This window comes from Schistocerca gregaria, unplaced genomic scaffold (assembly GCF_023897955.1).
Source record: "Schistocerca gregaria isolate iqSchGreg1 unplaced genomic scaffold, iqSchGreg1.2 ptg000407l, whole genome shotgun sequence".
Taxonomy (NCBI): domain Eukaryota; kingdom Metazoa; phylum Arthropoda; class Insecta; order Orthoptera; family Acrididae; genus Schistocerca; species Schistocerca gregaria.
This window is the reverse complement of record NW_026061844.1, coordinates 2,390,517-2,462,605: the sequence shown is the minus strand read 5'-3', so window position 1 is coordinate 2,462,605 and position 72,089 is coordinate 2,390,517.

The following is a 72,089-nucleotide window of genomic DNA, read 5'->3' as shown; positions in this document are numbered from 1 at the left end:
CCACTCATTACTGGCTCACACTAATGTGACGATTCCCGTAAGAGTTCGGGCAACCTGTGCGCATTCGCACAGACGAAGGTCAATGGCTGGGTAACGTTTAACCATAGATATGAAGTAACTGTTCTCGAAAGAACAGGCGCCACTGACGACCGTGCAGCACTTCTAGAATACATGATAGACCGGCCGATGTGGCCGAGCGGTTCTAGGCACTTCAGTCGGGAGCCACGCGACCGCTACGGTCGCAGGTTCAAATCCTGCCTCGAGCATGGATGTGTGTGATGTCCTTAGGTTAGTTAGGTTTAAGTCGTTCTAAGTTCTAGGAAACTGATGACCTCAGATCTTAAGTCCCAAAGTGCTCATAGCCATTTGAACCATCAGTCCGTATGTTTGCACACTACTTACAGTAACTTATGCTAAGGACAACACACACACAACCATGCCCGAAGGAGGACTCGATCCTCCAACGGGGGGAGCCGCGCGAACCGTGACAAGGCGTTGGAGACATGGCGGGTACCCCGCGCGGCTCATGGCAGCCGTGACACTGCTTCAAACACTGGGCTGTAGAAACTTTTGTAAAGCACGGATTAAAAAAAAAAAACCTTTCCGTTCCAGGAGTCTAGACAAGTACACCTTTAGAAAATGCAACTACAAAGAAATTAAATTTTTCGAACGGGGCAGGGCTTAAAACTTTGAAGAGTTAAATTTTAATGGCCGTTCTCTTGTATGCAAATAGTTTCACAGTAGAAATTTCTCTAGTTTTATTTATTTATTTATTTTTTGCTGTAGGTAAAGAAGGATAGGATTGTGAGGAGGGGGAAAGGGGGGGGGGGGGGAGGAATCTTGCATCTCCAACCTTGGAATTCTTAGTACAGAATTTTTATTCATTACGAGATTCTCAGCCACTTGCAGAAGTGATTTCGCGTGATTCTGCAAAACTTTTCCTTTAGCCAATCGTAGCAACTATAGGATTCCGTTCCTGCTGCATGACATGTCTCGGAACTTAAACTGACCAACTTATTTGCATAAAGAGCTAGCTTATCATCCGCTTCTTTACTTACTTAGACCGTTCATGGTCTGCAAAGCATTTTTTTCTTTAATCGTTTTTTTATGTCTTTTATAAACTGCAACACTTTCTAAACTTTTCTAAACTTAATGCCGTTGAAGCATGGTCTTTTGCTGAATGACCAAAAAGCAATGCTGACAGCTGGAGTCCAAGGTTTTTGTTAATCAAGCCGTTTGTATTCTTGTGGTGATATCTCCGCAGAGTCTTTCATTCCCTAACGCATATTTCTTTGTATCTAATTGAGAAGTGAAATACCGGTTATCGTAGATGCAGATTTAAAATATTTTAATATAACGCAATAAATATTTCATTAAAATTCTCATCCCCTTATGCTCGAAGTTAAAAACCAGTGAAACACGTAGTTTTTAAAAATTGTAACAGATTAGCCGAATACGAATTGTCAGATATGCTTTCATAATGCTTTCATAATGAACCATTTTCAGAAACGTGGAGCCAGATCTGGGGGTGAATTTCCTTCTCTCCGAGACACCCGGCTTCTTCTTCGACTTAGCCGGCAAACAGGCCGAGGACGACGGGTGGGGACCGAATAGGCAGCAGTTGGTGGATGGCGACGTCGTCACTGGCTGTTGCCTTCGTGCGGGCCTCTTGTGTAAAGGGGGAGCCAACCGTGGCCAAGTGAAGGTCTGTATTCCACAGGAACGAGTTAGCATGGCACTCAGATATTTCCACGATTTGGCGGACGGGGGTCATTTGGGGTTCTTCAAGACCTTGAACCGAGTTCGGGAATACATGTTTTGGCCCAACCTATATCGCGATGGCAGGCGATTTCTTGGCAACTGTGTCCAGTGCAAGCGCGGTAAGCCCGATGTGGGGCCGCACAGAGAACTACTACAGTCACTTAGGAACAGTGTCCTCTGGACTGCGACTCAAAGACCGAAACAACGGTCGACGGAAACTGGCACCAGAAACGCACCAGCTTACTCTATTTCATCCCCTTAGGGGTTGAACTTCCAAAAACACCGAAACACGTATTTTCTTATTTGTAGCCTTGAAGTCAAATACCAATTTTCTTAGATGTAGCCTTAAATATACTTTCATAGTTCTTCCATAATTATTTATCTCAAAATAAAATGTTCATCCACTATTTCACTTCATAGAGGTTAAATTCCCAATGATACTGGAACACATATTTCTTTATTTCTGACCTAGAAACCAGATACAAATGTTCGTATGCCTAGCTTCAAAATTACCTTAATAGCTACATGATTCAGAAATCCTTTCATGTCCTGCGTCTCCCCCTTAGAGGTGGAATTTCGAAATATGCAGTATAAGCTGTATAAGATCAACACCCTTTCCAAATGTCAAGGTTTATTTTCCTTGGCGGTCTGGACTGTGTGAGTTTCATAGTAATAGTCCTACAAACACACACACACACACACACACACACACACACACACACACACACACACACACACACACACACACACACCACTACCAATGCCACCACCACCTCCTGGGGAAATTTCTGCAGACGCCCTTGTTCCACTACAGTCATATTTTGCCGACGACCTACATTTAGCAGCGTGGGAGGGATAGTGTCGTGCAACAGACAGTATACTCAGTAGACAACGAACAGTTCGTTGTGAAATCAGCGACTTCGGTGATCTCACGTGAACCGATGCAACCTCCGCGGCAAGGCCGTTGCCGCAGATATTTCAGAGTAGTTGCTTACGTTTCATAATTATCTAGTTTACGGGGAAAATGTAAAAAAGGCGATTGTCACCGAAGCTACAACTAATCTGAATTTCTGGTTAGTTATCAAGTGGTCTTGTGTGCGAGCCTGAATTTTTCATCCTTTGCGGTGAGAATGATTCAAATCCGTCATGTTCTTCTTATGAAGTGTTCTATTTATTTTGCACACAATGATCGTTTGTAGTTGTCTTGAGTTACTACGTTGATAAATTTTTGTTTGGCGCACGTATCATAACTGAGATTTGCGCTGAATGGCTGAAGGTGAATTAGCGTAATGAGTAGTAGCGAATGTTACAGTAACATGTTTGTAAATTATTTCACGTAAACTACGTTAGTCGTGTAATATAATCCGTATACCAGTACAGTATATGGGCCAATTACGTTAGTCATGGAATACTATCCGTATAAGACTATGTCACCTTGGTGTCCCGGAATTTGCTTCAATTTTGGAATCCACGAAAGAACTGGAAATTTTCCTTTACACAGCTTTCCATATAATTTCTATTACAGTGATTCAGTCTTGTCTGTCACTCGACTTTTCTGACTGTGAAATAAATTCTATCGCTCAGGTGCTTATTACCTCTTCGTGTTTCCATTTGCCGATATTGCGCATAAACACATATCTCAAAGTTGCTATGGACATTGATGGAGCGACACACTTTTCTATGGCGACACTGCAGTTTAGAGATAGAAAAACCGATCAGTTAAAACGATATGGGTATTTTAGTTCTGAATAACCGATGTCTTTCGGTATTTGTTTGCTCTCGGTTATAACAAGTACCTTTTTATTTTTTTCTGATAACCACCTAAAAACAGATATATCAATTAGCCACAGATGTGGTAGTAAAATTTTTTGTTTTCAAATAAACCTTTTTTAAAAAAGACGAGTTATTTTTATTCGTAAGATTTCCATAGCACTGAAACACGGCGTTATTACAGAAAAAAATGGGAAAAGTTATGTATGCCACTTTAATAACACTGCTGATAGAAACGAGCAACAAATGGATTGGTCCAACATTGCCGAGACAATATTGTCCCTGTTACACAAGCGGTGCGCGAGACTGGACACAGTTTCTCGCTGTTGTCGAACGTCAGTTGTAACATAGAATGGCACCATCTGGAAGTCTGGAAGTATTTTACGATATGCGGTACGAGTGAAGAACAAAGTTAGATTTGGTCGACTTGCGACATCATACAAGGAAAGAAGTTAAAATTTAACAAATCATTCATAGTTCGGGATAAAAGTAGAAAGTGCCTCATCTGCTGCTGTGTCTACGTAGTATGCCGTTATCTGCTTTTAGCCCTTAAAAACAGAGAAATTAAAACGAAAAAGAGAGTTCTCCTGCCGCAGTTTTCACTCTTTATCGCTGGACTATACGTAATGCCCGCATAGTGCTGTGATAACCGATTTCAATATAATTTTTGAGCAGAGTTCTAAAAACTAAAATCAGTAGGATAATACTGGCAGTTTTCTGTAGTATAGAAGCACTCGCTATATTTTGAGAGAAGCAGCGAACATCGGACAAAGTTTTATTGGACTATTTAATTGAAAGAAATTAGAATTATATTAATACCGTCAGTTGCTCGCGGGCGTTGATAAATATCAACGTGGACAAGTGAAAATGTGTGCCGCGACCGGGACTCGAACCCGGGATCTCTTGCTAAAATGACAGACGCTCTATCCATCTGAGGCACAGAGGACACAGTGTATGGTTCGACTGCAGGGACTATCTCGCGCACGCCTCCTGCGAGACTCACATTCTCACCTTGAATGTCCATACACTACAGTCGTAGAGTCCCACTCCAACACACTCATTCCTCGTGGAAGACATGTCCATATCCATATAAGTATATGGTTCTGGCAATACCAGCCATGACCTTCTTCTGTGAAGATGCACACGTATTCCGCGAACTGTTACGGGACTTGGTAAGAATGTGTTCCACGAGTAATGAGTGTGTCGGTGTGGGACACTACGAATGTAGTGTGTGGACGTGCAAGGTGAGAATGTGAGTCTCGCGGGAGGCGGGCGCGAGATAATACCTGCAGTCACACTATCGTCTGTGCCCTCGGTGGCTCAGATGGGCAGAGCACCTGCCATGTAAGCAGGAGATCCCGGGTTCGAGTCCCAGACGTGCACACATTGTCACCTGTCCCCGTTGATATATATCGACACCCGTGAGCAGCTGACGGTATTAATATAATTCTAATTTCGTTCTGAACGGCTGCAGGTCATCATAAGGGTATTTAATTTGACATTTTGATTACATTTATCAAGAAACTGAGAAAGTAAAAATTGTTTAATATTTGTTTGATTTCTACGTTTACTAGAGGAAATAATGTAAATAAAAGACTGAAAATCGGTTATTACAAGAACTGGTATTGTGACGGGTTTTAACAATTAGCTTAAAGAAGGGTTGGGAAACTGATAAGAGCCGAAAACCAGTTGTTTCAGCGATAACCAACATTCCCACTGGTGTTCTGAGTGGTAAGATTGACGCACAAGGACATCAAGAACAGTTTCTCAGAAAGGTTACTGCAGCTCTGATGTTCTCAAAATGAACGGGCCAGCCATTGGCGTCCGCGAGGGGGAAGGGGAGGGGGAGGGGAGGGGGAGGGGGAGAGGATGGGGAGGGGAGGAGGTGGGGAGGGGAGGATAGGCAAAAGGGCACTTTCACCCATCGCCCCCAACCCTCCCTGGAATCTGGAGTAAAGAGTTTTTATTCGTTACAGTATACTCTTCCAGATAAGAATTCTCCACAATACTGATAAACCTTAGCTTTGACCAGTTGTAGCGCTCATGGAGTTAGGGTCTTGTAGCTTGATGCACCTCGTAACTGACCAGCTGATTTGTACACAGAGTGCCAGTTTCAGAATCATGCACTCCAGCCCCGACGCGCCTTCCCCCCTCCCCACCACTGGAAATATTTCTGCAGACTCCAGTCTGCCACTGTGCATATATTTTGATAACATCCTGGTTTTAATAGCATCGAAGTAACAGAATTGTGCAGGAAAGGGTAGACCTAGCACAGAACACACCATTCCCAATGAAACGCATCACTTGGTAGATGGTGAAGTACTCTGAAGCTAGCCAGATAGAAACAGAACCTCCTGGCACTGCATCTAACCCAAATTCTAATCTTACACTAATCTCTTGTATGTACCTACCACGCCCTCAAAGAGCCAACGATTTACTATTATCAGAAATTCCGAAAAATGAGGAAGAAATTGAGCCACACTTTTTTCCGTTGTTTATTATTTCGATTACCCCATAAAGGGAATGGACTTGTAGCCACAGGTTACACAAGCGATAGATGGTTTAAAATACATAAAAAGAGATGACAATAAGAAACGATTTTTAAAAACACAATGATGCACGGCTTTTACGATTTTTACAGGAAAAAAATGGATGACAAAATGAAGGTTTTTCAAAAATACGCTGGTAGACAATATTGGGGATTTTTTATCTTTATAGATGACTAGCGGAAAAGCTTGGTGTTGACCAGGCATTTATTTACAGCTGTGCGTCCACGTCCGTACTATGCAGCGTCTGGCCTTGTCCTGAGTTTTTATGACGTATCTCCTGAAACATGTGTCGTACAATGATATAATTTTATAGGTACATTCAGCGTCATAAGCGGATACTGTCTGCAAAATTTATTGCGAATATAGTAGCAAAGAAGTAACAAACTTAAATGTCACGAATGCTGTGATGCCCACACACTTGGGTGTAACTAATGTACACGGGATGCTTGGCACGATCATTATGGCTACCATCACCTGTGGTCGTAATTGGTCCAGCTGTGTCGACGTAGTGAAAATATAAATGTGCATAACATGGTAAAGGTCCATTCTTTCCAGCCATCAGACCTGATCTACGATCAAAAATATCATGTAAAAGTGGTAGGGGCAATGGCCTTGCCGCAGTGTATACACCGGTTCCCGTCAGATCACTGAAGTTTAGCACTTTCGGGCGTGGTCGGCACTTGGATGGGTGACCATATGGGCCGCTATGCGCTGTTGGCATTTTTCGGGTTGCACTCAGCCTTAATGGCGGATAAATTTTTTGTTAATCGCGGCAAATTAACTTTACCCTAATGACACACAAGGTCAATGACGTACTATCACGTAAAGAATTCTCAGATCGAAATGTTTTGCATAACAAAATCTCCAATGTAGATTCATAATACCACAATTATAATTCACAAAATAATTTGGAGCTACGTTCAATGCATATTTAAATGCGTCTTTCAAAACAATAACAGAATTCTCATTAGATCATCATTATCAATGGCTAGAGTATTCTACCAAAAACCGCGTCTCACTATGGCTTCTTCAGTACGCTGTTTTGTTTTCCACTGTTGATAATAGAAACGATCTGGCAGATGTGACATTGTAGATGCCCAGTATGCGTGTCTTAATGCAATTAAACCGTCTGGAACATTTACCCTTGAACGTCCCTAGAATGGGATTTCATGGAACGTTATTACTTTCCTGTGTCCATTTCCATCACACCAGCTGATCGCCACGACTGGGGAAGGGGAGGAGGGGGTGGGCTGAAAGTTGGCAGCAGTGGCAGAAAAACCAAAGAAAACCTCACGTTTTCGTCATTTGTTTTCATAATGACAATTCGTCACATCGCACGCTTTTCTCTAGGAAACGGTAAAATTCATCGTCTGGATATCAATCTCGCCTGCTGAGGTATGCAGTCGCACCACTCTGTACGAAATAGGTTCTAAGCTGATGCAGTCGACAAGTAACATCGAAATATATCGTCACCAGGAAATACATCGACACCTTGAAATAAATCCACACCTCGAAATAAATCGCCACCTCGAAATAAATCGCAACCTCGAAATAAATCGCAACCTCGAAATAAATCGACACCGTGAAATAATTCGAAACCTCGAAATAAATCACCTCCAAAAAACCGCTACGTCGAAATGAGTCGATATCCCGAAATATATCGACATCTAGACGCATTTCGGCTTACCATATAGACCGAAATCTCGATGTTAGTCGACATATCGAGATAAATCGAGGTATAGAATTATATCGATATCTCGAAATATATTGGTACCACGTAATATAAAGATATCTCTAAAAATAGCGATATCTAGAAATTTATGGATTACTAGAGATATAGAGGTACCTTGAAATATATCGATATCTCGAGAAGAATCGATATCTGTAGTACACCAACACATGGAAATATATCGATACTTTGAAATATATAGACAATCTGTATTGTGTCGGTATATCAAAATAAATCGTTATCTCGATATAATCGGATACTCGAAATCAATCGATACCTCGAAATAAATATACTCCTCAATATAGGTAGATATCTCGAAATAAATCGATATCATGATATAATGTGTGCATCTACGTATGTCGATATATCGAATTGAATCGATAATGGGAAAAGTATGGACGTCTCAAAATAAATGTGTACCCCTAAGAAAACGAATATCGAAATAAATAGATATAACGAAATATATCGCTATCTTGATAAATACCGTTATCTAGTGGTCGGATAAATGTTTCAAGATGACATGACATAACAGTATAGTCTACATACATGAAAATACTTTGGATTTTCAATATATCGATAGATTTGTAGACCTCGGGAAAAAAATCTTTGATCCGACCTCGGGGCAAAAATGCAGACCTCGGGAAAAAACGCCGACCTCGGGGAAAAACGCCGACCTCGGGGAAAAACGCCGACCTCGGGGCAAAAACACCGACCTCGGGGAAAAACGCCGATCTCGGGGAAAAACGCCGACCTGGGGGAAAAACGACGACATCGTGGAAAAACGCCGACATCGGGGAAAAACGCCGACATCGGGGAAAAACGCCGCTGTTGGGAAAAAACGCCGACCTCGGGGAAAAACGCCGACCTCGGGGAAAAACGCAGACCTCGGGGAAAAACGCAGACCTCGGGGAAAAACGCCGACCTCGGGGAAAAACGCCGACCTCGGGGAAAAACGCCGACCTCGGGGAAAAACGCCAACCTCGGGGAAAAACGCCGACCTCGGGGAAAAACGCCGACCTCGGGGAAAAACGCCGACCTCGGGGAAAAACGCCGACCTCGGGGAAAAACGCCGACCTTGGGAAAAACGACGACCTCGGGAAAAACGACGACCTTCGGAAAACTGCTGACCTCAGGAAAAATCCAGTTCCATTAATTTACATAGACAATCATGTCAGTTACCATTAGGTTCTCAAAATGCAATCAAATTCCTGGTATTTATCACCTCACACAAAAAGTGGTCATGACAGAAAAGTCTCGTTCTTTAGAAAGTTTAGAATGAGATGTTCTAAATATTACAGATAATCCATTTACAATAATCTACAAGCACTGCATAATGAGAAGAGACTGTCAACCAGAGCACTTTGAAATAGTGCACTGCCAGGAAGACAGAGGTATCATTGCTGTTTATAATCCTCTGGTGCTTGAGATTCAGAATCCAGGATTGCCTCGAATGAGAACAGCAGGAATGAATGTCCTGCACCAGTATAGAACTTACTCTGGAACTCCACAGAAAATCACAAGTCACAATTATATCACATCATTTTCAGCAAACTACAGAAGCCTCTAATGGACATAACAACGTCGTCACCTCCTTCACTAGTGAAAGATCTTAGTAGCTATTGAGTCAAGAGTAGGTGGCCAATTAATAATTTGTTGTTCAAAGCTAACTTCAGTGTATATGGGAATACTCAGTGGACATCTTTAACCATCATATTTTACTGTCTAAGATATGTCAACTTCCCAGACTATAAGTATAAGCAGAGCTTGGTCTTTACCAATCCGAGATTGTTTAGAATAGGTATCAAGGGAATCAGAACCACTGGGCATTTAGAGCAACCTGCTTTAAACAATATGAGCAGGCAATAGACACAGACACAGAGTTTGAAATATCTCTGTGAAGCGGTTACCTTCATCATCAGCAAACTTATGTTGTGTGCTGTGGTATGCGGAGGCACTAATAGCAACACAGTAAAACACAGAAGAAGCTTATAAGTTGATGTAATCATCCAGTAAGAAGCAGTAAAATTCAAGTTTTAGTAATCGATTATTGACTTATTATCCGGCTTTGGTGCCTCAGACATGTCCGACGACCTTAAGATTTGGCATGAAACGAAGTCTGGAAGACACGTTACACGAGAGAATTGGAAAAGTGTTCATGTGTTGTAAAAACCTAAGAAATCGTCCCGTTTTCGTCAATTGCCGTCGAATCGACGTAATGACAGATCGTCACATTGGATGCTTTTCTGTATAAAACAGTTACATTTATCGTCTGGAAACTTATGTCGCGGGCTGCGGCATGCGGAGGCACTAATAGCAACACCAGAGAACACAGAAGAAGCTTCTAAGTTATTGGTTCAAATGGCTCTGAGCACTATGGGACTTAACATCTGTTGTCATCAGTCCCCTAGAGCGTAGAACTCCTTAAACCTAACTAACCTAAGGACATCAAACACATCCATGCCCGAGGCAGGATTCCAACCTGCGAGCATAGCAGCCCCGCGGTTCCGGACTGAGTGCCAGAACTTCTAGACCACCGCGGCCGGCTCTAAGTTTATGTAATCTGCCAGTAAGAAGCAGTACAATTCAAGTTTTACTATCGATTATGGACTTACTAGCCGCCTTTGGCGCCAGGGATGTGACTGACGACGTTACGATTTTGCATGAAACGAGGTCTGGGAACCACGTTACACGAGAATATGTGAAAACTGATCATATGTAGTAAAAACTTAAGAAATCCGCCCGTTTTCGGCATCTGCTATCGGATCGACGAAATACCAGATCGCCACAATGGCCGCTTTTCTCTCTGAAACGATAAAATTTATCGTCTGCAAACTTACGTCGCTTGCTGCGGTATGCGGAAGCACTAATTACAACATAGCAGAACACAGAAGAAGCTTGTAAGTTGATGTAATCGACCAGTAAGGAACAGTACAATTCAAGTTTAGTTATCGATTATTGACTTTTTAGCCGGCTTTGGTGCCTTGGACATGAGCTACGACCTTACGATTTGGTATGAAGGGAGGTCTAGCAGCCACGTTGAACGGGAGAATGTGAAAAGTGTTAAAATGTAGTTAAAACCTAAGAAATCCGCCCGTTTTCGTCATTTACTATCAAATCGACTTAATGCCAGATCGTCCCATTCGCCGCTCTTCTCTCTGAAACGGTTACATTTATCGTGTGCTACGATATGCGGAGACACTAAAAGCACCATAGTAGAACACAGAAGAAGCTTTTAATTTGACATAACAGCCAGTAATAAGCAGTATAATTTAAGATTTAGTTATCGATTATTGACTTTTCAGCCGGCGTTGGTGACTTGGACATGAGCTAGGACCTAAAGATTTTGCATGCAGGGAGGACTATCAGCCACGTTGCACGGGAGAATGTGAAAAGTGTACATATGTAGTAAAAACCTAACAAATCCGCCCGTTTTCGTCATTTGCTATCAAATCGACTTAATGTCAGATCGTCACATTGGCCGCTCTTCTCTCTGAAACGGTTACATTTATCGTGGGCAAAGCTATGTCGCGTGCTCTGATATGCGGAGATACTAAACGTACTATAATTGAACACAGAAGAAGATTCTAAGTTGATTTAATAGATAGTAAGAAGCAGTACAATTCATGTTTAGTTATCGTTGTTGATTTTTTAGCCGGCTTTGATGCCTTGGACATGAGCTAGGACCTTAAGATTTTGCATGCTGGGAGGACCAGCAGCCACGTTGCACGGGAGGATGTGAAAAGTGTTCATATGTAGTAAAAACCTAAGAAGTCCGCCAGATTTCGTCATTAGCTATGGAATCAACTTAATGTCAGATCGTCACATTGGCCGCTCTTCTCTCTGAAACGGTTACATTTATCGTTTGCAAAGCTATATCGCGTGCTGCGATGTGCTGAGACATTAAAAGCACCATAGTAGAACACAGAAGAAGCTTCTAAGTTGTTGTAATATCCAGTAAGAAGCAGTACAACTCAAGTTTAGTTATCGATTTTTGACTTCTTAGCCGTCTTTGGTGCCTTGGACATGAGCTAGGACCTTAAGATTTTGCATGCAGGGAGGTCTAGCAGCCACGTTGCACGGGAGAATGTGAAAAATGTTCATATGTAGTAAAAACCAAAGAAATCCTCCTGTTCTCGTCATTTGCTATCGAATCGACTTAGTGTCAGATCGTCACATTGGCCACTTTTCTCTCTGAAACGGTTTCATTTATCGAGTGCAAAGACTATGTCGCATGCTGCGATATGCGGGGATACTACATGCACCATAGTAGAAACAGAAGAAGCTTCTGAGTTGCTGTAATAGCCAGTAAGAATCAGTACAATTCTAGTTTTAGATATAGATTTTGACTTTTTAGCAAGCTTTGGTGTCTTGGACATGAGCTTGGACCTTAAGATTTTGCACGATTGGTGGTCTAGCCCCAACGGTGCAGGAGAGGATGTGAAAATTGTTGATATGTAGTAAAAACCTAAGACTTCCAGCAGTTTTCGTCATTTGCTTTCGAACCGACTCAATGTCAGATCGTCAAATTGGCCGCTCTTCTCTCTGAAACGGTACATTTATCGTGTGAAAAGCAATGTCGCGTGCTGCGGAATGCGGAGAAACTAAAGGCCCCTTAGTAGAACGCAGAAGAAGCTTCTATGTTGATGTAATGGACAGTAAGAAGCAGTTCAATTCAAGTTTAGTTATCGATTTTTGGCTGTTTAGCCGGCTTTGGTGCATTGGACATGAGCTAGGAACTTAAGATTTTGCATGCAGGGAGGAGTAGCATCCACGTTGCACAGGAGTATATGAAAAGTGTTCATATGTAGTAACAACCTAAGAAATCCGCCCGTTTTCGTCATTTGCTATCGAATCGACTTAATGTCAGGTGGTCACATTGGCCGCTGTTCTCTCTGAAACGGTTACATTTATCGTGTGCAAAGCGATGTCGCGTGCTGCGGAATGCGGAGATACTAAAAGCACCATAGTTGAACACAGAAGAAGCTTCTAAGTATGTAATAGCCAGTATGAAGCCGTACAATTCTAGTTTAGATATCGATTTTTTCTTTTTAGCCAGCTTTTTTTGCCTTGGACATGAGCTAGGACCTTACGATTTTGCATGAGGGGAGGACTAGCAGCCACGTTGTACGGGAAATGGTGAAAACTTTTCATTTGTAGTATAAACCTAAGAAATCCGCCCGTTTTCGTCATTTGCTATCGAATCGACTTTTTGTCAGATCATCACATTGGCAGTTATTGTCTTTGAAACGGTTACATTTATCGTGTGCAAAGCTATGTCGCGTGCTGCGGAATGCGGAGACATTAAAAGTCCCTCAGTAGAACACAGAAAAAGCTTCTAAGTTGATGTAATAGCCAGTAAGAAGCAGTACAATTCAAGTTTAGTTATCGATTTTTGGCATTTTAGCCGGCTTCGGTGCCTTGGACATGAGCTAGGACCTTAAGATTTTGCATGAAGGGAGGACTAGCAGCCACGTTGCACGGGGGAATGTGAATAGTGTTCATATGTAGTACCAACCTATGAAATCCGGCCGTTTTCTTCATTTGCTATCGAATGGACTTAATGTCAGATGGTATCATTTGGCGCTAATCTCGCTGAAACGGTTACATTTATCTTGTGCGAAGCAATGTCGCGTGCAGCTGAATGCGGAGACACAAAAAGCCCCTCAGTAGAACGCAGAAGAAGCTTCTATGGTGACGTAATGGACAGTAAGAAGCAGTTCAATTCAAGTTTAGTTATCGATTTTTGGCTTTTTAGCCGGCTTTGGTGCCTTGGACATGAGCTAGGAGCTTAAGATTTTGCATGCAGGTAGGACTAGCATCCACGTTGCACGGGAGTGTGTGAAAAGTGTTCATATGTAGTAAAAACCTAAGAAATCCGCCCGTTTTCGTCATTTGCTATCGAATCGACTTTTTGTCAGATCGTCACATTGGTCGCTCTACACTCTGAAACGCTTACATTTATTGTGTGCAAAGCTAGGTCACGTGCTGCGGAATGCGGATACACTAAAAGCCCCATAGTAGAACACAGAAGAAGCTTCTAAGTTGATGTAATAGCCAGTAAGAAGCAGTACAATTCAAGTTTAGTTATCGATTTTTTGCTCTTTAGCTGGCTTTTACTCCTTGGACGTGAACTAGGACCTTACGATTTTGCAAGAAGGGTGGACTAGCACAAGCGTTGCACGGGAGAAAGTGAAAAGTGTTCATATGTGGTAAAAACCTAAGAAATCCGCCAGTTTTCGTCATTTGCTGTCGAATCGACTTGATGTCAGATAGTCACATTGGCCGCTCTTCTCTCTCAAACGGTTACATTTATTTTGTGCCAAGCTATGTCGCGTGCTGCGGAATGCGGAGACACTAAAAGCACCATAGCAGAACACAGAAGAAGCTTCTAAGTTGATGTAATAGCCAGTAAGAAACATTACATTTCAAGTTTAGTTATCGAATTTTGACTTTATAACCGCGTTTGGTGCCTTGGGGATGAGCTAGGACCTTAAGATTTTGCAGGAAGGGAGGACTAGGAGCCAAGTTGGGCGGGAGAATGTGAAACGTGTCCATATGTAGTAAAAACCTAAGAATTCTGACCGTCTGCGTCATTTGCTATCGAATCGACTTAATGTCAGATCGTCACATTGCCCGCTCTTCTCCCTGAAACCGTTACATTTATCGTGTGCAAAGCTATGTCGGGAGCTGCGGAATGCGGAGACACTAAAAGCACCAGAGTAGAACACAGAAGAACCTTCTAAGTTGATGTAATAGCCAGTAAGAAACATTACAATTCAAGTTTAGTTATCGATTTTGGACGTTTTAGCAGGGTTTGGTGCCTTGGACGTGAGCTAGGACCTTAAGATTTTGCAAGAAGGGAGGACTAGCAGCTACGTTGGCTCCGAGAAAAATAACATAGACGCAAACTTTGAGAAAATTTTTACATTTTTTATCGACTTATACAACATGATAATTGCTTTGCAGTTTTGTGAGATTAAAGATGACTTTGCATTTCGTTTCTTTGATAGCTACACGATTATATCACGACGCTACTAATGTGTGACACAACTTACATTGTGCTTTTATTGTGTATCTGTTTTATATCTGCACAGTTTTTCTGAATTCTTCTGGAAAGGAAAACATGTTTTAGTAGTAACTTTGTGGTATAGCTACAATGAGACAGCCTTTCCTTTAGCACAACAATACGCTACAGTACAGTACTTACTTCATCACGGCAATAAGCGTAGTAACTACGATATCTACACGCAAAGCATTTCACTTTTGTTTATCATGAGGTAAGTACATTGACTTATGCAAAACGTAGCTTTCGGAGGACGATAACTACGACACTTCCACAGAGATTATCTTACAACAAGACGCACATTTTAGCGCTACAGTACACGTATTTGAGTGATTAATTTTGTACTTAAAACATTTATTTTTAAAGATATTTGAAGTACAATGATACAAAGGTTTTCCGTGATACATTTCATTCCTTTGCTGTAATCTGTAACACCTGAGGATATAATTACATTAATCCTCAGGGGGCTACACGTTTACTTTGTGTACCATGTGTATGGCAAGCTCAAGGAGGCCTAGCTAATATAGTATTTGCTTATACAACTTTACACATCGGTACCATATTTCTCTAGCACATTAATTACACAGCTATCTGATGATTTAACTGAGAGACAAACATATTTTTACTACATCAGTGACAAATGTTTACGTAATTATACGGGTGGATTACTTCACACTTATGAAATTGTATTTTGTCTGTACTTTGTGAACAGTTCATATTTTTTCGGAACTATTGTGACACTATGAGCGCTTTGAATGATATATTTGGTATGGGATCATGATTTTTAAAGTACGTTTGAGGTAGATGACACTTTTGTCGTGAGCAGAGAATTTTTTTTAGGCTTTGAAATTATTGCAGAAAGCTATGACATTTTTGAGATTTGACTGAGGTGTTACAATGTTATTATTACGACGACGATGTGAATTATGCTGCTGAGGTATGTTTAAGCTGATGCTATATGAGTTATTTGGTTATGCTACGTATCTGTTATGATGAAATATTGAAGAAGTGTAGATGAATAAGGTAAGGAATAATGAGTAGTGGTTAGGGACTCTGGTTTGTGAAAAATGTTGTTGGAAACCAGGAATCGTACTTTAAGTGTTATGAAAACTATGTATATGCGTGAATGTATCACTATGCTGTCGAAAATTTTTGAACACTATTATTTTTAAAAGATTTTATTTCTACAGATTTGTAACGCAAATTCTTCATCTGTGAATTTTTTTTATATGAGACTGCCACTGTAGGGGAAACTGGTGTCGTAAATATTTCGATAAGACAGTTAAGTGACCACCTGCACGTAATGTGTCGTGGGCACCCAGCTGCGCGACAACCACCTGACAAAAGAAAGCCATTAGTGTGTGCCTTTCAGAGGCACAGGTAAAAAAAAAGGGAGGCCATTATCTTCGCTATTGACATTCCTTTGTAGAAAGCACCGCAAATACGACACGCTCATTACTGAGAAAGATACTTACATCTGACACCTGATTATAACAAACGTCTTTCTACTAGAGTTGAGAGAATTCTACTAACTTATGAAATGTCACATGACTATTGAATGATATTTTTATGCTTTGTCCATAGTTGCTTATTTCATTTGATATCTGTTTTCCAGCTGTGTTGCATCACTGATTTTATAAAATAAAATTAAATGCATTTGCTAATATGAACACTTTCTGCCAACAGACCTATTAAATAATAATTTTATGATCCATATTATTCGAAAAAGGAGCACTTTGAATAGAAAGAACAATATGAAGGGATTAATCACAGTAACTGAATACAAAATTTTCTTTTCAAGTACACAGTAATATTTTTTTACAATAAGTTTTCGTGGTGCACCACTTTAATTACATAGACTATAAGATGTGAATGGACATTGTCCATATCTGCATTGTTGTCTTTAGTGTACATTTTTTTCTGCTTGAGCTTTGTCATGTTTAGGTATAAGTTATAGCATTTTCTGCGGCTGTTTGCCATTCATAGTGCTACTGAATGTCACTTTGTGTTACTAGGTTAAGCCAATTTTATTACTGATTTATTTTTCTTGTTTGGTGCGCATTGCCTTATATAGTTGTAATATTGCTGCCTTTTTTGGCAATTTCCATTTTTTTATCATTGCTGTTCGTGTAAATTGTTTTGTGCTGCTGCATTGCCTCGTCCCTTAGTTAAGCATCTGAGCTCAGTAGGTTGAAGTTAGCTTAAGAGGGGGTAGACTTTATAAGAAACTAACTATGATGAATTGGAAGAAAAGCATTGAGAAGCTATAAGAAAATGGTTTGGCCAAAAAAGTAGTGTACAGTGGAGAAAAACTATTTTTGAAAGAGGATGTGAACAGAAAACAGAAAGCATGCTTGGATAGGATTTTTTTTGGCTGGAGCAAATGTTGAAATAAGAGGGACGATCTATGGAATGAAGTTTTGGGTTGCACTGCAATACCAAATGTTACATTGAAAAAAAAACCCTGTCCTTTCCTTTTGTGTTATCCCACTATGTGTTTGTGTACCCTTGTGTATTTGTTTTCTTCCTGTCTCTATGTACTGTTTCATAGAATTTTTTCTCTTCTAATACTAAGCTACATTCACTATGATGAGGAATACCGTTATCCTCAAATATAATTTGCATTAATAACATGTTATTTACTTCGTAAAGATGTTTACACATTATTTATTCTGTTTTATTCTAATGCTCATGTGTGAAGTTGATGTTTCAAAAGTTATTCTGATCTTTTATGTATGTACTTATGTCATAATTTTTGTAACTCTGATGTGCATGTTTATTTCTATTCTTTTGTAATGTCTGTTTTACTACAAATGTTATCTGTATTATTACGTTTTAATGATGTATTTTGTACCTTTGTTATTGTATTCTTATGTTATAAAATTGTAATTGACACCAGTTCATCAAATTAAGTAACTTGTAAGTTACATTTCACTGCACACGTTTCTGTTGGCCATAGTATACAGACAATATGTGAGAAGCAGGGACTGATAGTGTTTGCACGTGTGTTAATGATTCAGCAAGGGACTGGTTAACAGCATTGTTGGTTCTAAGGAAAATTGGTTGATGGATTTGCTATATTCTCCGCAAGACTCTTCGATGGTGATTGTGCACCTGCACAGTCGCAACAGTTGCCTGCTAGCCATCTCTACAAGGACTACAGTGGGTCTACACCGTTGATGACTCACCAATACCATTATCTGTACAAGGACTGCAGTGGGTCTGCACCTCTGGTGGCCCACCAATACCATAATCTCTACTAGGACTATAGTAGGTCTGCTCTGTGATGACCAACCTTCCAATATTCTTCAAAACTTCGACTGACTCTGCTGTGGGTTTGCTCCGTTGTGGCCCATTACCTGTCAGCATGTCTTTCCGTTGGAAGGACACCACTACTTCTTGAAGACTGCATGGAAATACACTACTTGCATGTGCATTTTCTTTTACTGCTCCGACTTTGAGAAAAAAAAAATTCTGCAATTTTACTGTGATGAATGATCAGGACTGTCATTATGGACAGTGAGAAAATTTTAGCTTTTGACCAACATTGTAGTGATAAGTGTGTGCATTTCATTTCTTTGTTATTGTAATTATGAAAATTTTTTTTCAAATCTGTATTGGCCACTGCCCAAAATAATTTGTAAAATTTTTTGTGGTGAGCATGGGGGCTATGTAAGTAGGCTGTTTAGATTTTTTTATTGGTAACGCCACATAGCGCTCTGTATGAAAAATCACTGGCTGTGCTGTGTGCAGTCAGTGGCAGGTTGGCATTGTTGTAATACTCGCCATTGTAGTGTTGGGCGGCTGGATGTTAACAGCGCGTAGCGTTGTGCAGTTGGAGGTGAGCCGCCAGCAGTGGTGGATGTGCGGAGAGAGATGGCGGAGTTTTGAAATTTGTAAGAATTGGTGTCATGAACTGATATATATATATATATATATATATATATAATGACTCTTAAGGTAAATACATTGTTTGTTCTCAATTAAAATCTTTCATTTGCTAACTATGCCTGCCTATCAGTAGTTAGTGACTTCCGTAGTTTGAATCTTTTATTTAGCTGGCAGTAGTGGTGCTCGCTGTATTGCAGTAGTTCGAGTAACGAAGATTTTTGGTGAGGTAAGTGATTTGTGAAAGGTATAGGTTAATGTTAGTCAGGGCCATTCTTTTGTAGGGATTATTGAAAGTCAGATTGCGTTGCGTTAAAAAATATTGTGTGTCAGTTTAAGCACAGTCTTGTATAATTGTTCCTAGGGGACGTTTCAACTCTAATTACATTTCTCCTCTTACGACATAGGATACTCAGTGACACACAGCCGTCTCCATTTTGGTCATATTCTCCCTGCACCGAATACCACTAATCCATTTTCTATACTCCCGCAACCTCAGGAAATCTCTTGCAGTCGCGTTTCTTTTGACACTCGCGGAGTCACAAACAGGGCGCGCAAAATCTCGGACACCCCTGTATGATGTCAATTGGCGGAAACACCGGCCAGTGCCCCTCGCGGCAGGTAGTCCCTAAGAAAGGGACAACCAGTCTGCCACCCTACTCCAGGCTGCTCAGCGAGCTTTTAGCAGCTCACTGCAACATTCAGTCTTTACCTGCGCATTACGAAGAACTTAGCCTCCTCTTCAACCAACTAAACTACCACGTAATCCTCTTATCCGAAACGTGGTTGAAACCACACGTATCCTCTGCATCTATCCATCTCCCAGGGTACAAATTTCTTAGGGCAGACAGATCAAAAAAGCGAGGTGGCGGGGTCGGCGCAAATATACGAACAGATCTCAAAGCGAAAGTTTTAAGTACGTCAAATCCTGCTGAAGAAAAAGAGGCTGAATTCATGTTCATTGAGATAAATATACAAAATCGGAGATTCTTGACTGGCGTCGTGTACAATGCGCCAAAAGTAAGCTCAATGAGTTCCTTCCAGTCGGAATTACATTCACTTCAGTGTCAATACGAACATGTCATCGTAATGGGTGATTTGAACATAGACCTGCTAAGAGACACTTCCTCCGCAATAAACCTAAGAAGATTGTTTAGTTGCAATAGCATGAACATTCTTCCATTACAACCTACACACCATATGGCGCACAGTCATACTCTTATAGACGTGATCGCAACGAAACAGACAAAGTAAGAGATGTTGGTCAATCAGCAGCCCCTGGCCTCGCAGCACATTATGTAATATTCCTGGCCTACTCTGTGCAGCCCCCAAGGATCAAATCGCGTTACATAACTTGTAGGAACATGAAACGTATTGACCTTGACGCTCTAACAGCCGATTGCTCAGAAATCTCATGGCATCAAATAATCAGAGAACCTACAAGCGACGGCAAAATTAATGAACTTGGTGATAAACTCACTGCCCTCTTTGACAAACATGCACCTGTGCGCACAGTCCGTGTAAGAAAATCTCCTGCTCCATCGCTGACAGCTGAATTACGTCAAAGGATGACTAATAGGGATGCTGCCCACAGGCGTTTCAAGGCAGATCCGAAAACCGAGAGTTTCGAAGAATATAGAAAGCTACGGAATAGAGTGAAACAATGCATTCGCAATGCCAAAATCAGGCACGCTCGCTCCCTTGTATGCAGCGATCTGACACCCACGACTCTATGGAAGAATCTCCGTAGCTTGGGGGTCGGAAAGGCAAAATCGGAAACTACTTTTCATGTGTCAGCTAACGAATTAAATGAATTCTTCTCTGCACCTCTGATTACCAGCACGGCTGATAATTACCGTCCACAAGAATCCCCAAACAGGATAACTAACAACGATACCTTCCATCTAAAACATGTAACAACAAATACGGCAAGAAAAGCAATAATGAGAATCTCTTCTGATGCAATAGGCAACGACATTATCGGTATAACCATGATTAAGAATGTTGCCGATATCTTAGTACCTGTCTTAACTGACATATTTAATTTTTCCCTCGTGAACGGAACATACCCCACTGCATGGAAAGGAAGCATAATTCGACCCATCCCTAAGATCGAAAACCCGCAACTGCCTAGTGATTACCGACCAATTAGCATACAGCCAGCTGTTTCCAAAGCCCTTGAATATATTGTTCATGACCAAATCACTGAACACTTGCATGAATTCAGGCTATATGACAAATTTCAATCTGGTTTCCATAAACATCACAGCACAAACACTGCTCTAATTAAAGTAACTGATGACCTGAAATATGCCATCGACAATCGAAAGGCAACAATATTGACGGTACTGGACTTTAGCAAAGCTTTTGACATTGTTAACTTTGACATATTACTCAGAAAAATCCAACAGCTTAATTTCTCTGATAGTGCAATGAGATGGTTTGAAAGCTACTTAAAAGACAGACAGCAATGTGTTGTCTGCGCAAATGAAAAATCTTCCTTGAAACATATTTCTTCGGGAGTGCCACAAGGATCAGTCTTAGGACCACTGTTGTTTTCTTTATATGTCAACGATATTTCGTCGGTTTTGTCCTCCTGTAAACATATGCCGACGACCTCCAGCTCTACCTAAGCGTCAGACCTGAAGACGTAAACACTGCAATCGCTCTGATGAATGATGATCTGTCTTCAGTAGTGACATGGGCGAAAAACCAGGGGCTTAAATGAAACGCAAAAAAGACGCAAGTAATCTTAATAGCCCATCAGAAATTAATAAGTTCAGATTTCCGCGAACGGCTACCTCCTATTCTGCTCGAAGGTACTCCAATACCATATCAGAAAACAGTGAAGAACTTGGGTGTAACTTTGGACGAGCATCTCAACTGGGCGGAGAATACAGTCGCAGTGTGCCGAAAGACGTCTGCTTGTCTCTATGCTCTCAAAAAGTTTCGGAACATATTCCCACAGAACTTGAAACGCCAGCTCGTGCAAGCACTCGTTCTACCGAACCTCCACTATTGTGATGTGATTCAACAAGGCATGAGTAGTGAAAACAAAAGACGGCTAGAGCTAACCATGAATGCCTGTGTGCGTTACACCTGCAACATTCGCCGATATGATCATGTTAGTGCTTCATACTCCGAGCTAGGGTGGCTGCCGCCGGACAAACTGCGTGACTACCACACTATATGTCTACTTCACCGACTCCTCGTCGCGCAAGCACCCCAGTACCTAGCTTCAGAGATTAAAAACGTGTAATGCCATCATAATCGAAACACGAGGTCGCTCTTATCTGGTATCCTAGCTGTGCCCACTCACAAAACAAAAACTTTTGCAAACTCCTTCTCAGTTGCCGCTGTCCGCCTCTGGAACAAACTGCCCCTTACCTTGAGGAAAATTCAATCTCCTGTTGATTTTAAGAAGAAGTTGAAGCATTTCCTACTATCATCCGCATAAAATTCTCCACAAAATTAATGTGCAAGGCCAATCCTCTCATATGTCAAATAGCAAAGCTAGCGTCTCCTATCTTGCTTCTGAGATGCCTTCTTCTTCATCTATCTCTATTAGCCACGCAGTCTTATTTTCCTTTATATTTTCCTTAATTATGTTTCATCATGTCCCTCTACTCTTCTCCTCCCTTCACCATGATTTCCCCCCACACTCCCTGCTGCCAGCACTCCTATTTGAAATCTTTCTCTTCAATAATGTATTTTTGGAGGTGTACCTTTCTAATAGTTTATCTCACTTTTTGTATTAGATGTAGTTTAACATGCCTACTACAACATATGACTGTAAAATAAGTAGAATGCCTGGTTAGATGTAAGAGAGGGACTGATGGCCCTAATCTTGTCAGGTTAAATAAATAAATAAATAAATAAATAAATAAATTTGCTATCGAATCGACTTAAAGTCAGATAGTCACATTGGCCGCTCTTCGCTCTGAAACGGTTACATTTATCTTGTGCAAAGCTATGTCGCGAACTGCGAAATGCGGAGACACTAAAAGAACCATAGTAGAACAGAGAAAAAGCTTCTAAGTTGAAGTAATAGCCAGTATAAAGCAGTACAATTAAAGTTTAGTTTTCGATTTTTGACTTTTTAGCCGGCTTCGGTGCCTTGGACATGAGCTAGGACCTTACGATTTTGCATGAAGGGAGGACTAGCAGCCACGTTGCACAGCAGAATGTGAAAAGTGTTCATATGTGGGAAAAACCTGAGAAATCTGCCCGTTTTCGTCATTTGCTATCGAATCGACTTAATGTCAGATCGTCAAAGTGGCCGCTTTTCTCTCTGAAACAGTTACAATTATCGTGTGCAAATATTTGTCGCGTGCTTCGGAATGCGGAGACACTAAAAGCACCATAGTAGAACACAGAAGAAGCTTCTAAGTTGATGTAATAGCCAGTAAGAAGCAGTACCATTCAAGTTTACTTACCGATATTTGACTTTTTAGCCGGCTTTGGTGCGTTGGACATGAGCTAGGACCTTACGATCTTGCATGAAGGGAGGACCAGCAGCCACCTTGCACGGAAGAATGTTAAAAGTGTTCTTATGTAGCAATAACCTGAGAAATTCGTCCGTTTTCGTCATTTGCTATAGAATTCACTTATTGTCAGATCGTCACATTGGCCGCTCTTCTCTCTGAAACGGTTACATTTATGGTGTGCAACGCTATGTCGCGTGCTGCGATTTGCGGAGACACTAAAAGCACCACAGTAGAACACAGAAGAAGCTTCTAAGTTGATGTAATAGCCAGTAAACAGCAGTACAATTCAAGTTTACTTATCGATTTTTGACATGTTAGACGGCTTTGGTGCCTTGGACATGAGCTAGGACCTTACGATTTTGCATGAAGGGAGTACTAGCTGCCACGTTGCACGGGATAATGTGAAATGAGTTCATATGTAGTAGAAACCTAAGAAACCCGCCCGTATTCGTCATTTGCTATCGAACCGACTTAATTTCAGATCGTCACACTGCCCGCTCTTCTCTCTGAAACGGTTACATTTATCGTGTTCAAAGCTATGTTGCGTGCTGTGAAATTCGGAGACACTAAAAGCACCATAGCAGAATACAGAAGGAGCTTCTAAGTTGATGTAATATCCAGTAAGAAGCAGTGCAATACAAGTTTTAGTTATCGATTGTTGACTTTATAGGCGGCTTTGGTGCCTTGGACATGAGCTAGGACCTTACGATCTTGCATGAAGGGAGGACTAGCAGCCACCTTCCACGGAAGAATGTGAAAAGTGTTCATATGTACCAAAAACCTGAGAAATTTGTCCGTTTTCGCCATTTGCTATCGAATTGACTTATTGTCAGATCGTCACATTGGCCGCTCTTCTCTCTGAAACGTTTACATTTATGGTGTGCAAAGCTACGTCACGTACTGCGATATGCGGAGACACTAAAAGTCCCATAGTAGAACACAGAAGTAGCTTCTAAGTTGATGTAAAAAACACTAAGAGGCATAACAATTCAAGTTTTAGTTATCGATTTTTGACATGTTATACGGCTTTGGTGCCTTGGACATGAGCTAGGACCTTACGATTTTACATGAAGGGAAGACTAGCAGCCACGTTGCACGGGAGAATGTGAAAAGAGTTCATATGTAGTAAAAACCTAAGAAACCGGCCCGTTTTTTTCGTCATTTGCTGTCAAATCGACATAATGTCAGGTCGTCACATTGGCCGCACTTCTCTCTGTAATGGATAAATTTATAGTGTGCAAAGTTATGTCGCGTGCTGAGGAATGCGGAGACGCCAAAAGCCCCATAGTAGAACACAGAAGACGCTTCTAAGTTGGTGTAATAGCCAGTAAGAAGCAGTACAATTGAAGATTTAGTGATAGGTTTTTAAATTTTTAGGCGGCTTTGGTGCCTTGTACATCAGCTAGGACCTTACGATTTTGCATGAAGGGAAGACTAGCAGCAACGTTGCACGGGAGAATGAGAAATGTGTTCATATGTAGTAAAAACCTAAGAAATCCGCCCGATTTCTTCGTGTGCTATCGATTCGACTTTATATCAGATCGTCACATTGGCCGCTCTTCTCTCTGAAACGGTTACATTTATCGTGTGCAAAACTATGTCGCGTGCTGCGGAATGCGGAGACACTAAAAGTCCCATAGTAGAACACAGAAGTAGCTTCTAAGTTGATGTAAAAAACACTAAGAGGCATAACAATTCAAGTTTTAGTTATCGATTTTTGACTTTTTAGCCGGCTTTGGTGCCTTGGACATGAGCTAGGACCTTAAGAATTTGTATGAAGGGAGGACTAGCAGCCACGTTGCACGGGAGAATGTGAAATGTGTTCAAACGTAGTTAAAATCTAAGAAATCCGCTAGTTTTCGTCATTTGCTGTTGAATTGACTTAATATCAAATCGTCACATTGGCTGCTCTTCTCTATGAAATGTTTACATTTATCTATGCAAAGCTATGTCGCGTGCTGCGATATGCGGATACACTAAAAGCGCCGCAGTAGAACACAGATGAAACTTCTAAGTTGATGTAATAGCCAGTAAGAAGCAGTACAATTCAAGTTTAGTTATCGATTTTTGACATTTTAGACAGCTTTGGTGCCTTGGACATGAGCGAGGACCTTACGATTGTGCATGAAGGGAGGACTAGCAGCCACGTTGCGCGGGAGAATGTAAAATGAGTTCATATGTAGTAAAAACCTAAGAAACCCGCCTGTTTTCGTCATTTGCTATCGAATCGACTTAATGTCAGATCGTCACATTGGCCGCACTTCTCAATGAAACGGTTACAATTATCGTGTGCAAAACTATGTGGCGTGCTGCGGAATGCGCAGACGCTAAAAGTACCATAGTAGAACACAAAAGTAGCTTCTAAGTTGATGTAAAAATTACTAAGAGGCATAACAATTCAAGTTTTAGTTATCGATTTTTGACTTTTTAGACGGCTTTGGTGCCCTGGACTTACCTAGTGCCTTAAGATTTTCCATGAAGGGAGGACTAGCAGCCACGTTGCACGGGAGAATGTGAAAAGTGTTCATATGTAGTAAAAACCTAAGTAATCCCCCCGTTTTCGTCATTTGCTATCGATTCGACTTCATATCAGATCGTCACACTGGCCGCTCTTCTCTTTGAAACGGTTACATTTATCGTGTGCAAAACTATGTCGCGTGCTGCGGAATCGGAGACACTAAAAGTACCATAGTAGAACACAGAAGTTGCTTGTAAGTTGATGTAAAAAACACTAAGAGGCATAACAATTCAAGTTTTAGTTATCGATTTTTGACTTTTTAGCCGGCTTTGGTGCCTTGGACATGATCTAGGACCTTAAGAATTTGTATGAAGGGAGGACTAGCAGCCACGTTGCACGGGAGAATGTGAAATGTGTTCAAATGTAGTTAAAATCTAAGAAATCCGCTAGTTTTCGTCATTTGCTGTTGAATTGACTTAATATCAAATCGTCACATTGGCTGCTCTTCTCTATGAAATGTTTACATTTATCTATGCAAAGCTATGTCGCGTGCTGCGATATGCGGATACACTAAAAGCGCCGCAGTAGAACACAGGTGAAACTTCTAAGTTGATGTAATAGCCAGTAAGAAGCAGTACAATTCAAGTTTAGTTATCGATTTTTGACATTTTAGACAGCTTTGGTGCCTTGGACATGAGCTAGGACCTTAAGAATTTGTATGAAGGGAGGACTAGCAGCCACGTTGCACGGGAGAATGTGAAAAGTGTTCATATGTAGTAAAAACCTAAGAAATCCGTCCGTTTGCGTCATTTGCTATCGATGCGACTTTATATCAGATCGTCACATTGGCCGCTCTTCACTCTGAAACAGTTACATTTATCGTGTGGAAAGCTGTGTTGCGTGCTGCGAAATTTGGAGACACTAAAAGCACCATAGTAGAACACAAAAGCAGCTTCTAAGTTGATCTAATAACCAGTAAGAAGCAATACAATACAAGTTTTAGTTATCGATTGTTTACTTTATAGGCGGCTTTGGTGCCTTGGACATGAGCTAGGACCTTACGATCTTGCATGAAGGGAGGACTAGCAGCCACCTTGCACGGAAGAATGTTAAAAGTGTTCATATGTAGCAATAACCTAGAAATTCGTCCGTTTTCGTCATTTGCTATAGAATTCACTTATTGTCAGATCGTCACATTGGCCGCTCTTCTCTCTGAAACGGTTACATTTATGGTATGCAAAGCTATGTCGCGTGCTGCGATATGCGGAGACACTAAAAGCACCACAGTAGAACACAGAAGAAGCTTCTAAGTTGATGTAATAGCCAGTAAACAGCAGTACAATTCAAGTTTACTTATCGATTTTTGACATGTTAGACGGCTTTGGTGCCTTGGACATGAGCTAGGACCTTACGATTTTGCATGAAGGGAGGACTAGCTGCCACGTTGCACGGGATAATGTGAAATGAGTTCATATGTAGTAGAAACCTAAGAAACCCGCCCGTATTCGTCATTTGCTATCGAACCGACTTAATGTCAGATCGTCACACTGGCCGCTCTTCTCTCTGAAACGGTTACATTTATCGTGTTCAAAGCTATGTTGCGTGCTGTGAAATTCGGAGACACTAAAAGCACCATAGCAGAATACAGAAGGAGCTTCTAAGTTGAAGTAATATCCAGTAAGAAGCAGTACAATAGAAGTTTTAGTTATCGATTGTTGACTTTATAGGCGGCTTTGGTGCCTTGGACATGAGCTAGGACCTTACGATCTTGCATGAAGGGAGGACTAGCAGCCACCTTCCACGGAAGAATGTGAAAAGTGTTCATATGTACCAAAAACCTGAGAAATTTGTCCGTTTTCGCCATTTTTTTATCGAATTGATTTATTGTCAGATCGTCACATTGGCCGCTCTTCTCTCTGAAACGTTTACATTTATGGTGTGCAAAGCTACGTCACGTGCTGCGATATGCGGAGACACTAAAAGTCCCATAGTAGAACACAGAAGTAGCTTCTAAGTTGATGTAAAAAACACTAAGAGGCATAACAATTCAAGTTTTAGTTATCGATTTTTGACATGTTATACGGCTTTGGTGCCTTGGACATGAGCTAGGACCTTACGATTTTACATGAATGGAAGACTAGCAGCCACGTTGCACGGGAGAATGTGAAAAGAGTTCATATGTAGTAAAAACCTAAGAATCCGGCCCGTTTTTTTCGTCATTTGCTGTCAAATCGACATAATGTCAGGTCGTCACATTGGCCGCACTTCTCTCTGTAATGGATAAATTTATAGTGTGCAAAGTTATGTCGCGTGCTGAGGAATGCGGAGACGCCAAAAGCCCCATAGTAGAACACAGAAGACGCTTCTAAGTTGGTGTAATAGCCAGTAAGGAGCAGTGCAATTGAAGTTTTAGTGATAGATTTTTAAATTTTTAGGCGGCTTTGGTGCCTTGTACATCAGCTAGGACCTTACGATTTTGCATGAAGGGAAGACTAGCAGCCACGTTGCACGGGAGAATGTGAAATGTGTTCATATGTAGTAAAAACCTAAGAAATCCGCCCGATTTCGTCGTTTGCTATCGATTCGACTTTATATCAGATCGTCATATTGGCCGCTCTTCTCTCTGAAACGGTTACATTTATCGTGTGCAAAACTATGTCGCGTACTGCGGAATGCGGAGACACTAAAAGTCCCATAGTAGAACACAGAAGTAGCTTCTAAGTTGATGTAAAAAACACTAAGAGGCATAACAATTCAAGTTTTAGTTATCGATTTTTGACTTTTTAGCCGGCTTTGGTGCCTTGGACATGAGCTAGGACCTTAAGAATTTGTATGAAGGGAGGACTAGCAGCCACGTTGCACGGGAGAATGTGAAATGTGTTCAAATGTAGATAAAATCTAAGAAATCCGCTAGTTTTCGTCATTTGCTGTTGAATTGACTTAATATCAAATCGTCACATTGGCTGCTCTTCTCTATGAAATGTTTACATTTATCTATGCAAAGCTATGTCGCGTGCTGCGATATGCGGATACACTAAAAGCGCCGCAGTAGAACACAGATGAAACTTCTAAGTTGATGTAATAGCCAGTAAGAAGCAGTACAATTCAAGTTTAGTTATCGATTTTTGACATTTTAGACAGCTTTGGTGCCTTGGACATGAGCTAGGACCTTAAGAATTTGTATGAAGGGAGGACTAGCAGCCACGTTGCACGGGAGAATGTGAAAAGTGTTCATATGTAGTAAAAACCTAAGAAATCCGTCCGTTTGCGTCATTTGCTATCGATGCGACTTTATATCAGATCGTCACATTGGCCGCTCTTCACTCTGAAACATTTATCGTGTGGAAAGCTGTGTTGCGTGCTGCGAAATTTGGAGACACTAAAAGCACCATAGTAGAACACAAAAGCAGCTTCTAAGTTGATCTAATAACCAGTAAGAAGCAATACAATACAAGTTTTAGTTATCGATTGTTTACTTTATAGGCGGCTTTGGTGCCTTGGACATGAGCTAGGACCTTACGATCTTGCATGAAGGGAGGACTAGCAGCCACCTTGCACGGAAGAATGTTAAAAGTGTTCATATGTAGCAATAACCTGAGAAATTCGTCCGTTTTCGTCATTTGCTATAGAATTCACTTATTGTCAGATCGTCACATTGGCCGCTCTTCTCTCTGAAACGGTTACATTTATGGTGTGCAAAGCTATGTCGCGTGCTGCGATATGCGGAGACACTAAAAGCACCACAGTAGAACACAGAAGAAGCTTCTAAGTTGATGTAATAGCCAGTAAACAGCAGTACAATTCAAGTTTACTTATCGATTTTTGACATGTTAGACGGCTTTGGTGCCTTGGACATGAGCTAGGACCTTACGATTTTGCATGAAGGGAGGACTAGCTGCCACGTTGCACGGGATAATGTGAAATGTGTTCATATGTAGTAGAAACCTAAGAAACCCGCCCGTATTCGTCATTTGCTATCGAACCGACTTAATGTCAGATCGTCACACTGGCCGCTCTTCTCTCTGAAACGGTTACATTTATCGTGTTCAAAGCTATGTTGCGTGCTGTGAAATTCGGAGACACTAAAAGCACCATAGCAGAATACAGAAGGAGCTTCTAAGTTGATGTAATATCCAGTAAGAAGCAGTACAATAGAAGTTTTAGTTATCGATTTTTGACTTTTTAGCCGGCTTTGGTGCCTTGGACATGAGCTAGGACCTTAAGAATTTGTATGAAGGGAGGACTAGCAGCCACGTTGCACGGGAGAATGTGAAATGTGTTCAAATGTAGTTAAAATCTAAGAAATCCGCTAGTTTTCGTCATTTGTTGTTGAATTGACTTAATATCAAATCGTCACATTGGCTGCTCTTCTCTATGAAATGTTTACATTTATCTATGCAAAGCTATGTCGCGTGCTGCGATATGCGGATACACTAAAAGCGCCGCAGTAGAACACAGATGAAACTTCTAAGTTGATGTAATAGCCAGTAAGAAGCAGTACAATTCAAGTTTAGTTATCGATTTTTGACATTTTAGACAGCTTTGGTGCCTTGGACATGAGCTAGGACCTTACGATTTTGCATGAAGGGAGGACTAGCAGCCACGTTGCACGGGATAATGTGAAATGAGTTCATATGTAGTAGAAACCTAAGAAACCCGCCCGTATTCGTCATTTGCTATCGAACCGACTTAATTTCAGATCGTCACACTGGCCGCTCTTCTCTCTGAAACGGTTACATTTATCGTGTTCAAAGCTATGTTGCGTGCTGTGAAATTCGGAGACACTAAAAGCACCATAGCAGAATACAGAAAGAGCTTCTAAGTTGATGTAATATCCAGTAAGAAGCAGTACAATACAAGTTTTAGTTATCGATTGTTGACTTTATAGGCGGCTTTGGTACCTTGGACATGAGCTAGGACCTTACGATCTTGCATGAAGGGAGGACTAGCAGCCACCTTCCACGGAAGAATGTGAAAAGTGTTCATATGTAGTAAAAACCTAAGAAATCCGTCCGTTTGCGTCATTTGCTATCGATGCGACTTTATATCAGATCGTCACATTGGCCGTTCTTCACTCTGAAACAGTTACATTTATCGTGTGGAAAGCTATGTTGCGTGCTGCGAAATTTGGAGACACTAAAAGCACCATAGTAGAACACAGAAGGAGCTTCTAAGTTGATGTAATAACCAGTAAGAAGCAGTACAATTTAAGGTTTAGTGATCGATTTTTAAATTTTTAGCCGGCTTTGGTGCCTTGGACATGAGCTAGGACCTTACGATTTTGCATAAAGGGAGGACTAGCAGTCACGTTGCACGGGAGAAAGTGAAAAGTGTTCATATGTAGTAAAAACATGAGATATTCGTCCGTTTTCGTCATTTGTATCCAATTGACTTATTGTCAGATCGTCACATTGGCCGCTCTTCTCTCCGAAACGGTTTCATTTATGGTGTGCAAAGCTATGTCACGTGCTGCGATATGCGGAGACTCTAAAAGCACCACATTAGAACACAGAAGAAGCTTCTAAGTTGATGTAATAGCCAGTAACCAGCAGTACAATTCAAGTTTAGTTTTTGATTTTTGACATGTTATACGGGTTTGGTGCCTTGGACATGAGCCAGGACCTTACGATTGTGCATGAAGGGAGGACTAGCAGCCACGTTGCGCGGGAGAATGTAAAATGAGTTCATATGTAGTAGAAACCTAAGAAACCCGCCTGTTTTCGTCATTTGCTATCGAATCGACATAATGTCAGGTCGTCACATCGGCCGCACTTCTCTCTGAAATTGATAAATTTATCGTGTGCAAAGCTATGTCGCGTGCTGAGGAATGCGGAGACACCAAATGCCCCATAGTACAACACAGAAGACGCTTCTAAGTTGATGTAATTGCCAGTAAGGAGCAGTACAATTTAAGTTTTAGTGATTGATTTTTAAATTTTTAGGCGGCTTTGGTGCCTTGTACATTAGCTAGGACCTTACGATTTTGCATGAAGGGAAGACTAGCAGCCACGTTGCACGTGAGAATGTGGAAAGTGATCGAATGTATTAAAAGCCTAAGAAATCCACTCGTTTTCGTCATTTGCTATCGAATCGACTTAATGTCAGATCGTCACATTTGCCGCTCTTCTCAATGAAACGGTTACAATTATCGTGTGCAAAACTATGTGGCGTGCTGCGGAATGTGCAGACGCTAAAAGTACCATAGTAGAACACAAAAGTAGCTTCTAAGTTGATGTAAAAAACACTTAGAGGCATAACAATTCAAGTTTTAGTTATCGATTTTTGACTTTTTAGACGGCTTTGGTGCCCTGGACTGACCTAGGGCCTTAAGATTTTCCATGAAGGGAGGACTAGCAGCGACGTTGCACGGCAGAATGTGAAAAGTGTTCATATGTAGTAAAAACCTAAGTAATCCCCCCGTTTTCGTCATTTGCTATCGATTCGACTTCATATCAGATCGTCACACTGGCCGCTCTTCTCTTTGAAACGGTTACATTTATCGTGTGCAAAACTATGTCGCGTGCTGCGGAATCGGAGACACTAAAAGTACCATAGTAGAACACAGAAGTAGCTTGTAATTTGATGTAAAAAGCACTAAGAGGCATAACAACTCAAGTTTTAGTTATCTATTTTTGACTTTTTAGCCGGCTTTGGTGCCTTGGACATGAGCTAGGACCTTAAGAATTTGTATGAAGGGAGGACTAGCAGCCACGTTGCACGGGAGAATGTGAAATGTGTTCAAATGTAGTTAAAATCTAAGAAATCCGCGAGTTTTCGTCATTTGCTGTTGAATTGACTTAATATCAAATCGTCACATTGGCTGCTCGTCTCTCTGAAATGGTTACATTTATCTATGCAATGCTATGTCGCGTGCTGCGATATGCGGAGACACTAAAAGCGCCGCAGTAGAACACAGATAAAACTTCTAAGTTGATGTAATAGCCAGTAAGAAGCAGTACAATTCAAGTTTAGTTATCGATTTTTGACATTTTAGACAGCTTTGGTGCCTTGGACATGAGCTAGGACCTTAAGAATTTGTATGAATGGAGGACTAGCAGCCACGTTGCACGGGAGAATGTGAAAAGAGTTCATATGTAGTAAAAACCTAAGAAATCCATCCGTTTGCGTCATTTGCTATCGATGCGACTTTATATCAGATCGTCATATTGGCCGCTCTTCTCTCTGAAACGGTTACATTTATCGTGTGCAAAGCCATGTTGCGTGCTGCGATATGCGGAGACACTGAAAGCACCATAGTAGAACACAGAAGAAGCTTCTATGTTGATGTTATAGCCAGTAAGAAGCAGTAGAACTCAAATTTAGCTATCGATTTTTGAATTTTTAGCCGGATTTGGTGCCTTGAACATGAGGTAGGACCTTAATATTTTGCATGAAGGGAGGACTAACAGTCACGTTGCACGGTAGAATGTGAAAAGAGTTCGAATGTAGTAAAAACCTAAGTAATCCTCTCGTTTTCGTCATTTGCTATCGAATTGACTTATTGTCAGATCGTCACATTGGCCGCTCTTCTCTCTGAAACGGTTACATTTATGGCGTGCAAAGCTATGTCGCGTGCTGTGGAATGCGGAGAGACTAAAAGCACCATAGTAGACCACAGAAGAAGCTTCTATGTTGATGTAATAGCCAATAAGAAGCAGTACAATTCAAGTTTTAGTTAACGATTTTAACTTTTTAGCCGGCTTAGGTGCCTTGGACATGAGCTAGGACCTTAAGATTTTGCATGGAAGACTAGCAGCCCCGTTGCACGGGAGAATGTGAAAAGTGTTCATATGTAAAAAAATCCTAAGAAATCTGCCCGTTTTCGTCATTTGCTATCGAATCGACTTAATGTCAGATCGTCACATTGGCCGCTCTTTCTTCTGAAACGGTGACATTTATCATGTGCAAAGCTATGTCGCCTGCTGCGGATGCGGAGGCACTGAAATCCCCATAAAAGAACACAGAAGAAGTATTTAATTTGATGTAAATGTCAGTAAGAAGCAGTAAAATTTAAGTTTAGTTATCGATTTTTGAGTTTTTATCCGGCTTTGGTGCACGGGACAGAGCTAGGACCTTCAGATTTTGCATGAAGGGTGGACTATCAGCCACGTTGCACGGGAGAACGTGAAAAGTGATCGGATGTAGTAAAAACCTAAAAAATCCGCTCGTTTTCGTCATTTGCTATCGAATCGACTTAATGTCAGATCGTCACATTGTCCGCTCTTCTTTATGAAACGGTTACATTTATCGTGTGCAAAACTATGTGGCGTGCTGCAGTATGCGCAGACACGAAATGTACCATAGTAGAACACAGAAGTAGCTTCTAAGTTGTTGTAAAAAAACACTAAGAGGCGTAACAATTCAAGTTTTAGTTATCGATTTTTGAGTTTTTAGATGGCTTTGGTGCCTTGGACTGAGCTAGGACCTTAAGATTTTGCATGAAGGGAGGACTAGCCGCCACGTTGCACGTGAGAATGTGAAAAGTGATCTAATGTAGTATAAACCTAAGAAATCCGCTCGTTTTCGTCATTTGCTATCGAATCGACTTAATGTCAGAGCGTCACATTGGCCGCTCTTCTTTATGAAACGGTTACATTTACCGTGTGCAAAACTATGTGGCGTGCTGCGGTATGCGCAGACACTAAATGCACCATACTAGACCACAGAAGAAGCTTCTAAGTTGATGTAATAGCCAATAAGAAGCAGTACAAATCAAGCCTTAGTTAATGTCAGATGGGCACGTTGGCCGCTCTTATCAATGAAACGGTTACATTTATCGTGTGCAAAGCTATGTTGCGTGCTGCGGAATGCAGAGACACTAAAAGCACCATAGTAGACCACAGAAGAAGCTTCTAAGTTGATGTAATAGCCAATACGAAGCAGTACAATTCAAGTTTCAGTTAACGATTTTTGACTTTTTAGCCGGATTTTGTGCCTTGGACATGAGCGAGAACCTTAAGATTTTGCATGAAGGGAGGACTAGCCGCCACGTTGCACGGGAGAATGTGAAAAGTTTTCATATGTAAAAAAAAACCTAAGAAATCCGCCCGTTTTCGTCATTTGCTATCGAATCGACTCAATGTCATATGGTCACGTTGTCCGCTCTTCTCTCTGAAACGGTTACATTAATCGTGTGCAAAGCTATGTCGCGTGCTGCGTAATGCGGAGAAACTAAAAGCACCATAAAAGAACACAGAAGAAGATACTAAGTTGATGTAATAGCCAGTAAGAAGCACTACAATTCAAGTTAAGTTATCGATTTTTGACGTTTTAGCCGGCTTCTTGTGATTTGGACATTTTGCTAGGACCTTAAGATTTTGCAAGAAGTAAGGACTAGCAGCCACGTTGCACGGGAGAATGTGAAAAGTGTTCATATGTAGTAAAAACCTAGGAATCCGCCCGTTTTCGTCATTTGCTGTCGAATCGACTTAATGTCAGATCGTCACATTGGCCGCTCTTCTCTCTGAAACGGTTATATTTGTCGTGTGCAAAGCTATGTCGCGTGCTGCGATATGCGGAAACACTAAAAGCACCATAGTAGAACACAGTTGAAGCTTCTAAGTTCATGGAATAGCCAGTATGAAGCAGTAAAATAATAGTTTTAGCTATCGATTATAAACTTCTTAGCCGGCTTTCGCGCCTTGGACATGAGCTACGACCTTAAGAATTTGTATGAAGGGAGGACTAGCATCCACGTTACACGGGAGAATGTGAAAAGTGTTCATATGTAGTAAAAACCTAGGAAATTCGCCCGTTTTCGTCATTTGCTATCGAATCGACTTAATGTCAGATCGTCACATTGGCCGCTCTTCTCTCTGAAACGGTTATATTTAACGTGTGAAAAGCTATGTCACGTGCTGCGGAACGGGGAGACACTAAAAGCACCATACTAGACCACAGATGAAGCTTCTAAGTTGATGTAATAGCCAATAAGAAGCAGTACAATTCAAACTTTAGTTAACGATTTTTGACTTTTTAGTGAGCTTTGTTGCCTTGGACATAAGCTAGGACCTTAAGATTTTGCATGAAGGGAGGACTACTAGCTACATTGCACTGGATAATGTGAAAAGTGTTCATATGTAGCAAAAACCTAAGAAATCCTAGCGTTTTCGTCACTTGCTATCGAATCGTTTTAATGTCAGATGGCCACGTTGGCCGCTCTTATGTCTGAAACGGTTACATTTATCGGGTGCAAAGCTATGTTGCGTGCTGCGAATTGCGGAGACACTAAAAGCACCATAGTAGAAAACAGAAGAAGATTATAAGTTGATGTAATAGCCAGTAAGAAGCAGTAAAATAATAGTTTTAGCTATCGATTATTGACTTTTTAGGCGGCTTTGGTGCCTTGCACATGAGCTAGGACCTTAAGATTTTTCATGATGGGAGGACTAGGAGCCATGTTGCACGAAAGAATGTGAAATCTGTTCATATATAGTAAAAACCTAATAGATCCGCCCGTTTTCGTCATTTTGCTATCGAATCGACTTAATGGCAGATTTTCACATTGGCCGCTATTCTCTCTAAAACGGTTACATTTAACGTGTGCGAAGCTATGTTGCGTGCTGCGGAATGCGGAGACACTAAAAGCACCATAGAAGACCACAGAAGAAGCTTCTAAGTTGATGTAATAGCCAATAAGAAGCAGTACAATTCAAGTTTTAGTTAACGATTTTTGACTTTTTAGCCGGATTTGGTGCCTTGGACATGAGCTAGGACCTTAAGATTTTGCATGAAGGGAGGACTAGCAGCCACGTTGCACGGGAGAATGTGAAAAGTGTTCATATGTAAAAAAAAACCTAAGAAATTCGCCCGTTTTCGTCATTTGCTATCGAATCAACTTAATGTCAGATCGTCACATTGGCCGCTCCTCTCTATTAAACGGTTACATTTATCGTGTGCAAAACTATTTGGGGTGCTGCGGAATGCGCAGACACTAAAAATACCATAGTAGAACACAGAAGTAGCTTCTAAGTTGATGTAAAAAACAGTAAGAGGCATAACAATTCAGGTTTTAGTTATCGATTTTTGACATTTTAGACGGCTTTGGTGCCTTGGACTGATCTAGGACCTTAAGACTTTTTATGAAGGGGGGACTAGCAGCCACTTTGCAAGGGAGAATGTGAAATGTGTTCAAATGTAGTAAAAATCTAAGAAATCCGCTAGTTTTCGTCATTTGCTGTCGAAGTGACTTAATATCAAATCGTCACATTGGCCGCTCTACTCCCTGAAACGGTTACATTTATCGTGTGCAAAGCTATGTCACGTGCTGCGGAATGCGTAGACACTACAAGCACCATAGTAGAACACAGAAGAAGCTTCTAAGTTGACGTAATAGCCAGTAAGAAGACGTAAAATAATAGTTTAGCTATCGATTATTCACTTTTTAGCCGGCTTTGGTGCCTTGGATATGAGCTAGGACCTTAACAATTTGTATGAAGGAAGGACTAGCAGCGACGTTGTACGGGAGAATATGAAACGTGTTCATATGTAGTAAAAACCTAAGAAATCCGTCCGTTTTCGTCTTTTGCTATCGACTCGACTTGATGTCAGACCGTCACATTGGCCGCTCGTCTATCTGAAAAGGTTACATATATCGTGTGCAAAGCTACGTCGCGTGCTGCGACATGTGGAGACACTACAAGCACCATAGTAGAACACAGAAGAAGCTTCTAAGTTGATGTAACAGCCAGTAACCAGCAGTACAATTAAAGTTTAGTTATCGATTTTTGATTTTTTAGACGGCTTTGGTGCCTTGGACATGAGCTAGGACCTTAAGAATTTGCATGAAGGGAGGACTAGCAGCCACGTTGCACGGGAGAATGTGAAACGTGTTCATATGTAGTAAAAACCTAAGAAATCCGAACGCTTTCCTCATTTGTATCGAATCGACTTAATGTCAGATGGTCACATTGGAGGCTCTTCTATCTGAAACGGTTACATTTATCGTGTGCAAAGCTACGTCGCGTGCTGTGATATGCGGAGACACTACAAGCACCATAGTAGAACACAGAAGAAGCTTCCAAGTTGACGTAATAGCCAGTAAGAAGCAGTAAAATAATCGTTTTAGTTATCGATTATTAACTTTTTAGCCGGCTTTGGTGACTTGGACATGAGCTAGGACCTTAAGAATTTCTATAAAGGGAGGACAAGCAACCACGTTGCACGGGAGAATGTGAAAAGTGATCGAATGTAGTAAAAAACTAAGTAATCCGCTCGTTTTCGTCATTTGCTATCGATTCGACTTTATATCAGATCGTCACATTGGCCGCTCCTCTCTCTGAAACGGTTACATTTATCGTGTGCAAAGCTATGTTGCGTGCTGCGATATGCGGAGACACTAAAAGCACCATAGTAGAACACAGAAGAAGCTTCTACGTTGATGTAATAGCCAGTAAGAAGCAGTAGAACTCAAATTTAGCTATCGATTTTTTATTTTTTAGCAGGCTTTGGTGCCTTGGACATGAGGTAGGACCTTAATATTTTGCATGAAGGGAGGGCTAACAGCCACGTTGCACTTGAGAATGTGAAAAGAGATCGAATGTAGTAAAAACCTAAGAAATCCGCTCGTTTTCGTCATTTGCTATCGAATCGACTTACTGTCAGATCGTCACACTGGCCACTCTTCTCTCTGAAACAGTTACATTTATCGTGTGCAAAGCTATGTTGCGTGCTGCAAAATTCGGAGACACTAAAATTACCATAGTAGAACACAGAAGGAGCTTCTAAGTTGATGTAATAACCAGTAAGAAGCAGTACAACACAAGTTTTAGTTATCGATTGTTGACTTTATAGGCGGCTGTGGTGCCTTGGACATGAGCTAGGACCTTACGATTTTGCATGAAGGGAGGACTATTAGCCATGTTGCACGGGAGCATGTGAAAAATGTTCATATGTAGCAAAAACGTAAGAAATCCGCCCGTTTTCGTCATTTCCTATCGAATTAAATTCAGATGGTCACATTGGCCGCTCTTCTGTCTGAAACGGTTAAATTTATCATGTGCAAAGCTATGTTGAGTGCTGCGGAATGCAGAGACACAAAAGCACCATAAAAGAACAGAGAAGAAGTTTCTAATTTGATGTAAATGCCAGTAAGAAGCAGTACAATTTAAGTATAGTTATCGATTTTTGACTTTTGAGCTGGCTCTGGTGCCTTGGACATGAGCTAGGACGTTAAGATTTTGCATGAAGGGACGCCTACCTGCCACGGTGCACGGGAGAATGTAAAAAGTGTTCACAGGTAGTAAAAACCTAAGATATCCGCCTGTTTTCGTCATCTGCTATCGAATCGACTCAATATCATATCGTCACGTTGACCGCTCTTCTCTCTGAAACGGTTACGTTTATCGTGTGCAAAGATATGTAGCGTGCTGCGGAATGCGGAGAATCTAAAAGCACCATAGTAGAAAACAGAAGAAGCTTCTAAGTTGATGTAATAGGCAGTAAGAAGCAGTAAAGTAATAGTTTTAGCTATCGGTTATTGACTTTTTAGCCGCCTTTGGTTACTTGGACATAAGCTAGGACCTTAAGACTTTCTATGAAGGGAGGACTAGCAGCCACGTTAAACGGGCGAATGTGAAAAGTTTTCGTAAGTAGTAACAACCTAATAAATCCGACCCTCTTTGGTTATTTGCTATTGAATCGACTTAATGTCAGATGGTCACATTGGCCGCTCTTTTCTCTGAACTGTTACATTCAACGTGTGCAAAGCTATGTCGCGTGCTGTGGAATGCGGAGACACTAAAAGCACCATAGTAGAACACAGAAGGAGCTTCTAAGTTGATGTAATAACCAGTAAGAAACAGTACAATTCAAGTTTTATTTATCTATTTTTGACTGTTAAGCTGGCATTGGTGCCTTGGAAATGAGCTAGTACCTTACTATTTTGTATGAAGGGAGGACTAGCAGCCACGATGCACGGGAGAACGTGAAAGGTGTTCATATGTAGTAAAAAAACCTAAGAAATCCGCCCGTTTTCGTCATTTGCTATCGAATCGTCTTAATGTCAGATCGTCACATTGGCCGCTCTTCCCTCTGAAACGGTGACATTTATCGTGTGCAAAGCTATGTCGCGTGATGCGGAATTCGGAGACACTAAAAGCACCATAGTAGAACACAGAAGGTACTTCTGAGTTGATGTAATAACCAGTAAGAAACAGTACAATTCAAGTTTTATTTATCTATTTTTGACTTTTAAGCTGGCTTTGGTGCCTTTGAAATGAGCTAGTACCTTACTATTTTGTATGAAGGGAGGACTAGCAGCCACGATGCACGGGAGAACGTGAAAGTTGTTCATATGTAGTAAAAACCTAAGAAATCCGCCCGTTTTCGTCATTTGCTATCGAATCGACTTAATGTCAGATCGTCACACTGGCCGCTCTTCTGTCTGAAACGGTTAAATTTATCTTGTGCAAAGCTATGTCTCGTGCTGCGGAATGCGGAGACTGTACAAGCACCATAGTAGAACACAGAAGAAGCTTCTAAGTTGATGTAATAGCCAATAAGAAGCAGTACAATTCAAGTTATAGTTAACGATTTTTGACTTTTTAGCCGGCTTTGGTGCCTTGGACATGAGCTAGGACCTTAAGATTTTGCATGAAGGGAGGACTAGCAGCCACGTTGCACGGGAGAATGTGAAAAGTGATCATATGTAAAAAAAACCTAAGAAATTCGCCCGTTTTCGTCATTTGCTATCGAATCAACTTAATGTCAGATCTGACTAGCAGCCACGTTGTACGGGAGAATGTGAAAAGTGTTCATATGTACGAAAACCATAAGAAATCCGCCCTCTTTCGTCATTTGCTATCGAATCGACTTAATGTCATATGCTCACGTTGTCCGCTCTTATCTCTGAAACGGTTACATTAATCGTGTGCAAAGCTATGTCGCGTGCTGCGTAATGCGGAGAAACTAAAAGCACCATAAAAGAACACAGAAGAAGATACTAAGTTGATGTAATAGCCAGTAAGAAGCACTACAATTCAAGTTAAGTTATCGATTTTTGACGTTTTAGCCGGCTTCTTGTGATTTGGACATTTTGCTAGGACCTTAAGATTTTGCAAGAAGTAAGGACTAGCAGCCACGTTGCACGGGAGAATGTGAAAAGTGTTCATATGTAGTAAAAACCTAGGAATCCGCCCGTTTTCGTCATTTGCTGTCGAATCGACTTAATGTCAGATCGTCACATTGGCCGCTCTTCTCTCTGAAACGGTTATATTTGTCGTGTGCAAAGCTATGTCGCGTGCTGCGATATGCGGAAACACTAAAAGCACCATAGTAGAACACAGATGAAGCTTCTAAGTTCATGGAATAGCCAGTATGAAGCAGTAAAATAATAGTTTTAGCTATCGATTATAAACTTCTTAGCCGGCTTTCGCGCCTTGGACATGAGCTACGACCTTAAGAATTTGTATGAAGGGAGGACTAGCATCCACGTTACACGGGAGAATGTGAAAAGTGTTCATATGTAGTAAAAACCTAGGAAATTCGCCCGTTTTCGTCATTTGCTATCGAATCGACTTAATGTCAGATCGTCACATTGGCCGCTCTTCTCTCTGAAACGGTTATATTTAACGTGTGAAAAGCTATGTCACGTGCTGCGGAACGGGGAGACACTAAAAGCACCATACTAGACCACAGATGAAGCTTCTAAGTTGATGTAATAGCCAATAAGAAGCAGTACAATTCAAACTTTAGTTAACGATTTTTGACTTTTTAGTGAGCTTTGTTGCCTTGGACATAAGCTAGGACCTTAAGATTTTGCATGAAGGGAGGACTACTAGCTACATTGCACTGGATAATGTGAAAAGTGTTCATATGTAGCAAAAACCTAAGAAATCCTAGCGTTTTCGTCACTTGCTATCGAATCGTTTTAATGTCAGATGGCCACGTTGGCCGCTCTTATGTCTGAAACGGTTACATTTATCGGGTGCAAAGCTATGTTGCGTGCTGCGAATTGCGGAGACACTAAAAGCACCATAGTAGAAAACAGAAGAAGATTATAAGTTGATGTAATAGCCAGTAAGAAGCAGTAAAATAATAGTTTTAGCTATCGATTATTGACTTTTTAGGCGGCTTTGGTGCCTTGCACATGAGCTAGGACCTTAAGATTTTTCATGATGGGAGGACTAGGAGCCATGTTGCACGAAAGAATGTGAAATCTGTTCATATATAGTAAAAACCTAATAGATCCGCCCGTTTTCGTCATTTTGCTATCGAATCGACTTAATGGCAGATTTTCACATTGGCCGCTATTCTCTCTAAAACGGTTACATTTAACGTGTGCGAAGCTATGTTGCGTGCTGCGGAATGCGGAGACACTAAAAGCACCATAGAAGACCACAGAAGAAGCTTCTAAGTTGATGTAATAGCCAATAAGAAGCAGTACAATTAAAGTTTAGTTATCGATTTTTGATTTTTTAGCCGGCTTTGGTGCCTTGGACATGAGCTAGGACCTTAAGAATTTGCATGAAGGGAGGACTAGCAGCCACGTTGCACGGGAGAATGTGAAACGTGTTCATATGTAGTAAAAACCTAAGAAATCCGAACGCTTTCCTCATTTGCTATCGAATCGACTTAATGTCAGATGGTCACATTGGAGGCTCTTCTATCTGAAACGGTTACATTTATCGTGTGCAAAGCTACGTCGCGTGCTGTGATATGCGGAGACACTACAAGCACCATAGTAGAACACAGAAGAAGCTTCCAAGTTGACGTAATAGCCAGTAAGAAGTCGTAAAATAATCGTTTTAGTTATCGATTATTAACTTTTTAGCCGGCTTTGGTGACTTGGACATGAGCTAGGACCTTAAGAATTTCTATAAAGGGAGGACAAGCAACCACGTTGCACGGGAGAATGTGAAAAGTGATCGAATGTAGTAAAAAACTAAGTAATCCGCTCGTTTTCGTCATTTGCTATCGATTCGACTTTATATCAGATCGTCACATTGGCCGCTCCTCTCTCTGAAACGGTTACATTTATCGTGTGCAAAGCTATGTTGCGTGCTGCGATATGCGGAGACACTAAAAGCACCATAGTAGAACACAGAAGAAGCTTCTACGTTGATGTAATAGCCAGTAAGAAGCAGTAGAACTCAAATTTAGCTATCGATTTTTTATTTTTTAGCAGGCTTTGGTGCCTTGGACATGAGGTAGGACCTTAATATTTTGCATGAAGGGAGGGCTAACAGCCACGTTGCACTTGAGAATGTGAAAAGAGATCGAATGTAGTAAAAACCTAAGAAATCCGCTCGTTTTCGTCATTTGCTATCGAATCGACTTACTGTCAGATCGTCACACTGGCCACTCTTCTCTCTGAAACAGTTACATTTATCGTGTGCAAAGCTATGTTGCGTGCTGCAAAATTCGGAGACACTAAAATTACCATAGTAGAACACAGAAGGAGCTTCTAAGTTGATGTAATAACCAGTAAGAAGCAGTACAACACAAGTTTTAGTTATCGATTGTTGACTTTATAGGCGGCTGTGGTGCCTTGGACATGAGCTAGGACCTTACGATTTTGCATGAAGGGAGGACTATTAGCCATGTTGCACGGGAGCATGTGAAAAATGTTCATATGTAGCAAAAACGTAAGAAATCCGCCCGTTTTCGTCATTTCCTATCGAATTAAATTCAGATGGTCACATTGGCCGCTCTTCTGTCTGAAACGGTTAAATTTATCATGTGCAAAGCTATGTTGAGTGCTGCGGAATGCAGAGACACAAAAGCACCATAAAAGAACAGAGAAGAAGTTTCTAATTTGATGTAAATGCCAGTAAGAAGCAGTACAATTTAAGTATAGTTATCGATTTTTGACTTTTGAGCTGGCTCTGGTGCCTTGGACATGAGCTAGGACGTTAAGATTTTGCATGAAGGGACGCCTACCTGCCACGGTGCACGGGAGAATGTAAAAAGTGTTCACAGGTAGTAAAAACCTAAGATATCCGCCTGTTTTCGTCATCTGCTATCGAATCGACTCAATATCATATCGTCACGTTGACCGCTCTTCTCTCTGAAACGGTTACGTTTATCGTGTGCAAAGATATGTAGCGTGCTGCGGAATGCGGAGAATCTAAAAGCACCATAGTAGAAAACAGAAGAAGCTTCTAAGTTGATGTAATAGGCAGTAAGAAGCAGTAAAGTAATAGTTTTAGCTATCGGTTATTGACTTTTTAGCCGCCTTTGGTTACTTGGACATAAGCTAGGACCTTAAGACTTTCTATGAAGGGAGGACTAGCAGCCAAGTTAAACGGGCGAATGTGAAAAGTTTTCGTAAGTAGTAACAACCTAATAAATCCGACCCTCTTTGGTTATTTGCTATTGAATCGACTTAATGTCAGATGGTCACATTGGCCGCTCTTTTCTCTGAACTGTTACATTCAACGTGTGCAAAGCTATGTCGCGTGCTGTGGAATGCGGAGACACTAAAAGCACCATAGTAGAACACAGAAGGAGCTTCTAAGTTGATGTAATAACCAGTAAGAAACAGTACAATTCAAGTTTTATTTATCTATTTTTGACTGTTAAGCTGGCATTGGTGCCTTGGAAATGAGCTAGTACCTTACTATTTTGTATGAAGGGAGGACTAGCAGCCACAATGCACGGGAGAACGTGAAAGGTGTTCATATGTAGTAAAAAAACCTAAGAAATCCGCCCGTTTTCGTCATTTGCTATCGAATCGTCTTAATGTCAGATCGTCACATTGGCCGCTCTTCCCTCTGAAACGGTGACATTTATCGTGTGCAAAGCTATGTCGCGTGATGCGGAATTCGGAGACACTAAAAGCACCATAGTAGAACACAGAAGGTACTTCTGAGTTGATGTGATAACCAGTAAGAAACAGTACAATTCAAGTTTTATTTATCTATTTTTGACTTTTAAGCTGGCTTTGGTGCCTTTGAAATGAGCTAGTACCTTACTATTTTGTATGAAGGGAGGACTAGCAGCCACGATGCACGGGAGAACGTGAAAGTTGTTCATATGTAGTAAAAACCTAAGAAATCCGCCCGTTTTCGTCATTTGCTATCGAATCGACTTAATGTCAGATCGTCACACTGGCCGCTCTTCTGTCTGAAACGGTTAAATTTATCTTGTGCAAAGCTATGTCTCGTGCTGCGGAATGCGGAGACTGTACAAGCACCATAGTAGAACACAGAAGAAGCTTCTAAGTTGATGTAATAGCCAATAAGAAGCAGTACAATTCAAGTTATAGTTAACGATTTTTGACTTTTTAGCCGGCTTTGGTGCCTTGGACATGAGCTAGGACCTTAAGATTTTGCATGAAGGGAGGACTAGCAGCCACGTTGCACGGGAGAATGTGAAAAGTGATCATATGTAAAAAAAAACCTAAGAAATTCGCCCGTTTTCGTCATTTGCTATCGAATCAACTTAATGTCAGATCTGACTAGCAGCCACGTTGTACGGGAGAATGTGAAAAGTGTTCATATGTACGAAAACCATAAGAAATCCGCCCTCTTTCGTCATTTGCTATCGAATCGACTTAATGTCATATGCTCACGTTGTCCGCTCTTATCTCTGAAACGGTTACATTAATCGTGTGCAAAGCTATGTCGCGTGCTGCGTAATGCGGAGAAACTAAAAGCACCATAAAAGAACACAGAAGAAGATACTAAGTTGATGTAATAGCCAGTAAGAAGCACTACAATTCAAGTTAAGTTATCGATTTTTGACGTTTTAGCCGGCTTCTTGTGATTTGGACATCTTGCTAGGACCTTAAGATTTTGCAAGAAGTAAGGACTAGCAGCCACGTTGCACGGGAGAATGTGAAAAGTGTTCATATGTAGTAAAAACCTAGGAATCCGCCCGTTTTCGTCATTTGCTGTCGAATCGACTTAATGTCAGATCGTCACATTGGCCGCTCTTCTCTCTGAAATGGTTATATTTGTCGTGTGCAAAGCTATGTCGCGTGCTGCGATATGCGGAAACACTAAAAGCACCATAGTAGAACACAGATGAAGCTTCTAAGTTCATGGAATAGCCAGTATGAAGCAGTAAAATAATAGTTTTAGCTATCGATTATAAACTTCTTAGCCGGCTTTCGCGCCTTGGACATGAGCTACGACCTTAAGAATTTGTATGAAGGGAGGACTAGCATCCACGTTACACGGGAGAATGTGAAAAGTGTTCATATGTAGTAAAAACCTAGGAAATTCGCCCGTTTTCGTCATTTGCTATCGAATCGACTTAATGTCAGATCGTCACATTGGCCGCTCTTCTCTCTGAAACGGTTATATTTAACGTGTGAAAAGCTATGTCACGTGCTGCGGAACGGGGAGACACTAAAAGCACCATACTAGACCACAGATGAAGCTTCTAAGTTGATGTAATAGCCAATAAGAAGCAGTACAATTCAAACTTTAGTTAACGATTTTTGACTTTTTAGTGAGCTTTGTTGCCTTGGACATAAGCTAGGACCTTAAGATTTTGCATGAAGGGAGGACTACTAGCTACATTGCACTGGATAATGTGAAAAGTGTTCATATGTAGCAAAAACCTAAGAAATCCTAGCGTTTTCGTCACTTGCTATCGAATCGTTTTAATGTCAGATGGCCACGTTGGCCGCTCTTATGTCTGAAACGGTTACATTTATCGGGTGCAAAGCTATGTTGCGTGCTGCGAATTGCGGAGACACTAAAAGCACCATAGTAGAAAACAGAAGAAGATTATAAGTTGATGTAATAGCCAGTAAGAAGCAGTAAAATAATAGTTTTAGCTATCGATTATTGACTTTTTAGGCGGCTTTGGTGCCTTGCACATGAGCTAGGACCTTAAGATTTTTCATGATGGGAGGACTAGGAGCCATGTTGCACGAAAGAATGTGAAATCTGTTCATATATAGTAAAAACCTAATAGATCCGCCCGTTTTCGTCATTTTGCTATCGAATCGACTTAATGGCAGATTTTCACATTGGCCGCTATTCTCTCTAAAACGGTTACATTTAACGTGTGCGAAGCTATGTTGCGTGCTGCGGAATGCGGAGACACTAAAAGCACCATAGAAGACCACAGAAGAAGCTTCTAAGTTGATGTAATAGCCAATAAGAAGCAGTACAATTCAAGTTTTAGTTAACGATTTTTGACTTTTTAGCCGGATTTGGTGCCTTGGACATGAGCTAGGACCTTAAGATTTTGCATGAAGGGAGGACTAGCAGCCACGTTGCACGGGAGAATGTGAAAAGTGTTCATATGTAAAAAAAAAACCTAAGAAATTCGCCCGTTTTCGTCATTTGCTATCGAATCAACTTAATGTCAGATCGTCACATTGGCCGCTCTTCTCTATTAAACGGTTACATTTACCGTGTGCAAAACTATTTGGGGTGCTGCGGAATGCGCAGACACTAAAAATACCATAGTAGAACACAGAAGTAGCTTCTAAGTCGATGTAAAAAACACTAAGAGGCATAACAATTCAGGTTTTAGTTATCGATTTTTGACATTTTAGACGGCTTTGGTGCCTTGGACTGAGCTAGGACCTTAAGAATTTTTATGAAGGGGGGACTAGCAGCCACTTTGCAAGGGAGAACGTGAAATGTGTTCAAATGTAGTAAAAATCTAAGAAATCCGCTAGTTTTCGTCATTTGCTGTCGAAGTGACTTAATATCAAATCGTCACATTGGCCGCTCTACTCCCTGAAACGGTTACATTTATCGTGTGCAAAGCTATGTCGCGTGCTGCGGAATGCGTAGACACTACAAGCACCATAGTAGAACACAGAAGAAGCTTCTAAGTTGACGTAATAGCCAGTAAGAAGACGTAAAATAATAGTTTAGCTATCGATTATTCACTTTTTAGCCGGCTTTGGTGCCTTGGATATGATCTAGGACCTTAACAATTTGTATGAAGGAAGGACTAGCAGCGACGTTGTACGGGAGAATATGAAACGTGTTCATATGTAGTAAAAACCTAAGAAATCCGCCCGTTTTCGTCTTTTGCTATCGACTCGACTTGATGTCAGACCGTCACATTGGCCGCTCGTCTATCTGAAAAGGTTACATATATCGTGTGCAAAGCTACGTCGCGTGCTGCGACATGTGGAGACACTACAAGCACCATAGTAGAACACAGAAGAAGCTTCTAAGTTGATGTAACAGCCAGTAACCAGCAGTACAATTAAAGTTTAGTTATCGATTTTTGATTTTTTAGCCGGCTTTGGTGCCTTGGACATGAGCTAGGACCTTAAGAATTTGCATGAAGGGAGGACTAGCAGCCACGTTGCACGGGAGAATGTGAAACGTGTTCATATGTAGTAAAAACCTAAGAAATCCGAACGCTTTCCTCATTTGCTATCGAATCGACTTAATGTCAGATGGTCACATTGGAGGCTCTTCTATCTGAAACGGTTACATTTATCGTGTGCAAAGCTACGTCGCGTGCTGTGATATGCGGAGACACTACATGCACCATAGTAGAACACAGAAGAAGCTTCCAAGTTGACGTAATAGCCAGTAAGAAGTCGTAAAATAATCGTTTTAGTTATCGATTATTAACTTTTTAGCCGGCCTTGGTGACTTGGACATGAGCTAGGACCTTAAGAATTTCTATAAAGGGAGGACAAGCAACCACGTTGCACGGGAGAATGTGAAAAGTGATCGAATGTAGTAAAAAACTAAGTAATCCGCTCGTTTTCGTCATTTGCTATCGATTCGACTTTATATCAGATCGTCACATTGGCCGCTCCTCTCTCTGAAACGGTTACATTTATCGTGTGCAAAGCTATGTTGCGTGCTGCGATATGCGGAGACACTAAAAGCACCATAGTAGAACACAGAAGAAGCTTCTACGTTGATGTAATAGCCAGTAAGAAGCAGTAGAACTCAAATTTAGCTATCGATTTTTGATTTTTTAGCAGGCTTTGGTGCCTTGGACATGAGGTAGGACCTTAATATTTTGCATGAAGGGAGGGCTATTAGCCATGTTGCACGGGAGCATGTGAAAAATGTTCATATGTAGCAAAAACGTAAGAAATCCGCCCGTTTTCGTCATTTCCTATCGAATTAAATTCAGATGGTCACATTGGCCGCTCTTCTGTCTGAAACGGTTAAATTTATCATGTGCAAAGCTATGTTGAGTGCTGCGGAATGCAGAGACACAAAAGCACCATAAAAGAACAGAGAAGAAGTTTCTAATTTGATGTAAATGCCAGTAAGAAGCAGTACAATTTAAGTATAGTTATCGATTTTTGACTTTTGAGCTGGCTCTGGTGCCTTGGACATGAGCTAGGACGTTAAGATTTTGCATGAAGGGACGCCTACCTGCCACGGTGCACGGGAGAATGTAAAAAGTGTTCACAGGTAGTAAAAACCTAAGATATCCGCCTGTTTTCGTCATCTGCTATCGAATCGACTCAATATCATATCGTCACGTTGACCGCTCTTCTCTCTGAAACGGTTACGTTTATCGTGTGCAAAGATATGTAGCGTGCTGCGGAATGCGGAGAATCTAAAAGCACCATAGTAGAAAACAGAAGAAGCTTCTAAGTTGATGTAATAGGCAGTAAGAAGCAGTAAAGTAATAGTTTTAGCTATCGGTTATTGACTTTTTAGCCGCCTTTGGTTACTTGGACATAAGCTAGGACCTTAAGACTTTCTATGAAGGGAGGACTAGCAGCCACGTTAAACGGGCGAATGTGAAAAGTTTTCGTAAGTAGTAACAACCTAATAAATCCGACCCTCTTTGGTTATTTGCTATTGAATCGACTTAATGTCAGATGGTCACATTGGCCGCTCTTTTCTCTGAACTGTTACATTCAACGTATGCAAAGCTATGTCGCGTGCTGTGGAATGCGGAGACACTAAAAGCACCATAGTAGAACACAAAAGGAGCTTCTGAGTTGATGTAATAACCAGTAAGAAACAGTACAATTCAAGTTTTATTTATCTATTTTTGACTTTTAAGCTGGCTTTGGTGCCTTTGAAATGAGCTAGTACCTTACTGTTTTGTATGAAGGGAGGACTAGCAGCCACGATGCACGGGAGAACGTGAAAGGTGTTCATATGTAGTAAAAACCTAAGAAATCCGCCCGTTTTCGTCATTTGCTATCGAATCGTCTTAATGTCAGATCGTCACATTGGCCGCTCTTCCCTCTGAAACGGTGACATTTATCGTGTGCAAAGCAATGTCGCGTGATGCGGAATTCGGAGACACTAAAAGCACCATAGTAGAACACAAAAGGAGCTTCTGAGTTGATGTAATAACCAGTAAGAAACAGTACAATTCAAGTTTTATTTATCTATTTTTGACTTTTAAGCTGGCTTTGGTGCCTTTGAAATGAGCTAGTACCTTACTGTTTTGTATGAAGGGAGGACTAGCAGCCACGATGCACGGGAGAACGTGAAAGTTGTTCATATGTAGTAAAAACCTAAGAAATCCGCCCGTTTTCTTCATTTGATGTCGATTCGACTTAATGTCAGATCGTCACATTGGCCGCTCTTCTCTCTGAAACGGTTACATTTGTCGTGTGCAAAGCTATGTCGCGTGCTGCTATATGCGGAAACACTAAAAGCCCCATAGTAGATCACAGATGAAGCTTCTAAGTTGATGGAATAGCCAGTATGAAGCAGTAAAATAATAGTTTTAGCTATCGATTATAAACATATTAGCCGGCTGTAGTGCCTTGGACATGAGCTAGGCCCTTACGAATTTCTATGAAGGGAGGACTAGCAGCCACGTTGTACGGGAGAATGTGAAAAGTGTTCATATGTACGAAAACCATAAGAAATCCGCCCTCTTTCGTCATTTGCTATCGAATCGACTTAATGTCAGATCGTCACATTGGCCGCTCTTCTCTCTGAAACGGTTACATTTATTGTGTGCAAATCTATGTCGCGTGCTACGGAACGCAGAGACACTAAAAGCACAATAGTAGAACACAGAAGAAGCTTCTAAGTTGATGTAATAGCCAGTAAGAAGCAGTACAATTCAAGTTTATTTATCGATTTTTGACTTTTTAGCCGGCTTTGGTGCCCTGGACTGAGCTAGGACCTTAAGATTTTGCATGAAGGGAGGACTATTAGCTACATTGCACGGAATAATGTGAAAAGTGTTCATATGTATCAAAAACCTAAGAAATCCAAGCGTTTTCGTCACTTGCTATCGAATCGACTTAATGTCAGATGGCCACGTAGGCCGCTCTTATCTCTGAAACGGTTACATTTATCGTGTGCAAAGCTATGTCGCGTGCTGCGTAATGCGGAGAAACAAAAAGCTTCATAAAGAACACAGAAGAAGTTACTAAGTTGATGTAATAGCCAGTAAGAAGCACTACAATTCAAGTTTAGTTATCGATTTTTGACTTTTTAGCCGGCTTTATTGCTTTGGACATTTTGCAAGGACCTTAAGATTTTGCAAGAAGTAAGGACTAGCAGCCACGTTGCACGGGAGAATGTGAAAAGTGTTCATATGTCGTAAAAACGTAGGAAATCCGCCTGTTTTCTTCCTTTGCTATCGAATCGACTTTATGTCATATCGTCACATTGGCCGCTCTTCTCTCTGAAACGGTTACATTTATCGTGTGCAAAGCTATGTTGCGTGCTGCAAAATTCGGAGACTCAAAAATCACCATAGTAGAACACAGAAGGAGCTTCTAAGTTGATGTAATAACCAGTAAGAAGCAGTACAATTCAAGTTATAGTTATTAATCTTTGACTTTTTATCCGGCTTTGGTGCCTTGGACATGAGCTAGGACCTTAAGATTTTGCATGAAGGAAGGACTAGCAGCCACGTAGCACGGGAGAATGTGTAAAGTGATCGAATGTAGTAAAAACCTAAGAAATCCGCTCGTTTTCGTCATTTGCTATCGAATCGACTTAATGTCAGATCGTCGCATTGGCCGCTCTTCTCAATGAAACTGGTACATTTTTCGTGTGCAAAACTATGTGGCGTGCTGCGAAATGCGCAGACACTAAAAGTACCATAGTAGAACACAGAATTAGCTTCTAAGTTGAAGTAATAAACAGTAAGAAGCATAGCAATTCAAGTTTTAGTTATCGAATTTTGAATTTTTAGACGGCTTTGGTGCATCGGACTGAGCTAGGACCTTACAATTTTGCATGAAGGTAGGACTAGCAGCCAACTCTCACGGGAGAATGTGAAAAGTGTACATATGTAGTAAAAACCTGAGAAATTCGTCCGTTTTCGTCATTTGCTGTCGAATTTTCTTAATGTCAGATCGTCACATTGGCCGCTCTTCTCTCTGAAACGGTTACATTTATGGTGTGCAAAGCTATGTTGCGTGCTGCGATATGCGGAGGCACTAAAAGCACCACAGTAGAACACAGAAGAAGCTTCTATGTTGATGTAATAGCCAGTAACCAGCAGTACAATTCAAGTATAGTTATCTATTTTTGACTTTTTAGCCGGCTTCGGTGCCTTGGACTTGAGCTAGGTCCTTACGATTTTGCATGAAGGGAGGACTAGCAGCCACGTTGCACGGGAGAATGTGAAAAGTGTTCATATGTAAAAAAAACCTAAGAAATCCGCCCGTTTTCGTCATTTGCTATCGAATCGACTTAATGTCAGATCGTCACATTGGCCGCTCTTCCCTGTGTTTACTTCGTAGATTCTTATTTAAATTGCGTGTGAGTTTCGTATAGGAGGTGCAATTTCGAGTTTTAGTTACAGTAATCGTAAAATCAGCAGATTGTAGCGCAGTCGTTAGGCATTTGTACAGGTTAGTTGATACATTCTTTGCGTGTTCCGCTTGCGTTATCTAGGCAAGGACTTGTGTTGTTAAACATCGATTAGAATGGACAGGGACTGCGATTGCTGTGTTCGGATGAGGGCTGACTTGGCATCCCTTCCCTCACAGCTGCAATCGGCGCTGACTTCGGTCGCGCAGCTTGAGGCTGTTTCCAATGGGCACCACTGTGGGGAGCCGGACTCGGGTATCACGGGGATGTCAACCTCGTCCCGTCTGTCCCCAGATCGGTCTGCCGCTGTGGTTGCCCCGGTTGCTGCCCGCAATGGGGCTGAGCCCTCGCCTGTGGTTGATTGGGAGGTCGTTCCAAGGCGTGGCAGGCAGCGAAAGGCGTCCCCGGAGGCTGAACAGAAAGCCTCCCTGGTGCGTCTGACAAACCGGTTTCACGCACTGTCTCTGGCTGAGCCAGATGCAGCTGCCTGCCCTGTTTCAGAGGATCATTCTCAGCCTTCAAGGTCCAGGCAATCGCAGAGGGTGGGCTTACTGGTAGTTGGGAGCTCCAATGTTAGGCGCGTAATGGGGCCCCTTAGGGATACGGCGGCTAAGGAGGGGAAGAAATCCAGTGTGCACTCCGTGTGCATTCCGGGAGGAGTCATTCCTGATGTGGAAAGGGTCCTTCCGGATGCTATGGAGAGCACAGGGTGCAGCCTGCTGCAGGTGGTGGCACATGTCGGCACTAATGAATTGAGTCGCTTTGGATCTGAGGAAATTCTCTCTGGATTCCAGCGGCTATCTGATTTGGTGAAGGCTGCCGGTCTTGCTTACGAGATGAAGGCAGAGCTCACCATCTTCAGCATCGTTGACAGAACCGACTGCAGATCTTTGGTGCAGAGCCGGGTGGAGGGTCTGAATCAGAGGCTCAGACGGTTTTGCGACTGTATTGGCTGCAGATTCCTAGACTTGCGCCATAGGGTGGTTGGGTTTCGGGTTCCGCTGAATAGGTCGGGAGTTCACTACACTCAGCTGGCGGCTACACGGGTAGCGGAGGCTGTGTGGCGTGGACTGGGCGGTTTTTTAGGTTAGAAGGCCTCGGGAAAGTGTGGGATGGGCTGAAATGTCAAAGGGTGCTTGGCAATTACAGGACGTGCTTGGATCAAGGAACAGTCGGAATTTTAGTTGTAAATTGTTGTAGTTGCGCTGGAAAAGTCCCTGAGCTTCAAGCGCTAATAGAAAGCACAGAAGCTGATATAGTTATAGGTACAGAAAGCTGGCTAAAGCCTGAAATAAGTTCTGCAGAAATTTTTACGAAGTCTCAGACGGTGTTCAGGAAAGATAGATTAGGCAGAATTGGTGGTGGAGTGTTTGTGTCTGTCAGTAGTGGTTTATCTTGTAGTGAAGTCGAAGTAGATACTCCGTGCGAATTGGTGTGGGTGGAGGTTATACTTAACAGCCGAATTAAGTTAATAATTGGCTCCTTCTACCGACCCCCAGACTCCGATGATATAGTTGCGGAACAGTTCAGAGAAAGTTTGAGTCTCGTAACAAATAAATACCCCACTCATACAGTTATAGTTGGTGGGGACTCATCCTACCCTCGGTATGTTGGCAAAAATACTTGTTCAAAACCGGTGGTAGGCAGAAAACGTCTTCCGAGATTGTCCTAAATGCATTCTCCGAAAATTATTTCGAGCAGTTAGTCCACGAACCCACGCGAATTGTAAATGGTTGCGAAAACACACTTGACCTCTTGGCCACAAACAATCCAGAGCTGATAGAGAGCATCATGACTGATACAGGAATTAGTGATCACAAGGTCATTGTAGCTAGGCTCAATACCATTTCTTCCAAATCCATCAGAAACAAACGCAAAATAATTTTATTTAAAAAAGCGGATAAAGTGCCACTAGAAGCCTTCCTAAAAGACAATTTCCATTTCTTCCGAACTGACTATGCGAATGTAGACGAGATGTGGCTCAAATTCAAAGATATAGTAGCAACAGCAATTGAGATATTCATACCTCATAAATTGGTAAGAGATGGAACGGATCCCCCGTGGTACTCAAAAAAAGGTCCGAACGCTGTTGAAGAGGCAACGGAAAAAGCATGCGAAGTTCAGAAGAACGCGAAATCCTGAAGATGGGCTAAAATTTACAGACGCGCGAAATTTGGCACGTACTTCGATGCGAGATGCCTTTAATAGGTTCCACAACGAAACATTGTCTCGAAATTTGGTAGAAAATCCGAAGAAATTCTGGTCGTATGTAAAGTACACAAGCGGCAAGACGCAGTCAATACCTTCGCTGCGCAGTGCCGATGGTACTGTTATCGACGACTGTGCCGCTAAAGCGGAGTTATTGAACGCAGTTTTCCGAAATTCCATCAGCAGGGAAGACGAATGGAATATTCCAGAATTTGAAACACGAACATCTGCTAGCATGAGTTTCTTAGAAGTAGATACCTTAGGGGTTGCGAAGCAACTCAAATCGCTTGATGCGGGCAAGTCTTCAGGTCCAGATTGTATACCGATTAGGTTCCTTTCAGATTACGCTGATACTATAGCTCCCTACTTAGCACTCATATACAACCGCTCGCTCACCGATAGATCTGTACCTACAGATTGGAAAATTGCGCAGGTCGCACCAGTGTTCAAGAAGAGTAGTAGGAGTAATCCATTTAACTACAGACCTATACCATTGACGTCGGTTTGCAGTAGGGTGTTGGAGCATATACTGTATTCAAACATTATGAATCACCTCGAAGGGAACGATCTATTGACACGTAATCAGTATGGCTTCAGAAAACATCGCTCTTGTGCAACGCAGCTAGCTCTTTATTCGCACGAAGTAATTGCCGCTATCGACAGGGGATCTCAAGTTGATTCCGTATTTCTAGATTTCCGGAAAGCTTTTGACACCGTTCCTCACAAGCGACTTCTAATCAAGCTGCGGAGCTATGGGGTATCGTCTCAGTTGTGCGACTGGATTCGTGATTTCCTGTCAGGAAGGTCGCAGTTCGTAGTAATAGACGGCAAATCATCGAGTAAAACTGAAGTGATATCAGGTGTTCCCCAGGGAAGCGTCCTGGGACCTCTACTGTTCCTGATCTATATAAATGACCTGGGTGACAATCTGAGCAGTTCTCTTGGACTGTTCGCAGATGATGCTGTAATTTACCGTCTAGTAGGGTCATCCGAAGACCAGTATCAGCTGCAAAGCGATTTAGAAAAGATTGCTGTATGGTGTGTCAGGTGGCAGTTGACGCTAAATAAAAAAAGTGTGAGATGATCCACTTAAGTTCCAAAAGAAATCCGTTGGAATTCGATTACTCGATAAATGGTACAATTCTCAAGGCTGTCAATTCAACTAAGTACCTGGGTGTTAAAATTACGAACAACTTCAGTTGGAAGGACCACATAGATAATATTGTCGGGAAGGCGAGCCAAAGGTTGCGTTTCATTGGCAGGACACTTAGAAGATGCAACAAGTCCACTAAAGAGACAGCTTACACTACACTCGTTCGTCCTCTGTTAGAATATTGCTGCGCGGTGTGGGATCCTTACCAGGTGGGATTGACGGAGGACATCGTGAGGGTGCAAAGAAAGGCAGCTCGTTTTGTATTATCGCGTTATAGGGGAGAGAGTGTGGCAGATATGATACACGAGTTGGGATGGAAGTCATTACAGCATAGACGTTTTTCGTCGCGGCGAGACCTTTTTACGAAATTTCAGTCACCAACTTACTCTTCCGAATGCGAAAATATTTTGTTGAGCCCAACCTACATAGGTAGGAATGATCATCAAAATAAAATAAGAGAAATCAGAGCTCGAACAGAAAGGTTTAGGTGTTCGTTTTTCCCGCTCGCTGTTCGAGAGTGGAATAGTAGAGAGATAGTATGATTGTTGTTCGATGAACCCTCTGCCAAGCACTTAAATGTGAATTGCAGAGTAGTCATGTAGATGTAGATGTAGAACAGTGACATTTATCATGTGCAAAGCTATGTCGCCTGCTGCGGATGCGGAGACACTAAAATCCCCATAAAAGAACACAGAAGAAGTTTCTAATTTCATGTAAATGCCAGTAAGAAGCAGTACAATTCAAGTTTAGTTATCGATTTTTGACTTTTGAGCTGGCTTTGGTGCCATGGACATGAGCTAGGACCTTAAGATTTTGCATGAAGGGACGCCTAGCTGCCACGTTGCACGTGAAAATATAAAAAGTGTTCATATGTAGTAAAAACCTAAGAAATCCGCCTGTTTTCGTCATCTGCAATCGAATCGACTCAGTGTCATATGGTCACGTTGACCGCTCTTCTCCTGAAACGGTTACATTTATCGCGTGCAAAGCTATGTCGCGTGCTGCGGAATGCGGAGACACTAAAAGCACCATATTAGAACACAGAATAAGCTTCTAAGTTAATGTAATAGCCAGTAAGTAGCAGTACAATTCAAGTTTAGTTATCGATTTTTGACTTTTTAGCCGCCTTTGATGCCTTGGACGTGAGCTAGGACCTTTTTAATTTTGCATGAAGGGAGGAATATCAGCCACGTTGCTCGGGAGAATGATAAAAGTGTTCATATGTAGTAAAAAGCTAAGAAATCCGCCCCTTTTCTTCACTTGCTATCGAATCGACCTTATGTCAGTTGGTCACACTGGCCGCTCTTCTCTCTGAAACGGTTACATTTATTGTGTGTAAAACGATGTCGCGCGGTGCGGAATGCGGAGACACTAAAAGCACCATAGTAGAACACAGAAGAAGCTTCTAAGTTGATGTAATAGCCAGTAAGAAGCAGTAAAATTCAAGTTTTAGTTATCGATTACTGACGTTTTTCCCTTCGTCGGTGCCTTGGAAATGAGCTAAGACCTTAAGATTTTGCATGAAGGGAGGACTAGCAGCCGCGTTGCACGGGTGAATGCAAAATGTCTTCATATGTAGTAAAACCCTCAGAAATCCTCCCGTTTTCGTCATTTGCTATCGAATCGACTTATTGAACGATCGAATCATTGGAGGCTTATATCTCTGAAACGGTTTCATTTATCGTCTTCCAAACTATGTAGCGTTTTGAAGTATGCGGTGACACTAAAAGCTTCATAGTCGAACACAGAAAAAGCTTCTAAGTTGATATAGTCGGGTAGTAAGGAGTACTACAATTCTAGTTTTAGTTACCGTTTATTGACTCACTAGCCTGGTTTGGTGACTTGGTCATGAGTTCGTAATTTAAGATTTTGCATGAAATTAGGTCTAGCAGCCGCGTTGCACGGGAGAATGTGAAAAGTTTTCATATGTAGTAAAAACCTGAGAAATCCTCCCGTTTTCGTTATTTGTTATCGAATCGACTTAATGTCAGATCGTCTCATTGGCCGCTCTTCTCACTGAAACGGTTACATTTAGCGTGTGCAAAGCTGTGCCGCGTGCTGCGGTGAAAGGAGACACTAAAAGCACATAGTAGAACACAGAAGAAGCTTCTAAGTTGATGTATTAGCCAGTAAGATGCAGTACAATTCAAGTTTTAGTTATCGATTATTGACTTATTAGCTAGTTTTGGTGCCTTGTCCATGAGCTGGGACGTTAAGATTTTGCATGAAAGGAGGTCTAGCAGCCGCGTTGCACTGGACAATGTGGAAAGTGTTCATATGTAGTAAAAACCAGAGAAATCCGTTCGTTTTCGTCATTTGCTATCGAATCTACTTTATGCCAGATCGTCACATTGGCTGCTCTTCTCTCTGAAACGGTTACATTTATCGTGTGCAAAGCTATGTCGCGTTCTGAGGTATGCGGAGACACTAAAGGCACCATAGTAGAACACAGAAGAAGCTTCTAAGTTGATGTAGTAGCCAGCAAGAAGCAATACAATTCAAGTTTTAATTACCGATAATTGAATTTTTTGCCGACTTTGGTGCCTTGTACATGAGTTAGTACCTTAAGATTTTGCATGAGGGGAGGTCTAGCAGACGCGTTGCATATGAAAATGTGAAAAGTGTTCATATGTAGTAAAAACCTGAGAAATACCCCCGTTTGCGTCATTTGCTATCGAATCGACTTAATGGCAGATCGCCACATTGGCCGCTCTTCTCTCTGAAACGGTTACATTCATCGTCTGCAAAGATAGGTCGCTTGCCGCGGTATGTGGCGACACAAAAGCAACATAGTATAATACAGAAGCACATTCTAAGAAGATGTAATCGCCAATAAGAAGCAGTACTATTCAAGATTTAGTAGTCGGTTATTCACTTATTTTCCGCCTTTGGTACATTGGACATGTCCGACGACCTAAAGTTTTGCATGAAACGACGTCTGGAAACCACTTTGCGGGAGTGTGGAAACTGTTCATATGTAGTAAAAACTACAGAAAACCGCCAGCTTTCGTCATTTGCTACCGAATCTATTTTATTGCCAGATCTTCACATTGGCCGCTTTTATCTCTGACACAATTACATTTATCGTCTGAAAATTTATGTCGCGTATTGCAATATGAGGAAAAAACTGAAAAAATCATATTAGATCACAAAAAAGCTTCTAAGAAGATGTAATCGAAAGTACCAAGCAGAAATATACTATTGACTTATTTGCCGGCTTTGGTGCAATGGGCATGAGCTAGGACCTTAAGATTTTTCATAATATTACGTCCGTACGCATCGTTGCACGCGAGAATGTCGAAAGTGTTCATATGTAGTAAAAACCTCAGAAATCCGCCCGCTTTCGTCATTTGCTATCGAATCTAATTAATTGCCAGATTTTCACATTGGCCGCTTTTCTTTCTGAAACGGTAACATTTATCGTCTGGAAATTTGTGCCACGTGTTTGCAATATGCGGAAAAATCTGAAAACATCATGATAGAACACAGAAAAAGCTTCTAAGAAGATGTAATCGAAAGTAGGAAGCAGTACTATTCACGTTTTAGCTATTGGTTATTTACTAATTTGCCGGCTTTGGTGCATTGGACATGAGCTAGGACCTTAAGATTTTGCATAAAAGTACGTCCGTACGCCACGTTGCACGGGAGAATGTGGAAAGTGTTCATATGTATTAAAAACCTCAGAAATCCGCCCGCTTTCGTCATATGCTATCGAATCGACTTATTTGCCAGATCTTCATATTGGCCGCTTTTCTCTCTGAAACGGTTACATTTATCGTCTGGAAATTTGTGTCACGTGTTTGCAATATGTGGAAAAAACTAAAAACATCATAATAGAACACAGAAAAAGCTTCCAAGAAGATGTAATCGAAAGTAGGAAGCAGTACTATTCAAGTTTAAGCGATCGGTTATTCACTTATTTGCGGCTTTGTTGCATTGGACATGAGCTAGGACCTTAGGATTTTGCATGAAATTACGTCTGTACGCCACGTTGCACGGGAGAATGTAGAAAGTGTTCATATGTAGTAAAAACCTGAGAAATCCGATCGCTTTCGTCATTTGCTATCGAATTGAATGTATTGCCAAATCTTCACATTGGCCGCTTTTCTCTTTGAAACAGTTACATTTATCGTCTGGAAATTTATGTCGCGTATTGCAATATGCGGAAAAAACTGAAAACATCATATCAGAACACAAAAAAGCTTCTAAGAAAACGTAATCGAAAGTAGGAAGCAGTACTATTCAAGTTTTTGCTATCGGTTATTCACTTATTTGCAAGCTTTGATGCATTGGACGTGAGCTATAACATTAAGATTTTGCATGAAAGTACGTCTGTACGCCACGTTGCACGGGAGAATGAGAAAGGTGTACATAATAGTAACAACATGAGAAATCCGCCAGTTTTCGTCACTTGCGTTCGAATCGACTTAATGCCAGATCGTAACATTGGCCGCTTTTCTCTCTGAAACGGTTACATTTATCGTATGCAAAATTATGTCGCGTGTAGCGGTATGCGGAAAAAACTGAAAACATTATATTAGAATACAGAAAAAGCTTCAAAAAAGATGTATTTGCCAGTAAGAAGCAGTACTATTCAAGTTTCAGTTATCGGTTTATTCACTTATTTTCCGGCTTTTGTGCATTGGACATGAGCTAGGACCTTAGGATTTTGCAAGAAAGTACGTCTGTACGAAACGTTGCACGGGAGAATGTGGAAAGTGTTCATATGTAGTAAAAACCTGAGAAACCCGATCGCTTTCGTCATTTGCTATCGAGTCGAATGTATTGCCAGATCGTCCCATTGGCCGCTTTTCTCTCTGAACAGGTTACATCCATCGTCGACAAAATTATGTCGCGTGTTGCGGTATGGAAAAAAACTGAAAACATTATATTAGAACACAGAAAAAGCTTCGAAGAAGATGTAATCGCCAATAAGAAGCAGTACTATTCAAGATTTAGCTATCGGTAATTCACTTATTTGCCGGCTTTGGTATATTGGACATGACCGACGACCTATAGATTTCGCATGAAACGACGTCTGGAAATCACATTGCGCGGGGGAATGTGAAAACTGTTCATATGTAGTAAAAATTTGAGAGATCCACTCGCTTTCGTCATTTGCCATCGAATCGACTTGATGCCAGATCGTCACACTGGCCGCTTTTCTCTCTGAAACAGTTACATTTATCGTCTGGAAATGTATGTCGCGTATTGCAATATGCGGAAGAAACTGAAAACATCATATTAGAACACAAAAAAAGCTTCTAAGAAGATGTAATCGAAAGCAGCAAGCAGAACTAAACTATTGACTTATTTGCCGGCTTTGGTGCATTGAACATCAGTTCAAATGGCTCTGAGCACAATGGGATTCAACTGCTGAGGTCGTTAGTCCCCTAGAACTTAGAACTACTTAAACCTAACTCACCCAAGGAGATGACACACATCCATGCCCCATTCAGGATTCGAACCTGCGACCTTAGCTGTCGCACGGTTGGACATGAGCTAGGACCTTAAGATTTTGCATGAAAGTACGTCTGTACGCCACGTTGCACGGGAGAATGTGAAAAGTGTTCATATGTACTAACAACATGAGAAATCCGCCCGTTTTCGACATTTGCCATTGAATCGACTTATTGCCAGATCGTCATATTGGTTACTTTTCTCTCTGAAACGGTTACATTTATCGTTTGTAAAGTTATGTCGCGTGTTGGGGTGTGCGGAAAAAACTGAAAACATTATATTAGAAGACAGAAAAAGCTTCAAAGAAGATATAATCGAAAGTAGGAAGCAGTAATATACATGCTTTAGTTATCGGTTATTCACTTATTTGCCGCCTTGGTGCATTGGACATGAGCTAGGACCTTAAGATTATGCATGAGAGTACGTCTGTACGCCACGTTCCACGGGAGAATATAAAAAATGTTCATATGTAGTAACAACATGAGAGATCCGCCCGTTTTCGACATTTTCCATCGAATCGACTTAATGTCAGACCGTCATATTGGCCGCTTTTCTCTCTGAAACGGTACATTGGACATGAGCTAAGATCTTAAGATTTTGCATGTAAGTACGTCTGTACGCCACGTTGTACGGGAGAATGAGATAAGCTTTCATATGTAGTAACACCATGAGAAATCCGCCCGTTTTCGTCATTTGCATAAGAATCGACTTAATGACAGATCGTCACACTGGTGGCTTTTCTCTCTGAAACGGTTACATTCATCGTATACAAAGTTATGTCGCTTGCCGCGGTATGCGCAGTCACTAAAAGCACTATAGTAGTCACAGAAGAAGCTTCTAAGAAGATGTTATCGGCTAGTAACAAGCAGTAGTAGTCAAGTTTTAGTTATCGGTTATTCACTTATTTGCCGGCTTTGGTACATTGGACATGACCGACGACCTAAAGATTCAGCATGAAACGACGTCTGGAAACCACGTTGCACGGGAGAATGTGAAACTGTTCATACGTAGTAAAAACTTCAGAAATCCGCCCGCTTTCGTCATTTGCTATCGAATCGACTTTATTGCCACATCTTCACATTGGCCGCTTTTCTCTCTGAAACGGTTACATTTATCGTCTGCAAAATTATGTCGCGTGTTGCGGTATGCGGAAAAAAATGAAAACATTCTATTAGAACACAGAAATATCTTCTAAGAAGATGTAATAGCCAGTAAGAAGCAGTACTATTCAAGTTTTAGTTATCGGTTATTCCCTTATTTGTCGGCTTTGGTGCATTGGACAAGAGCTAGGACCTTACGATTTTGCATAAAAGTACGTCTGTACGCCAGAATACATCATTTTCAGTTGTCAAACGGCTTCTAAAACCGAACTGTTCATTTGACAGCAAATTGTGTGATATCAAATGATCAATTAACCTTAGATGCACAGCCTTTTCGGTAACTTTTGCAAACACTGATGGCATAGAAGTAGGTCTAAAATTAGCTACATTATCCCTTTCTCCCTTTTCATAAAGCGGCTTTACTGATGAGTACTTTAATCGGTCAGGAAACTGACCAGTTCTAAAGGAAAAATTGCAAATATGGCTAAATACAGGGCTAACATGTGCAGCACAGTACTTTAACATGCTGCTAGGCACTCCATCATATCCATGAGAGTCCTTATTCTTCAGTGATATAGTTATTGACTCAATCTCTCTCTTGTTTGTATCACAGAGGAGTATTTCAGACGTCAATCTCAGAAAGGTATTTGCTAAGAAATTTGTATGATTTCCTGTTGGAACTAAATTTTTATTTAGCTTGATTGTGACTACTTCGAACATTTTGATATAATTCGCCCTATGTTTTACATGAAATCATTATCCCACTAGTCAGCCAACTGTGCTGTCTATTACTGCTAGTACCCCATTCAGAATGTTTTAATGGAAAACAACTCTCAAAGAGCATGAGAAATGTGCCATGGAAAGCATTGTATTTATCATCTGTATTATTGGCACTATAAACATCTTGCCACTCTTGTTCCTTGACAAGTTTTAAAAAACACTCTATTGCTGTTGGATTGACTTTCCTACGTTCTTTGTAACTAAATATGACATTGAGTTGAGTACAAAAACCTTTTAGTGTTAAAATTTGTGCATTATGGTCTGAAAGGCCATTCACACTTTTACTAACAGGATGCCCATCTAGTATTGAGGAACGAATAAAAATATTGTCTATGACCGTGCTACTATTCGCCTGCACCCTAGTTTGAAAAAAAAACACAGTTGGCATCAGATCATATGAATTTAGGTGATCTACCAACATCATTTTTCTTGGGACCGAGCGAGGTGGCGCAGTGGTTAAGGCACTGGACTCACATTCGGGAGGACGACGGTTCAGTCCCGCGTTCAGCCATATTGATTCAGGTTTTCCGTGATTTCCCTAAATCACTCCCGGCAAATTCTGGGTTAGTTCCTCTCAAAGGGCATGGCCGACTTCCTTCCCCATCCTTCCCTAATCCGATGAGACCAATGACATCGCTGTCTGGTCTCCTTCCCCAAACAACCCAACCCCCCTTTTTCTTGCACAATCATATACAAAATTAATATTGAAGTCCCCCACATATAACTACTTGCTGGTACTTCCTACAAAGTGAATCAAGAACCCTCTCTAGCTTAAGCAAAAATGCTCTGAAGTTGGAGTTAGAGGCCCTATAAACACAAGCAATTAGAAGTTGAGTTTCACTAAATTCAACAAATGCTGCACAACTTTCAAATATCTGTTCAGTGCAGTGTCGTGATAAGTCTATGGACTCAAATAACGTACTGTTTTTTATGTACGGTGACACCTCCCCACCCCGCAAGAAACTCCTTGAGAAACAGCCAGCTAATATGTAGCCTGGTAAAGGAAGCCTATAAATTATCAATTTATTGAAGTGGTGCTCTGATATACAAATAATTTCAGCGTTAACATCTGTTAGCAGTTCACTAACTTTATCCCTAATAACTCTTATATTCTGATGAAATATGCCAATTCCTTCTCTACTTGGAAACATTACATCCTCTGGAGGAGAGCCCTTAGAGGCACGCCGGCCGCGGTGGTCTTGCGGTTCTAGGCGCTCAGTTCGGAACCGCGCGACTGCTACGGTCGCACGTTCGAATCCTGCCTCGGGCATGGATGTGTGTGATGTCCTTAGGTTAGTTAGGTTTAATTAGTTCTAAGTTCTAGGCGACTGATGACCCCATATGTTAATTTGCATAGTGCTCAGAGCCATTAGAACCATTTTTGAAACTTAGAAGCACTTCCTTTAAGCAGGTATACCAATCAGCTGACTTCAGTATTAAAAAGGTGCAGCTCTAACACCAACTACTACAGGAATTTTTCCATGAGTGACACCACTACCGCCACCACCACCCACTACACTGTCACCTATAAGCTTAGGTAGCCTCTCCTTCGCATACCTATTGAGGGGAAGGCCATGCCTAGTGAAACCCCATCTACTGATAGACCCAACTGGCACCACTGAGATGTGATCCATGCCCTCTCCCATCAGTGCACTCCCCAGCCCCACAATTACGCGCCCAACAGCCGCATTAAGGTGTGCCCGATCATTATGCTGAAACAGTTGCACGAAAAGCACATTAGTGCCACCAGTTTGAGTAGCTATCTTAACCAAGTCACCACTGACATCATACCCCCTGTCCCTATTGTGACTGCTCCCAGCACCACCCACTATCACTACCTGATCCTCCTTTGTAAAATTCTTACATAACTCCCCTATGCTTTCAGCCACCTGAGCCAACCCTGCATTAGGCTTCACAATGCTTGTGACCTGGTACTCACTCCACAAAACTTCTTGCAAATGCTGGCCCACACCTCTACCCGGTAACTACCTAGCAGCAGAACCTAGGCCTCCTAATTGCTGAGGACGGCTGCAAGTTACCTCCATATAAGCTACACGAGGCTCCTCTCCGCTCAACTTTGACAGTTTGTCGTATCTATTGCATGTATGCAAAGTAAAACTGTCTGACTACCTCCTTTTCCTATCTATCTTCTTGTCACCTGCCAGTTCCCATTCCCCAGCACCCTTCACCCTCCTCAACTTATCTAGTTCCTCCTTTGCGCATTGTAACTGCACCTGAAGGGCACAGATCTTACGCTCCTGCTCCTCTATTAACTTGTTTCTACTACAGATTCTACATTCCCAGGACAGGATCACCCTCAAATGACCACTGGCTTCCCCACTGCATTCCCCCCAATGAAAATACTTTGAACAAATCCCACAGCGTAATCCACTACTCACAAACCTACGACATAGCCATCACTTCTCACTCACGATAAAATTTTACAGTTACTAAAAAAAACTATACGTCTACGTTACCAAAGTTCAGTTACAAAAGCAGCACTATTTAAGAACTAACAACTATGGTCTCGAAATTCTCTGTCTACTAAGAAAGCAGCTTCTTGTATTAACACTACTACAACACAGCCGATACCAATACCAGCAAAACTTCACAAAATTATTGGCTAAAACCAAAAAATTTAAACTAAACGCCAGTTGAAAACTAAAGCACGAAATTTACTAAACGACTTCAACACACTGAAAACTCTATAAAACACAGCGAGCGAACGATTACAAGAGTTTATTAAGTCATTATTTCGCCAAAAATGGCAAGCAACACCACTGCAATCTATTCAGTTTAATAACTGTATTACAGAGCACAAACAAGTTCGTCAGTACTTAACTTATAACCGCTACAGAGGCAGTGCACGCCGCAAAATGTAAACACACTGATGAGGCGCGAGGCTTAGACGAACCATGAAAGCACACTCACAAATAATAGACCACTCGAGTCAATACCACAGGAAGAAAGACTGAGATAAATGAATATCCACAAATAATTTGCTTTTACGGCAAAAATAATAACACAAAAAAACTTTAAAATACGTAAATGAAGTCTAAAATTTATAAAACATTAACAAGCTATTTCAACAGCAGTGCAGCTCACGTGACGTCACACACATGATGATCTGCCCCCCCCCCCCCCCTTGGGAAGGTGCCTATCTACCCCACCTTCGAAATATGCCTATCTATCCCCCTCAGAAGATATCTACCGAGCTACCCATCCATGGAAGATCTCTGTCAACCTGCACCTCCCCTCCCCCCTCAGATGATGTCTGTATACCTACCCACACCCTTGGAATATGTCTGTCTACCTAAACCCCCTCCCCTTAGAATATGTATGACTACCTACCCCTCCCCACAGAATATGAATGTCTACCTACCCCACCCCTCGGGAGATGTCTGTGTACCCACCCCTCCCAGAAGATATCTACCTACACCTCCCACATCGGAAGATTTCATACTACCTCTACCCCATCGAAAGCTGTCTGTCTCTCATCGCCCCACCACCTAATATGTAATTCTACCTACTTGCCTCGTTAGAAAATGTCAGTCTACGTAACTCTCCACAGGAGATGTCTATCTACCTACCCCCTCGCAGATGTCTGCCTACGTCACCCCCCTAAGGAAGATGTTTGTCCACCTACCTCACCCTGTGAAGATGTCTATCTACACCCCCACAAAAACTCTCTCCCCACCTCGTAAGATGTCTATCACCCTGAAAGATGTCTCTCAACCCCCCCCCCCCCACACTAAGGAGATGTCTATCTACCTACCTGCCCTCTCGGAATTTGTCTGTCGACCTATCCCAACCCCTACTCAGCCCCCCCACTCGGAAGTTGTTTACCCCTGTCTCGGAAGATGTCTAGCGACCCCCAAACTTTGGAAGGTGTCTTCCAGCCCCTCAGGCGATGTCTGTCTACCCCCCCCCCCCCCCCTCAGAAGATGTCTGTCAGCATACCAACCACCCTGGAATTAGTCTGTCTACCTACCAACTGCCTCGGAATATATCTGTCTACCTCCCACCTCGGAAAATGTCTTCCAAACACAGTCTCAGAAGAGCCCAGTCTACCAACTGCCAAATTTCAACCCCCGGAAGATTTCTATCCAACCCCCCCCCACTTGGAATATGTCTATCTACCTCCACTCTCGGTAGCTATCTACACCCCCCTCTCAGAGAATCTCTAACCCCACTCTCATAGGATGTCTGTCTACCTACCCTCACCACCATTCGAAGATGTCTACCCCTTGGAGGATGTCTACTCCACCTGGAATATGTCTGTCTACCCACGTTGGATGATGTCTGTCTATCTACTCAGCCCCCCTGGGAAGATATCTGTTAAACTACCACCCCTTGGAATCTGTTTATCTATCATTACCTGCACAAAATATGTCCATCAACCTACAATCTCCTTCTGAAGATGTCTGTCTACCTACAGCTCCCGCTTGGAAGATGTCTGTCTACCTACAACCCCTCAGAAGACGTCTGTCTACCTATCTCCACATCAGAAAATGTCTGTCTCTCATCTCCCCACCCTTGGAATATGTCTGTCTACCTACACTCCCCATCGGAAATGTCTGTCTACCTAAGCTCCCTCAAACCATGTCCGATTAGCTATCCATCCCGGAAGATGTCTGTCTACCTACCCAACCATCAGAAGATGTCTGTCTACCTACCCCTCCCCCTCGGAAAATGTCTGTCTCTCATCCCCCTACCCTGAGTATATGTCTGTCTACTTACCTGCCCCCCCCTTGGAAAGATCTCTGTATACCTAAACCCAGCCCTCAGAAGATGTATGACTACCTACCCCTCCCATTGGAAGATATATGTTTTCCAACCCTCCCTTCAGAATATTTCTGCCTACCTACCATCTATCACAAAGGTTGTCTGTCAGCCTACAATTCCTTACAGGTGTCTGTCTACATACCCACCCACACTCGGAAAAAGTTTGTCTACCTGCCACTCCTTAGGAAATGTCGGTTACCAAACCCCTTAGAAGATGTCTGTCTACCTATACACCTCTGATGACGACTGTCTACCTAACGCCCCTCTGTAGATGCCTGTCTACCTACCCCCTTGGAATATGTCCGTCCTCCTACAACTCTTCAGAATATGTCTGCCTACCTACCCCCCTCTCGTAAGATATCTGTCTACATATCCCCCCCCCCCCCGCATGATCTGTCTACCTACCCCCTTCCCCTGTCATAAGATGAATGTCTACCTAAACCCCTCAGAAGATGTATGCCTATCTACCCCCTTCAAATGATTCGATTTTATCCCTCCTGTGGGAGATATCTGTCTCCCTACCCCTACCTCTGAGGATATCTGTCTGCCTACCCCCCCCCCCCTCCCGGAAGTTGTTAAACTACCACTCCTCTGGGAAGATATCTACTCCCACATCAGAGAATGTCCACACCCCTCTTGGAGGATGTCTGTATACCAAAACGCATACTTTGGAAGATGTCTCACCCCCTTTGAAAGATGTCTGTCTACACTTTCAATGAGATATCTGGAGAAATGGCAATCCATACTTCCTCAGTAACCCGGAACAGAGAAGGTTGTGATGTTAACCACGAGGGTCTGGAGCAAAATGAAATTTAATTGATACCGAAGGCTCAGGTCTAGGCTCTGGGCAGATCAGTCCATTTCGGCAATGTTATTGTGCACAAACCATTGCTTAAAAGATGGTGGTCTTGGACAGGGTGCATTGTTTTCCTGATATGAACACTCATCGTCTACGAACTGTTCCTTTACTGTACGCAGTACCTAAAACGTTAAACTATACTCATATCCTTTAGCATTTAGCGTTTTCTTAAGCGCAGTAAGAGTATCACAAACTAAACACGAAAAGCACCCCATACTGTAACACCACACCTCCATAAACACGCGATCTAGTGTTGTCCTCCTAATCCCCCTCGGAAGATGTCAGTATACCTACCCACCTGTCTGTCTATGTACCCCCACTCCCATGATGTCTGTCTACCTCCCCCTTAGGTATATGTCTGTATACCTACACCCATTCGGAAGATGTCTGTATACCAAACACCCCTCTGAAGATGACTATCTACCTACCCTGCCTCAGAAGGTGTCAGTTTACCTAACCCTTCGTCGGAAGATGCCTGTCTACAAAACTTCACTGGGAAGATGTCTGCCTACCTAACCCTGTCCATGATAATTGTCTGTTTACCAACACCTCTGCTTCGGAAGAGGTCTGTCTACCTACTTACACCCCTTGGAAGATGTCTCTCTACATCCCTCCAGTCATAAAGTATTGTCTACCAACCCATACTTCTGAATATGTCTGTCTACCTACCCCAGAAGATGATTGTCTAATTACCCCCTCATCTGAAGATGTCTGTCTACCTAGACCCCACTTGGAAAATGTATGTCTATGTACACCCCTCGGAAAATGTCTGTCTCCCTACACCCCCTCAGAAGATGTGTGTCTACCTACATGAACTTTTGTATGATATCTATCTATGACGCCCGCACTTGGAAGATGTTTGTCTACCTACCGCACCCATTGGAATATGTCTGTCTATGTACCCACCAACCATCGGAAGATGTATGTCCATCTACACATCCCCCTCAGAAGATGTCTGGCTACCTACACTCATCAGAAGATGTTGTCTACTTTCCACCATTTGAAAATGTCTCTCTACCTACCGCTCTTGGCAAATGTCATTCTACACCACCCCTCTGAAGAGGTCAGTTTACCTACAACCCCCCAGAAGAAGTCTGTCTAACTCCCCCCCTCTCAAAAAATGTCTATAGTCACCCTGCCTCGGACAATGTCTCTCTGCCTACGCCCCATCATGGAAGATGTCAGTCTACCCACCCACCCATCAGAAGAAGGCTGTCTACAACCATCCCCTCACATGATATGTCTGCCTACCAACCTCCTATTGGAAGATGTCTGGCTACCTACCCCACCCCACATCTGAAGATGTCTGTCTACCAACCCTCCACTTGGAAGACGTCTGTCCTCCTACAACCCCTCAGAAGATGTCAGTCTTCATAACCCCTCTCAGATGTTATCTGCCTAAATACCCCTCCTCGGATGGTTTCTGTCTACCTACACCCACAACCCGTCATAATATGAATGTTTACCTAAACCCCTCAGAATCTGTATATTTATCTACCACACCTTGAATGATTTGTCTCTATCTTATCCCTATCTCGGAAGATGTCTGTCTCCCAACCCACCCCCTCTGAGGATGTCTGTATACCTACCCCCCCTTTCTCGAAAGTTGTCTGTCTACATTCACCACACATTTAAACATGTCTATCTATGTACTCCTCTGGGAAGATATGTATCTATTGCCGCCATGGAAGAAAAGTATCTCCCCCCTCTCGGAATATGTCAATCTACCACTCCTCTCAGAAGATATACACTCCCCATCTGAGAATGTCTACATCCTCTCTCGTAGGATGTCTGTCTACCAAACTGCATCCTTTAGAAGGTGCTTCCCACCCCTTGGAAGATGTCTGTCTTCCAACACCCCCCTTCCCCCCCTTGGAAGATGTCTTTCTACCGCACCCATGCTCAGAAGATGTCTCCATACCTAACACTCCTCGGAAGATGTCTTTCTACCTACCCACCCCCATCAGAAGATGACTGTCGACGTTATCTCCCTCACAGAATGTCTAGGCCCCTCTCGGAGGATACTGTCTACCAAACTGCATCCTTTAGAAGATGTTTCCCACCCCTTGAAAGATATCTGTCTTCCAACACCCCCCCCTTGGAAGATGCCTGTCTACCGAATCCAGCCTCAGAAGATGCCTCCATACCTACCACCACTCGGAAGATGTCTGTCTACCCACCCACCCCGATCAGAAGATGACTGTCGACGTTATCCCCCTCAGAAGATGTCTGTCTACATACCCTCCCTCAGAAGATGTCTGCCTAGCTAAGACCAGTGGAAGATGTACAACTGCCTCCCATCTTGGAAGACATCTACTCCCCCTCTCGGAGGATGACTATCTCCCTCTCGGAGGATGACTACCTCCTCTCTGAAGATGTCCGTCTATGTACCCTCCCCTCAAAAGATGTCTCTCCCCCCTCAGATGATTTATGTCTACCAACCCCCACATGGAAAATGTCTGTCCTTCTAACCCCCTTGGATGATGTCTGTGTACCTACCCAACTGGAAGATGGCTGTCTACCTACCACCACTCGGGACATGTCTGTCTACCTTCCCCCTAGGTATATGTCTGTAAACCTACACCCCTTCGGAAAATGTCTGTCTACCTACCCCATCACTTCAGAAGATGTAATTCTACTTACCACACATCGGAAAGTGTCAGTCTACCTATGCCCCACCCTCAGAAACTATCTGTCTACCTTGCCCCTTTGGAAGATGTCAGTTTACCAACCCCACTCAAAAGATGTCTGCTTACCTACTCTCCCATCCAAAGATGTCTTTCTACCTACCCCCTCTCAGAAGATTCTGTCTACCCCCTCTCTGAGATGTCATTCTACACCCACTTGGAAGATGCCTATCTAAACCCCTGGGATGAAATCCCTCCCTCTAAAAATGCCTACCTAAACCCTTCCACATCGGAAGATGCCAATCTAGCTCCCTTCAGCTGATGCCTACCAACACCCACCTCATAAGATTATCTATCCATACCTTCCTCGGAAGAGGTGTATCTACCCCCACCTCAGAAGATGTCTATCCCCCACGCGGATGTCTATAACTCACCTCATGAAAGATGCCTGTCTATCAACCCCCTCCTCTCAGAATATGTATGTCTACCTACCCCACCCCTGTTAAGATTTCCATCTAGCCCCTCCTCTCAGAGAACATTTATCCTAGACTCAGAAGAGTTCTACAGCCTTCCTTCATTTGGAATGTGTCTACTGCCCATTCTGTATATGTTTGTCTACCTCCAAATTCTAGGAAGATGTCTGTATGTCTGTCTACCTCACAAACTCCGGACAAGTCTATCTATCCCCACTATGGAAGAAATATATCTAAACCCCTCTCTGATTATGTCTATCTACCCTCCTTGCCAAAGATATCTACACCCCATCTTCG